The sequence below is a fragment of the Vombatus ursinus genome, unplaced genomic scaffold (genome assembly GCF_900497805.2).
Source record: "Vombatus ursinus unplaced genomic scaffold, bare-nosed wombat genome assembly UNPS02014814.1, whole genome shotgun sequence".
Classification (NCBI taxonomy): Eukaryota; Metazoa; Chordata; class Mammalia; order Diprotodontia; family Vombatidae; genus Vombatus; species Vombatus ursinus.
The window spans coordinates 7,279,379-7,351,467 of NW_020954592.1; the positions used below are offsets into that span (position 1 = coordinate 7,279,379).

The 72,089-nt window shown below is 38.3% G+C and overlaps 2 protein-coding genes and 1 pseudogene across 5 annotated transcripts in view; 2 read left to right on the forward strand and 1 right to left on the reverse strand.

The window, feature by feature from the left end:
- The first annotated feature begins 9,081 nt into the window (after positions 1-9,081).
- TLR8 (toll like receptor 8) lies at positions 9,082-28,610 on the forward strand. 4 transcript variants are annotated; one of them, XM_027835454.1, is made up of 4 exons: positions 9,082-9,223; positions 13,164-13,199; positions 21,985-22,050; positions 25,001-28,610. In XM_027835454.1, the coding sequence occupies exon 4, from the start codon at positions 25,007-25,009 to the stop codon at positions 28,130-28,132; it is 3,126 nt and encodes a 1,041-aa protein (XP_027691255.1). In that variant the 5' UTR covers positions 9,082-9,223; positions 13,164-13,199; positions 21,985-22,050; positions 25,001-25,006; the 3' UTR covers positions 28,133-28,610. The 4 variants fall into 4 exon arrangements, with proteins under 4 accessions (XP_027691255.1, XP_027691258.1, XP_027691257.1 ...); XM_027835457.1 differs by lacking the exon at positions 21,985-22,050; XM_027835456.1 differs by lacking the exon at positions 13,164-13,199.
- A 13,089-nt stretch (positions 28,611-41,699) lies between these two features.
- On the reverse strand, positions 41,700-52,432 carry LOC114022889 (annotated as a pseudogene).
- Positions 52,433-70,579: 18,147 nt separating this feature from the next.
- TMSB4X (thymosin beta 4 X-linked) overlaps positions 70,580-72,089 on the forward strand; it is a 2,458-nt gene continuing 948 nt past the window's right edge. Inside the window, exons 1-2 of the mRNA XM_027835369.1 lie at positions 70,580-70,687; positions 71,943-72,056. Coding sequence (XP_027691170.1) covers positions 71,957-72,056 — 100 coding nt within the window. The 5' untranslated portion in view covers positions 70,580-70,687; positions 71,943-71,956. The remainder of the gene's footprint in view (positions 70,688-71,942; positions 72,057-72,089) is intronic.

Below are 72,089 nucleotides of genomic sequence, written 5' to 3' on the forward strand. Positions count from 1 at the left end.
AAAAAGCACAGGCAAAGGAGAAAGAATTCAACCATAGAGAGTTACTGTGGGAATAGAGAAGAACAGGGTTCCTCTTCAGAGGAGGATACTGAAGCAAAGAAGCCCTCTTCTTCCCCAAAGAGAAATAGTCACCAGCTCAAAAAGAATTCATAGAGGAACTTAAAAAAAAAACAACTTTAAAAATCAAATGAGAGAGATTGAGGAAAAGAAAAATTTAAATAAGAGCAATCCAAGAAAAACAAGAAGATTATGAAAAGAAAGTCAACCAATTAGAAAAGGAGACCCAGAATCTTAAGAAAGAAAATGACTCCTTGAAAAATCAGAATTGGGGGGCAGTAAAGCCAAGATGGTGGAGTAAAAGCAGTGACTTGCTTGAACTCTCCCCCAAACCCCTCCAAATACCTGTAAAAAATGGCTCTAAAATTCTAGAGCAGTAGAACCCACAAAAAGACAGAGTGAAACAAATTTCCAGCCCAAGACAATCTGGATGGCTGATTGGAAAGGTCTATTGTGTCAGGCTGTGAGAGGAGCGCAGTTAGTATGGGCTACGTGGGCCACGCAGGCCACGCAGGCAAAGACCAGGCCTCAGTGAACCTGGAGCAGGTCTCAGGGGATTGAATCAAGGGGAGCTGTGGTGGTTTCCAGACTTCTCAACCCACAAACACCAAAGAAAACTTAGAAGGTCAGTAGAAAAGGTCTGTCTGACCGCAGTGAGAGTACAGTTAGGTCCCAGCACCAGTCCCAGCCCCCAACCGGGGTGGCAGCTGCTCTCAGCCCACAGATGAAGGAGGAATCAAGTGGCTGATCAGAAGGGAGACTGCAGGGGTCTCTTTGCTGGTCCTGAGGCAGGATTCTCTTGCTTTGCCCTTGCTTGGATCTGGGTCGCAGTTCTGGGTGGCAATCCCGGGGTGAGGTGGAGCTTGTGGTGGCAGTGGAGAGGGAATCCTCCCTCACAGACCAAAACCTAGGCCAGGAAAGGAGTAAACACCTCGCCCTTGATGATACCACCTTGGAAGAACTGAAAATTTACAGGTCCTTAAAAATATCTCTAAAAACAGCTGCACAAAACCCCCAAAGCTTGGGACAGTACATTCTCCACACTGGAAGCAGACCCCTACCTTAGCAAAGGGTTTAATAGTCAAGTAATTGACTGGGAACATAAGCAAACAGAGCAAAAAAAAAAAAGTCAGACCATAGAATCTTACTTTGGTGACAAAGAAGATCAAAACATACAACCAGAAGAAGATAACAAAGTCAAAGCTCCTACATCCAAAGCCTCCAAGAAAAATATAAATCAGCCCCGGGTCATAGAAGAGTTCAAAAACGATTTTGAGAAGCAAGTGAGAGAAATGGAGGGAAAACTGGGAAGAGGAATGAGAATGATGCAAGAAAATCATGAAAAACAAGTCAACAACTTGCTAAAGGAGACCCAAAAAAATACTGAAAAAAATAACACCTTAAAAAATAGACTAACTCAAACGGCAAAAGAGGAGAAGAATGCCTTAAAAAAACAGAATTAGCCAAATGGAAAAGGAAGTCCAAAAGTTCAATGAAGAAAATACTTCTTTAAAAATTAGAATGGAGGGGCAGCTAGGTGGTGGAGTGGATAGAGCACCGGCTCTGAAGTCAGGAGGATCTGAGTTCAAATCCAGCCTCAGACCAAACAATTGACACTTACTAGCTGTGTGACCTTAGGCAAGTCACTTAACCCCAAATGCCTAAAAAAATTAGAATGGAACAAATGGAAGCTAGTGACTTCATGAGAAATCAAGACATTGTAAAACAAAACCAAAAGAATGAAAAAATAGAAGACAATGTGAAATATCTCATTGGAAAAACAACTGACCTGGAAAATAGATCCAGGAGAGATAATCTAAAAATTATTGGACTACCTGAAAGCCCTGATCAAAAAAAGAGCTTAGAAATCATCTTTCAAGAAATTGTGAAGGAAAAAATCAGAATTGGGCAAGGGGAAACCAGCAAAGTTATAAGAGATCAAGAAATAGTAAAACAAAATATAAAGAATGAAAAAATAAAAGAAAATGTGAAACTTCTCATAAGAAAAACAACTGATCTGGAGAACAGTTCAAGAAGAGAAAACATAAGAATAATTGAACTACCTGAAAACTATGATTTAAAAAAAAGGGATCCTGATACAATAATACAAGAAATAACTAAATAAAATTATCTTGAAGCATTAGAACAAGAGGAGAAAGTAGAAATAGAAAAAATTCACTGATCACCACCTGAAAGAGATCCTATGAGAAAAACCCACAGGAATATTATAATCAAATTCCAAAATCCCCAGCTCAAGGATAAAATATTATGAGTAACAAGGAAAAAAAATTAAATATGGTGGTGCCACAATTAGAATCACATCAGACCTAGCAGTGGCTACACTAATATATTGAAGAGCAAAAGAATAGCTAAGGATAATCCTGAATAAAAAAATAAAAAGTACATTTAGTGAATTGTCAGACTTTCAGGACTTTGTTTAAAATTTAAAAACAAAACCCTAAACCTTAACTTAATAGAAGATTTGACATACAAGAGCCAAGAGAAATATGAGGTACATACCAAAGACTAATGACAAGGGACTCAATAAGGACTGATTGTTTAAAATGTAAAACATATATCCAAGATTATTATTAGTACCTGGGTAGTTCATAGGAAAGATTGGGGTAGACCTGAGTATGATATGACTTTAAAAAGTAAAACCATTTAGGAACAGCTAAAAAGAGTAATTATCTTATACAACTGAGGTGTGAGAGGAAGAACTGAGGAATTAGATGGGGAAGGAAGGCTGTTAGTTCTGGAACCTACTTTCATCGGGAATGAGTTCAAGAGGGAGCAATACATATACCTCTAGAAGAATATAAAAGTCTTCCAAATTCAGAAAGAAATAAAACAATAAAGGGATAGAGGGGAGGATAAGGGAGGGATCTCTGGAGGGGAGGGTGAGGGAATAGGTTAAAGGGAGGTATAGGAGGGTGTTTAGTTTATGGGGATGGGAGTATAAGGGAGGGATCCTTGGAGGAAGGGGGTAGGTTATATAATAGGAGCGCAAGGTAGTGGGTAAAAGTAAAGTAGAGGAGTCAGGAGGGATAGGAAATAAGAGATATGCACAAACATAAAATAAAGATCAGGAGCAGAATATGTTAGGGAAAGTATATGTCTATACATGAATGTATGTATGTATGTATATGTATGTATGTAATGTGTATATAAGCATATGTGTATGTATATATCTATATATATAAATATATTCATGCTGAATCGTAGCCTTCTTGGGGGATAAAGGAGGAAGGGGGGAAAAAAGTAAAAAAAGTAAAAAGTTCATAGCAGAGAACAAAAGAAAAGGAAAGCAAAAACAAGAAAAGGAAGCAAAAAAAAAAGATGGACAGCTCTCAAACACAACATGTAGTATTTATTATATAGGTTTTCTTGAAATGGAAATTTATTGCTATATATTTTGAATCCTCTCTTTTGTTCTACTGTGCACATGCATGGTTTTCTTTTCTTTTCTTATTTTGTATTTAAGCTTCAATATTTAAATTTATAATATGTTTCTTTTTCTTTTCTCTATTGTGTATTTAAGTCTAAAATTTAAAAAAAAGAATGGGGAAAAAATAGGGGAAAAAAGAATCAAATGAGATAATGAATATGGAATCCTTTGTCAACCTTATAATCACTTCATATATGTCAATTGCTGCTGTTGTAACGGTATTCTCTGAGCAGGCTCCCCAGGAGGTGTTGCTGTTCAGTCATTCAGTTATATCCAACTCTTTGTGACCCCATTGAATATAGCACACCAATAATATCCCTAAGGTTTTCTTGGCAAAGATACTGGAGTGGTTTGTCATTTCCTTCTCCAATGGATTAAGGCAAACAGAGGTTAAGTAATTTACCCAGGGTCACACAGTTAGTGAGTGTCTGAGGCTGGATTTGAACTCAAGTCTTCCCCACTCCAGGCCCAGCACTCTATTCACTGAGTCACTTAAGCTGCCTCTAAGGCAAACAGAGGTTAGATGACTTGCCCAGGGTAACACAGCTAGCAAGTGTCTGAAGCCAGATTTGAACTCAGCTCTTCCTGACTTCAGGCCTAGCATTCTATCCACTGAGCCACCTAGTTGCCACCCCAGGCCTACTTTCTTATTAATCTTCAATATTTGACTTTAACACATTCTTGGTTTAGTTCCCCCCCACTAGAGACTCCAACTGCTGAGATCCAGTTATTAAAATCACTTAGACCTCAATTTATAGTAAAAGAAAAATACTTAAGTTAGAAAAAATTTTTGAATAGAATAAAATTGAATTTAAAAAAGAAAAAAGCATTTGATTCAAGTGAACAAAACACTACCTTACAGGTTCTTTTCTTTTACAAAAAAGAACTTTCCATCCATATATTGAGATAAAGCAGGAGTCCTAGGATAAAGTAACAACAGAAATAATTCCAATCTATGACCCTCTAACATATATCAGGTGAAGCTTAACACAGGAAGGTATATATTTTCCAAACACATTCTTTATGGAGAAGGAAATTCATCTCAGAATCCAGGTCGAGGAAGGATTCCCTGTGAATGGTGAGGTCCTCCAGAGGCTTCTATCTGCAGGTAACATACCGTTGATTGCAGCAAATCCCAAGACACTGCAGAGCCTCCTGGAAGAGATCTGCAATCACTCAAAGAAGTTTGGTCTGTACATCCACACAAGAGGGACCAAGTGGATGACAAATGCCTATTGCCTAAATTTCAACATGTCTTTGAAAGTACACCTTGTTAGCTCTGGTCCAAATGTATGTTTATCTGGGACAAACAGTATAGGTGCATGATGAGCTAGGCCCACAATTGAAAAGGAGGGGAGTGGGCAAGACTGCTTTCAGAAAATTACTAACACTTCTACTGACCCAAAGATTCTCATGGAAGCAAAGATCCACCTCTCCAATACAAATATTTATCAGCATCATTGTGTGGCCACTACCTCCCAAAACTTAAAGATGAGTATCACAGAGGAGTCAATGGAGAGGCACATGGTAGGAGTGAGCAGGCCCATAGTCATTGAAGAACTTCAAAGAAAGCATAATTAAGGGACATCATCAAAGAACTGTACAAACTGGTCACATGGCAATGGGGAAGGATAACAGTGGATGGCCAGAGTACCCTTGGGATTTTTCTCAAGAAAGTGAAAGTAAAAGTATTTATATAATACCGGCTATGTGCCAAGCACTTTACAAATATTATCTCATTTGATCCTCACAACAATTTTGCAAAGTAAGTGCTGTTACTATCTCCATTTTACAGGTGAGGAAACTGAGGCAAGCAGACAGTAACTTGCCTAAGGTCACACAGCTAGTGAGTGTCTGAGGCCACATTTGAATTCAGGTCTTCCCAACTCCAGGCTTAACATGCTATCCACTGTGCTACTTAGCTGTTGGAAGATTTCCAGCATGTTGATGGATCCTCCGTGCTGCACTTTTGCCAGAACACAGACAAGAGTTTCACAGGATAGGCAGGCATGGTTGTGTTTGATCTGTATGGCAGAACTGATGAGATCATAGATCATTTGTGTGTTTGAGTAGTAAAGTAAATAACATCCATTCAGATGCATCTATTTCAGGAATCTCTCCCCTTCTCACCCTCAATATATGTACTCCTTAGACCAGTCAGGAGCTCCTGGTCTGTGGGTAGGTCAACTCTCACCTTCCCTGTCCCTTCCACCTTCAGAAGAAAAAAAAATATTCAGTTCTCAGCCACTATGGCTTTCAATGGGGGTCGCCAACAAGGTGCTTACCATGTGTTTTTCCTCTCACAAAAAAACCTCTAGTTGAATCAGTATCTAGTTTGCTCAGAGAATTTCTGCTCATCATCACTGAGAAAACAACAGCTCCATGAGCATATATGCATCTAGCATTGATCTCTTGTCTAGATGGTGACCATTCTGGTCCCCAGCACTTCTCAGGAGCATTTAATATGCATCTTCTGTTCCTTTCACACCAGCAAGTGGAAGTGGGGGAAGGAAGGGAGAGAGGATTCTCCCCTACAGGGAAGAAATAGCCTGGGTCTCAAGGCCCTGGCTAAGCGGTGAGGGAGGAAGAATGAACAGGCTTCCCAGCAGGCCACTCCCCCAAGTTCCCACGTGATGTTCAGCATAGCTTCCCTTTTTTTCTTTTTTTAAATTACCCATATCCTCAGCTTTTTCCTCTTATTACCTGTTTCCAAAGCTTTGTAGGCATTAAATATGATTAAACTGTCATAAATCTATGGGGAAAAGCCCTACCTGGCTTTCTCAGGGAATTGGGAAAGAATGCATGAGTCTTTTTTCCTTCTTTTTTCTTTCTATTCTTTAAGTCCTCTACCTAAAAGGAGCCGCAATCGCCAAAAAGGTGTGAAAATGCTCTCAAACACCTTCCCCGATTCTGAAGGACTTGTAATATATTCAGAGTATTACTTCCCAACCCATTTAATTCCATAGAAAATTCCTCCCTAGTTCCTAAATTTTCTATTGTGTTCCTGGGAGCATGTAGAAAATTCTATACTCTTGATAAAAATTGTCATGCATAGAATAGGTTATTTTAAAAGTGCATAACTATAATGATAAAGACAGAAGAAAAAAAATAAAAAAAGAAGGAAGAACATGGACCTAGCAGTAGTAAGTAAGGCAATCAAAACTTAGATTAGGGAAGCTGGGTATTTTTCCCAAGAGCTGGGGGAAGAGAAGAGCAAATACCTTTCATCTGCCCTCTTGCCCCCCATTCCAAGTAGTGCCTGCTGCCTGACCAACCCATCCCCTCATCAGGCCACTGGAAAGCCAGGCTCCAGGGTTATGGCTATTCATACCCTTCTAGCAGGGCACACCTTTACCACTAGGTCACAGTTCTTCTGACCACACTACTGGCCTGAGGATCTGTGTTACACGGGACAGTGGAGATCGATGTAAGATCAATGTAGGGATAGATAATGAAGACATCTGGTTGCTGTTGCACCTCTCCATGCCCCAATAACAAACTCAGCCCTAGCTGTCCCCCGTCTTACCCTCCTTTGCCCTTCATTGTGATCTGTGGAATTTTCCTCCATCATTAAGTTTCTTTTCAACCTAGTTCTCTCCCTCTCACATTCCTTCTACCTTCTGGTGCTCAATGAAACCTAGCTTTATTGAAAGTACCAACATCTCTTGGGACCCTTCCAAGGCTGACTGCTCCTTCTTTCACACACCTCCAGTACACAGGGCCAAGAGGAAGAGTTGGCATAAGCTTTGGTCCTCGCTGGCACTTTTAGACCTTCCCTTTGTCAACATCACTCAGGAACCACCTCTGCCTCCCTCAGAGTTTACTCCATCCTATCCACATTCTTGCCGAGGTCACCGACAGGCCACCCTCCTTCTTCCCCAATAATTCTAGTACCTTGTTTTCCACCCTACACCCTTGTGGTCATCATGTTCAACTCTCTGATTTTAGAGATGAGCAAGAAGCTGAGAAAGTTTAAGTGATTTACCCAGAGTTAAACAATTAGTAAGTGTTTGGGGCAGAATTAGAATGTTCCTGATTCCAGAACTCTACCCATTATACCTCATTGTCTCACCAAGCTGAGCTTGATTGGCAAAGAAAAGGATAAATAAAGACTAATTCAATTAAGTCTGCTTTGTGTCTTTTCACACCCTGAAGATATGGATCTGGCAAATATATATTTGGTGTTTCCATTTATCGTGTCTGGAAATCAGCATTGGTCCCAGCATAGCTATTTAGCAGTGACTCAGAAGTCTCTCATGCAGTTGGTTCCAAAGGATTTGTTTTTTTACATACATACTATCTATCCATATGGCTTGGCATACAAGTCACTAACTTCTCAGTGCCCTAGACTTTCTCAATGCCCTTCTCAATGTCTGAAACTTTAAGTCACAGAGATAAGCTGCTGGTTTGCATAGATCATGGACCTAGAGCTGCAAGGGACCTAAGATGTCATCTAAATCCAACTCCCTAATTTTACAGATGAGGAAACAGAGGCCCAAGGAAGTTAAATGATTTGCATACATGCACATACAGGTGAGATTTGAACCCCAGACTTCTAACTCACTCCACAGCCAGTATTCTTTCCATTGTAACAGGCTGCCTCCATACAGATGACAGTTTCCACATTGGGAGTCTCTTACATCCGTGAAGTCGCAGCAAAACAGTCATTAGAGGTTTATTTTATTATATTTGACTGTAATGACGGAAAATAAATATTAAACTTTTACAACTTTCCCATGGTTAAAGAGATGAGTTTAAGCAGACATTTACAATCTGAGTTACTACCCAACCTGGCATACCATAATTTATTATACCAAGATGAACAAACTACGGGCTGTTGTTATTTAAACTAGAGATGGACCTAGCTAGGTTCTGCGTTTTTTACAGTCCTGACAAATTTATTCATATACACCCTAACTGCAGGGAACTTGGCAAGTACTTTTTTATGATTCATTTCTTAGTGTACTATTGGGAAGTCAGGGTTATTTATTTTCTTCGTTATATAGCTGAGAAAACCAGGCATAGAAAAAACAATATGACCTCCCCATGCTCAGTCTACAAGCCAATGGTTGGTAGTATTAAAACCTATTGGCTGATTAGATCACAGACCCACAGTCACAGGTCATCCAAAGGTCTATATTTCTTCTTAAAGAATCAATGTAGAGGGGGCAGCAAGGTGTTGCAGTGGATAGAACTCCAGCCTTGGAATAAGGAGGACCTGAGTTTAAATCTGGCCTCAGACACTCAATACTTACTAGCTGTGTGACCCTGGGCAAGTCACTTAACCCCGATTGCCTCACCAAAAAAAAGAAGAATCCATGTAGATCACATTTTTACTCTCACCTCTGTTTTAAAATTATATTCACTATCTTTTCTAAAATTATTATCATTTAGGTCCTGACTCAGAGCAAATTCTGGGGATGGGTATATTTTAAATCCAGCCCTTTTCACATCTTCAGTTTTCAGATTTATTTTTGAACTGGTTCAGTAAATAAAAGTTAATTGGTTTTTTTTTTGGTGACAATTAAGTAATCTCTACTTCCTTCTTCTTTTGTAAACTTCTGCAAACATCAAAGTTAGTTCTGCTGTTTGCAGAGGAACTATTCTGAAGGGGAGGTGGTTTGCTTTCTCTCGGTGTTCCTGCAGCCTTCACCATCCTTATTCAACAAGGTCCACGAAAACACTTAAAGAACATTAACGAAAAAAACTCCCAACACGGTAAGTCTCTTCCTTTATTTCAACATTAGCATTATGCATATTGTAATTTCTAGAATGAAAATATGATTCTGTCATAATACAAACTATATTGAAGATACATTGTGATTGCTTAGACAAAAACAGTCTGAGTGTTAGGAAAATTTAAGATCTCAGTTCAAATTCTGCTCTTATCAGAAGGTCCACCTATAAATTCTCTTTATTTTACATGTCAGCTCATATGATTCTGAGACTCAGTTTTGAAATTCAAAAGTCTGATGATCATGTTCAAGAAGACAGTAAAATTCTTGATAACACTGTATGAATGAACTAGGAATGTTCAGCCTGGATAACTGATGCGGTGACATGGCGATGGCTGTCTTCCAGTGTCCGAGGAGCTGTCTATCTCATGTAAGAGGGATGAGATTTGTTCTTAACTCTAGAAGGCAGAACTGAAAACAGGAAGAAGGGAGGATTAAGTAGAGGTAGATTTAGGATTGATGTAAGGAAAAATTTCCTAAAAGTAGAACTAGCCAAAAGTAGAAAGGAAGGTAGTGCATTCTACACCTCCAGGCATATTCAAGAAAAGGCTGGCTGCTTGTTGGATAAGCTGCAGAAGAGATTTTTGAGCAGTTATGAGTTAAACTAACTGGCTTCTCGAGTTTTTTCTGACTCTGAGATTTTGTGATTCTTTGAAAATTACGGTAAGGAAATTCAGCTTGATTCTGCCATTTTTGTTTCACAAGGTATAACAACACCCCTTCTAGAGCCATGCAAGGGAAATTTTGTTGGCCCTATGACAGAAGACAAACTGTCCCTCCTCTGACAGAGATTCCAATAGTATGCCAAGCACCTTTAACTGAGCATGTAGCCAGAAACTAGGGATAAAGGTTGATGTTTAAAGATAATATTCACCATTTATGAACTATACATTTGATGCATATATGTTAAATCTTAATATTAATTCATTATTTGTGGCACCTTTAAACAAAATACAGTTTCCCCATTTATCTCTTTTAATCAAGTCCATTTTGCTTTTGTTTCAGAGGTAATGATTCCATCTCTGTTTTTGAGTTCATCTTAGGCATAACAGATTTTTCTCCAGCCCCTAATTTTAACTCTGTGTGAGTCTTTGATTTTCAATTGTTTCTTGTAAACAACATGTTGCTTGATGTTACTTTCTAATACATTTTGCTCTCCTTGGGTGTTTTCATCCGATTCACATCCATCTATGATCATGAATTGTTTATTTTCCTCCAAACTACTCTCTTATATTTTTTCCCTCTTTGTTCCTCATCCCCCTCTTTATCACAGATACTTGTCTTTTCTTTCTTTCCCTTAAGTCCTTCATCACAATTCCCTTTCTGAGGTTAGGGTTTGTTTTGTTTATAACTAATCCCTTCTTAAGTCTTCCCTCACTCTTATTCCTCCCTTTCCCCTTTCCCTGTTCCTTTCTGTTTCTGTAATTAATTGAATGTATGTGTGTGTCTGATTTACCCTCCTATGACCAGTTTAGATGAATGTGAGGTTCAAGCAACACCTGTTTCCCATCTTGCCCTCATTTATATAGACTTATACTTGCACACTTTGATTGTTCACTACTTTTCTTTTACTTTTGTTAATAACAATAATACCCTACTTTTCCTCCCGTTTTCATGATAATAATAGCCAGCATTTATATAGTGCTTTAAAAATATCTCATAAAATCCTAACAATAACCCAGGGAGGTAGGAGCTATTAATATATTCATTTTATAGATGGAGAAATTGAGGCACATAGAGTTTAAGTGACTTGTCCACGGTCATACAGCTAGTATGTATCTGAGGCTAGATTTGAATTCAGGTCTTCCTTCCCTCCCTCTCCCTTGTTTCCTTTCTTGCCCCTTATCATAATGCCCCCTTTGAGCACTAAACTAGCACTGAAAGAAAATATTCTTGGTATTTGACACTTTATCCATTGCACCTTAAGCAGCACTGAGGAGTCCACAGAGCAGCACTGGAAGAGAAAGGAGTCTCTAGAAATATTTCCTTCCTCTGGAATATCAGAGTACATAGTAAGTGAGGATTTCATTGAATGGTCTTTAAAGACCACTTTAGGAAGTTGTGGGGAGACAACCAGGGGTCAGAAAGACCTGAATTCAAATCAAGTCTCAAACACATACTAGCTGTGTGACCTTGGGCAAATCACTTAAACTTTATCTGCCTCAGTTTCTCCATAGTGAGGTCTATTTAATTTTGAAAGAAACATTTAAACTGTAAGGATTTTTCAAATTTGAGAGGCATATTTTGTAGCAAGACAAATCTATGAATTTAAGAATAATAAAATATTTTTAAAGATATGTCAGATATAAATGGATGAATACAATGACTGAATCAGTGATTTGTCAGTAAAACTTGTGGTATGTGTTAGCTTTCAGGTGGTTTTAAGCAGTTGGTATTTTGCACATGAACTTTAAAACCAGTGTGTTTTAAGCTATACTCTTGAGATGAATATCTTTGTAGAATGAAGTGAACAACCAAATTTGGGTAATTTAATCAATATAGGCAGGTAAAATTATCTGGGAGATAGGGAGGGGTCCAGACTTACTATTTCATCAGTATGAGGAGCCCCTGGTTTGAATACGCCTTCTGCTATGCAAATTGGCAACTTTTCCACAACTAAAGAGTCTTAGGAAGTTATTTATGCATTGAAATGAAAGATTGAGTCCATGGTCATGGAGAGAATATATATGAGAGGCAAATTTGAACCTAGGCCTTCCTGCCTCCATGTCTAGGAATTTCTCCATTATTCCACATTGCCTCTTGTTGATCAAATAAGCTGGCAGCTGCCAAATCTCTATTTTATTTAATATAATATAATGTAAAGGTAGCTTGATTTTTACAGCAATATTATCAGTGGACTCTAATGACACCCTTATATTAATTTATATAACTATTTAGTATCCAGGTCTAGTATCCAAGTGGCCAAAGTGATCTACATGATCCCTGGAATCTCGCTCTATAAAATAATTTTTTGGTAGTTTGATTGGTATGGTACTGAATAAGTAAATTAAATTAGGTAGAATTGTCATTTTTTATTATATTAGCTTGGCCTGCCCATGAGCAGCTTATGTTTTTCCAATTATTTAGAGTTTATTTGTGTGAAAAGTGTTTTGTAATTGTGTTCATATAGTTCCTGGGTTTATTTCAGCAGATAGACTCCTAAATATTTTATAATGTCTACAGTAACTTTAAATGGAATTTCTCTTTCTATCTCTTGCTGTTGGGCTTTGTTGGTAATATATAGAAATGCCGGTGGTTTATGTGGGTTTATTTTATAACCTGCAACTTTGCTAAAGTTGCTTATTATTTCAAGTAGTTTTTTACTTGATTCTCTAGGATTCTCTAAGTATATCATCATATCATCTGCAAAGAGTGATAGCTTTGTTTCTTTGTTTCTTCTTTGCCTGTTCTAATACCTTCAATTTCTTTTTCTTCTCTTATTGTTAAAGTTAACATTTCTAGTACTGTATTGAACAACAGTGGTGATAATGGACATCCTTGTTTCACCCCTGATCTTATTGGAAATGCTTCTAGCTTATCCCCATTACATATAATGTTTGCTGAAGGTTGTAGGTAGATGCTACCTATCATTTTAAGGAAGACTCCATTTATTCCTATGCTCTCTAATGTTTTTAATAGGAATGAGTGTTGTATTTTGTCAAAAGTTTTTTCTGCATCTATTGAGATGATCATGTGGTTTCTGTTAGTTTTGTTGTTGATATGATCAATTATGCTGATAGTTTTCCTAATATTGAACCAGCCCTGCATTCCTGGTATAAATCCTACCTGGTCATAGTGTATTATTCTAGTGATAAGTTGCTGTAATCTATTTGCAAATATTTTATTTAAAATTTTTTTATCTATATTCATTAGAGAAATTGATCTATAATTTTCTTTCTCTGTTTTGACTCTTCCCGGTTTAGGTATCAGCACCATATTTGTGTTATAAAAAGCATTTGGTAAGACTCCTTCTTTGCCTATTTTCTCAAATAGTCTATAAAGTATTGGAATTAATTGTTCTTTAAATGTTTGATAGAATTCGCCTATAAATCCATCTGGTCTTGGAGATTTTTTCCTAGGGAGTTCCTTGATGGCTTGTTCAATTTCTTTTTCTGAGATGGGATTATTTAAGTATTTTACTTCCTCTTCTGTTAATCTGGGAAATTTATATTTTCATAAATATTCATTCATTTCACTTATGTTGTCAAATTTATTGGCATACAGTTGGGCAAAATAGTTCCTAATTATTGTTTTAATTTCCTCTTCATTGGTGGTGAATTCACCCTTTTCATTTTTGATACTGGTACTTTTAACCAAATTTTTATCTATTTTTTTGGTTTTTTTCATAAAATCAACTCTTAGTTTTACTTATTAGTTCAATAGTTTTCTTAATTTCAATATTTCTAATTTGATATTTAATTGAGGATTTTAAATTTGTTCTTATAGATTTTTTTTAGTTGCATGCACAATTCATTGATCTCCTCTTTCTCTATTTTATTCATGTAAGCATTTAGAGGTATAAAACTTCCCCTAAGAACTGCTTTCCTAGCTATGTGACCCTGGGCAAGTCACTTAATGCTGATTGCCTCATCAAAAAGCAAAAAAAAAAAAAGAACTGCTTTCACTGTATCCCATAAGTTTTGTTATTTTGTCTCATTATAGTCATTCTCTCAGATAAAGTTATTGATTGTTTCTATGATTTGTTGTTTGACCCATTCATTCGTTAGGATTAAATTATTTAGTTTCCAATTAATTTTTAGTCTATATTTCCATGGCCCTTTATTACATATAATTTTTATTGCATCATGATCTGAAAAGGATACATTTAATATTTCTGCCTTTCTGCATTGGATTGTGAGGTTTTTATGCCCTCCTACATGGTCAATTTTTGTGTAAGTGCCATGTACCGTTAAAAAACAAACAAACCATATTCCTTTCTATCTCCATTCAATTTTCTCCAGAAGTCTACCATATCTAACCTTTCTAAAATTCTATTCACCTCCTTAACTTCTTTCTAGCTTATTTTGTGGTTAGATTTATCTAGTTCAGAGAGGGGGAGGTTGAGGTCCCCCACTAGTATAGTTTTGCTGTCTATTTCTTCCTGTAACTCCCTGAACTTCTCTAAGAATCTGGATTCTATACCACTTGGTGCATATATGTTTAGTAAAGATATTACTTCATTGTCTATGGTGCTTATTAGCAGGATGTAGTTTTCTTTTTTATCTCTTTTAATAAGATCTATTTTTTGCTTTTGCTTTGTCTGAGGTCAGGATTGCTACCTCTGCTTTTTTACTTCAGCTGAAGCATAATATAATCTACCTTTTTTACCTTTACCCTGTGTATATGCCTCTATTTCAAATGTGTTCCCTGTAAACAACATATTGTAGGATTATGGTTTTTAATCCATTCTGCTATCTGCTTCTGTTTTATGGGAGAGTTCATCCCATTCACATTCACAGTTATGATTACCATCTGTGTCTTTCCCCCCATGCTATCTCTCCCCTCTCCCCCGCTTTATGTATTTCTTTCTCCTTTCTCCCTTTCCCTCCTCACTACTGTTTTGCTTTTGACCACAACCTCCCTCAGGCCGCCCCCCCCTTTTCTTCCCCTTTACCCTTACTACTTCTTCCCTCAATTCTATCATCCCTCCCTTTTCTTTCACCTTTTCCCTCCTACTGCCTATAGAGTAAGTTAGATTTCTATACCTAACTTATCATGCTATTCCCTCCTTGAGCCAAATGATAGAGTAAGGTTCAAACAATGTTCATTTCCATCCCTTCTTTCCCTCTAATATAATAGGTTTTTGTGCCTTTTCCTGTAATGTAATTTACCCTTCTCTGCCTCCTCCTTTCCTTTTCTCCCAGTACAACCACTTAGTTAGACCCATTTAATCCACTTGCTTAGATCCATTTAACCCACTTAATTAGATTTTTTTATCATTACATCAAAGTCAACTTACACCCACTCCCTCTGTCTATGTATACCCCTTTTAAATGGTGTAATAACAATACAGTTCTCAAGATTTACAAGTGTCATCTTCCCTAGTAGGGATGTAAACAGTTTGCCCTTATTAATAACATGTTGTATCTTTCTATCCCGTTTACTTTTTTATGTCTCTCTTGAGTCTTGTATGTGAAGATCAAATTTTCTGTTGAGCTCTGGTCTTTTCATCAGGAAGATTTGGAAGTCCCCTATTTCATTAGATGTTCATCTCCTCCCCTGAAAGATTATGCTCATTTTCACTGGGTAGTTGATCCTTGGCTGTAATGCAAGCTCCTTTGCCTTATGGAATATTATATTCCACACCCTACAGTCTTTTAATGTAGAAGCTGCAAGGTTCTGCATAATCCTTACTGTGGTTCCATGATTAAATTAAATTAAATTGTTTCTTTATGACCGCTTGCAGTATTTTCTCTTTGACCTGGTAATTTGGGAATTTGGCTACTATATTCCTTAGCATTTTCAATTTGAGATCTTTTTCAGGAGGTGAGCAGTGGATTCTTTCGATAACTATTTTACCCTCTGGTTCTAGCACCTCAGGGCAGTTTTCCTTGATGATTTCCTGAAAGATAAGTCCAGGTTCTTTTATTCATCATGTTTTCAGGTAGACCAATAATTTTTAAATTGTCTCTCCTGGATCTATTTTCTAGGTCAATCGTTTTACCAATGAGGTATTTTATGTTTTCATTTATTTTTTCATTCTTTTCTTTCTGTTTGACTGATTCTCGCTCTCTCATAGAGTCATTAGTTTCCACTTCCTCAATTCTAATTTTTAACAAATTGTTTTCTTCTATTAGATTTTGTACCTCCTTTTCCATTTGGCCAATTCTGCTTTTTAAAGAACTATTTTCTTCAGTGTACTTTTTTCCAGTTGGCCAACTGTATTTTTTAAAGACTTTTTCTACAGTTAATTTTTGTCCTTCCTTTTCCAAGCTATTGACTCTCGCCTGCATACTATTCATTTCTTTTCCCAATTTTTCTTCTACCTCTCCTATATGACTTTTAAAATCCTTCTTGAGCTCTTCCAAGAAGGTTTTTTGGGCTTGATACCAGTTTATATTCCCTTTTGAGGTTTTGGATGTGGGTATATTGACAATGTTGTCTTCTTTTGAATTTCTGCCTTCATCTTCCCTGTCCCCATAATAAGAATCTATGGTCATTGTACGCCTCTTTTTGCTCATGGTGTTTGCTTATTTCCTGGCTTTTAAAGAGATTGAGTTCTCCTGCTGGAGAGCAGTGGGCACTGACCCAAGCTTCTTGTGCCGGGAGCCTGGGGCCTGGTCACTGGCTTTGTGTCCTGGGGCCTCTGGTGCTGGCAGTTGGAGGCTGTCAGGTTCTGGCAGTCTACCTGGTGTTGGGCTGGAATCAGCAACACTGGAGCTCTAGGGGTATGGGTGGGAAATCTGGCCCCTGGAGCATGCCTGTTCACCTAGGCCTTGTACTCCTTTCTTTGGCTCCTGCTCACCTGGGCCTTGCACAGAGATGTTTCACTGCTATAGGATGTTTCTCAGCCTGGAGCTTTACCTCTTGGAGCTGTGCTTCCCAGAGTTTTGCTGAGGCACTGGGAAACATGGTTGCCATAGAACACCGTGACATGTCGTGGTTTTCCAAGCCAGTTTCCACCAGTTCCCCTGCTCGTAGTGAGGCACTAGGGGTTCCTGGTGTTGGTGCTTGCCTGCTCCACCACCCTAGGGTTCAGGATCTCCCCCTGGTATGCTGAGGTGGGGCTTTCCGATAGCTTGCTGGGACACCTCCCATTCTATACTGCTCCCCCTCCCAAAGAGCAAGAGGGTCCTTTCCTGTTAATCCCCCAAGCTTCCTGGGCTACAAGACTACTGTATCCTGTCTTTCTGCTGGTTCAGCTGTTTCAGGGTTTTTCCTGGGGTGATATTTTCTAAGCTTTCGGACGTCAGTAAGGGAGGGTAAGAGCCATTTACTTCTTACTCCACCATCTTGGCTCCCGGAAGCCCAATTTGATCCCTGGAATCTCCAGTGACTATATAATATATCAAATATCCCATGAAAATCATTTGCATGTGATAGATTAGGGTAAAAAGCCAAAGAGAAGTCACATATCTAGCCATTTGTTGCCATACCTAGGTCATGCCTAAACATTCAATTGGACAGCAGGGAAAGGGGGAATGGCAAGGGGAAGAATTCTGGAGGAGAGTGTAGCTTTCATTCAGCATCATATTGAGATGTGTCATGACACAGTAGATAGAAAGCTAGGCATGGAATCGGGAAGACTTGGGTTCCAATACCATGTTAGACACAGTCTAGTTGTGTGACCTTGGGCAAGTCATTTAATTTCTCTCAGATTCAATTTCTTCATCTATAAAAAGCCCTATATCACAGAGCTAATGTGAGGACCAAAAAATAGGGTTTTGCAAACCCTAAAAGTGCTGAGGAATGTGTACTACTTTTGTACTAATCAGAACTACCATAGCTCCCAATACAGATTGATTACTCTTCTATAAAATAGAGTTGCTAAAGATCATTTCTTAGGGGATTGGGGAGGGGGCAGAGAAGAAGAACAACAACAAAACTACATATGCTAAGCACTGGGGATACAAAGACAAAAACTAAGTTGTGCCTGCTTTCAAGGTACTTACATTGATCTATATCTGGCCACTAGACCCAAATGGCTCTGGAGGAGACAGTGAGGCTGGTGACTTTGCACAGCCCTCCCTCACTCAAATCCAATTCACTTGCTGTTATGGCATCACCATCCTGATGTCATGGTCCTCTTCGAGAATGAAGGACAAACAACAATTCTATTAATGATATACAATATGTGCATAAATGAATAGAAGAAGGAAAGAACACTGACTCCAAGAAACCAAAAAAAGATTTGCTCAGGAGGTGACACCTGAGCTGAACCCCAGACTCTTAACTAGGGATTCTAAGAATAAATACATAGAAGGAATAAATACATACATGGAAGAGAGCCTACATGAAGGCAGAGACTAAATATCAAATTCAAGGTGCACCAGTGCAATTAAAATCCCATCTTTTATTGTAAGCCTTCTTTCTTCCCAATGTTCAGTCATTTTTCAGTCATATCCAACTCTTCACGACACTATTTGGGGTTTCCTTGGCAGATATAATGGAATGGTTTGCCATTTCCTTCTCCAGCTCATTTTACAGATGAGGAAACTAAGGCAAACAGGGTTAAGAGCCTTGCTCAATGTCACAGAGCTAGCAGGTGTCTGAGGCTGGATTTGAACTCAGGAAAATAAGTCTTCCTGATTACAGGCCCAGCACTCTACCCACTGCACCACCCAGTTGCCCCAAGAAATGCATAGTTTCAATTTCTTTAGGTGACTTTGCTTCTAGTTTACCTAAATAATGTCATTCACAGAAGAAGATACATTAAATTTTGCTTACTTTTCAAGTTCCCCACTGATTTGAACAAACTTCTCTTTTTTCATGGTTGAGAGAAGTCCCCTTTTGATTTCCCCTAAAATAAACTGCAAATTCATTCACTTTGGAACTTCAGTTTCTTGTCAATCACCTTGCTCCCTTTTACTAACACTTTCATAGAGTTTTATTGCTAAAACAAATTCACTAAGATATTTTAGCATTTATAAAATTTTAAATTTACAGTAGAGAATTTTCATTTCAGTCACAAATTTAGTTCCTAATTAGATTACAATGCTATAAATTCCTGCAGACTGGGAACAAAGATTCTCTTCCTGAGAGTCTCTTGAGTCTCTTGTCTGCCCTACCAGCTAGATCAGAGTAAAAAAGGTAAAGAGAGAGAGAGGGGTTCCTTTTTGGAGACTTTAAAAGTTCCTCAGAAAAAACTAGACCCTTTTTTCCTTTGGTTGATCAAGCCATAGGAAGAAATTACACAAAAAATATTGTGACAGATGGGGCAGTCAGGTGGCGCAATGGATAGAGCACCAGCCCTGAAGTCAGGAAGACCTGAGTTCAAATCCGGCCTCAGACCAAACACTGGACACTTACTAGCTGTGTGACCCTGGGCAAGTCACTTAACCCCAATTGTCTAAAAAGACAAAAAAGAAAAAAGAAAAAAAATTGTGACAGACACATAGGTGTTCTTGCCTGCCAATTTTTCCCTTCTTATCTTCCATTTAAAGTTTAATCAGAAGTCAGTGTATACATTTTCCCAAAAACACTCTCAAACCCTTTAATTTGACAAATAAGAATGGACCCTTTTAAGGATCAGAGAGCATGACCCTTTAGACAGGGCATCCCAATAAACCAATAGTTCATTTGATAGGAGTTGTTCAATGACCAATCTCAATTTCTTTAATAAACTATAATCAAACACGCCATATTTAGGCCAGAATAATTTATCAGCTGAATCTCTTGCAGTTTTAGACAAAATTTCGTGCAATTTAGTAGTATGCTTTTTTTTTTTTGTCATTCCAGTTTGAACCAGGAGCTTTCTCTGATTCCAAGAGATGAGAAATTTCTCTAAGGGAGTTCCTTTTACTATGCTACTACTGAATCCCATTATTCCCATAAGCACCTTTCCTTGGCTTTATTCCCTTAAAGGACTCCTACGCTGTAGACTCTACCTATAGAAGGGACTCCTCTACCTACAGAAGGAATGAATTCTCCTGCTTGTGGAAGGGATTTCCCTTCCCCAGGGCTTACCTTAGGTTGCAAAATTGAGATTGAGATGACCTCTGGGGCAGTCCTTCATGGAGAACTCCCTCGATGCACTCTTAGGGTTGTCTTGAGGGCCAGGGTCCCTCTCTTGACCTACTGCATGGCTCACCAATTATCAAAAATGAAATTGATTAGGACTGAGGCAACAAAATCTGAGCATATCGATTTATTAGTAAGACTAGCAGTTGTACGACAAATTGGATCCAAGGCCCCTCAGTAGGCACAAGGATGCCATTTGGCAGTTAATAAAGCTTTCTTATAGGCAAAAATAAGGAACTTATCAACTTTCACAATCTTGAGTGACGTGGGCATTCTCTCTTTCTGACTGGCCAGAGTTATACAAATTTTGTGATTATTTCTAGAACATCCTAGAACATTTTGTGGTTATTACAAATACATACCACAAGATGTATGGGACATATTGTAGTCAGTCTCCATTACCCCAGTTTTTCAGAATTGTCTCAACATCTTAATCATATGATTTTACAATAAAGCAAGACCTAACTTACAAAATGGAAGACAATCACAAAATGGAAAGAATCAAGCAAGACTGAATTAGTTTTAGATTCCAGTTTCCGGTAATTGTTGCTTAAACTTGAATACAGGAAAAAAGAATGAAGTTTTGTTGGCTATAATTGGTAGTAAGGGTCACATTGGTGATATTTCTGGAATCTGCTTTAAAGCCCTAAAAGTAGCCAGTATTTTTTTTCCAGCCTTATATGAGAGTAAGAATAAAAACACTATCATAAAATAATTTTTAATAAGGTTTTTTTTTAAATTTAAGGGAGAACAAAAAAAAAAAAAGGCTTGGCATCTGAGAATCTCTAATGCATTCCAGCAACTAGTAGCTAAAAAGATATCAGAATTAGACAGATAACAACAGCTGTGAAATAGCTAGCTATAGGTTTCTATTTCATGAGAAGGTAAGAGGCCTATAAAAGGACAGTGAACTTCTTGATCAGTTTTCTCAACTGCCCCCATGTCATGTCCAGGTCATTCAGTCACTCAATAAACATTTATTGTGCACCTACCATGTGCCAGACAAGTTTTGTGGTAAGTTTTGAGAACACAAAAAAAAGGTCAAAGACAGTCCTTAAGGAGCTCATGGTTTAATAAGAGAGACAACATGCAAACAAATATGTACAGATAAACTACATGTAGGATAAATTAGACATAATCACAGAGGGAAGGCACTAGAATTAAGGGGCATCAGGAAAGGCTTCCTGCAGAAGGTGGGCTTTTAGCTAGGACTTGAAGAAAGCCAGGAAGGCCGAGAAGTGGAGATGAAGATGTAGAGCCCTTACTCTTCTTTTCTCTAAGGCAGATTAGCTTGCCCTTTAAGCATGAAATATGATCACTTGACTATGGCAGAAATTCAAACCCCTCCATGTTACCACTCATGGCAAAATTCTCCCCAATACGATTTTATTCAAAAATCCATTTGTAAGTTAAAAAAAAAAACATCATTAAGAGTTCTGTAATAGAATGACAACTACATAACATGTATTCATGTAATGTGTATTATATTTGTAATATAAATTTAATATTCGAATGTGTAGTCATAAGGAGTTTTAATTTCTCATTTCAACAAACATTTATTAGACAGCTACCCTGGGCACGATGCTATCTGGGCCAAGGGTGGGAACCTACAGCCTCAAGGCTGCAAGTGGCCCTTTAGATTCTCAAGTTAGGCCCTTTGACTTGGCCCTTTGATTTAATACAAACTTCACAGAACAAATTCCCTTAATAAAAGGATTTGTTCTATAAAACTTGGATTCAGTCAAAAAGCCACACTCAAGGACCTAGAAGGCCACATGTGGCTTCAAGGCTGCAGGTTCCCCACCCCAGTCTAGACACTGGGTTGTCATTCAAGCCTACTTATATAAATTTGTTTTTTATAACATTTCCTTTTAGCAGAAAATGAACATAATTTAAAACTTTATTTTCACAATTTTCTGGAATATGTCTGTTAAATAAATCAGTTATATAGAAATTATGTTTTTTCTTGGACTGACCAAATTCTCTGTACTTAAATTGTCTTCTAGAAATGTGGTTATGTGCAGATCTGCAGATCTGTTTAAAGTCTTTTTTTTTTTTTTTTAGGAGAGGTAAAGCATGAAAACTGATCAACAACTACCCTTTTATTAGCACAGGAAGATACTACTACAGGTAGTCAAGAAAGAATCCTTTTTCTTCCCTATCTTACCTTGTTTCCTCAACAGTAAAATGGAGACAATAATAGAACCTAGCCCCCAAGGGTGTTTTGAGGATTAAATAAGATGATATATGTAGTGCACTTAGCACAGTTCAGGGCACATAGTAGGCATTATATAAATGCTATCACTATTTTTATTATTATATTCTTGCTTCTGTTCAGAAAAACAACCTACTCTGAAGCAAGGGGCTATCTAAACCAAACTAATAATTTCTCTCTTTATCATAAGATGTTTAATCAAAAGAAAAATATCACAGACCCACAAATCATAAGGTTTCAAATTGGGAAGGTCTTAAAGGTCATCAACAAAATTTCAAGTTATTCTAGTTTTCCCAGATTCCAAAATGGCATCACCATTAAACCTAAATTTAATGGTTCTGGGTACCAGTAGGAACCTTCTCACAACCGCATAATTTCACGCTAATTGGGTGAAGATAAGCACAAATAGCACCTTCCTTGATTTCAGTGAATCTGTGCTGGAAACTCTGAAACTAAATGGCCTTTAGCAAAGTGCCTGACACATAGTAAGTGCTATATAAATATTAGTTACTATTATTTTGGAGAAGTTAGACGGCACAATGGATATAGCGCCAAGCCTGGATCCAGGAAAACCTGAGTTCAAATCCAGCCTTAGACTTTTACTAGCTGTGTGACTCTGGGCAAGTCACTTAACCTCTTTTTGCCTCAGTTTCCTCATTTTCAAAATGGGTATAACAATGGCACTTATCTTCCAAGGTTGTTGTGAGGATCAAAGGAGATAATAATTGTAAAGTGCTTAGCACAGTACCTGGCATAAAGTAAGTGATATATAAATATTAGCTATTATTAATAACAACAATTATATCATCAGGGTTCAAATCTCAGCTTTGTCATTTGCTGCTTGTTTGACATTGAGCAAATCACTGAAACCCTCTGGGCCTCTTTTTTTTGCCTTATTTTTATAAAATAAGTAGATTGAACAAGATGGTCTTTGAGGTCCTATCCAGCACTAAATCTATTATCTCATGATTGTCCTGTATCATTATTTCCTTTCATTGCCAAATTCTTGGGAAAAGTTGTTTGTACTTAACACTTCAAATCACCTCCCATTTTCTTCTCAAGAAACTCAGTTTGTCTTTTAACCCCACACTTCAACTGAAAATACAGTTATCCCTTCCACATTGAGGGAGTTAGGGGAATGGCACCCCCCATGATCTGGAAAATCTGTTTAAAATTTTTTGGCTCTCCCTTCATGCCAGAGAAGAAGTCTGATTTTTTTCTTTTTCTTTTTCTTTTTCTTTTATGGGGTATTTACAGTATTAAAAGATAAAATATGTTGATATTATACACATATTTCATGCATTTCTGAGTTTCTAAACTTTTTCTATGGCATCTGCTGGCTTTCACGTATTGTCTGTGGCTTCCACAAAACTCCCCCCAAAATTCCCATTTAATTTCTTACCCTAACCCACGATATATCAAAACCATGATGGGGAAAGTTGTAATGTGGAAGGGAGAAAGATTACCAACATTCTCTGATCTGCTAAATCCAATGCCATGTTTACAGTCTTCATCCTTCTTGACAGTGATGACCACTCCTTCCACACCTACACACTCTCCTCTCTGAGCTGTGACATATTCTTGTGGTGTTCTTCAGACCCATACATCTGCTTCTTTTCAATATCCTTTGCTGGATCCACATCCTGTTCCCTTTGTAGAGAACAGCCTTCAAGCCGATCTTACTAAAACATAAATCTGACCCTATCAACCCTAAACTCCAATGTCTCCCTATTTCCTGCAAGATCAAATATAAAAACCTCTGTTTGGCTTTTAAAGCTCATCATAACTTGGCCCCTTCCTACCTTTCCAGGCTTCCTACAACTTATTCTCCTCCACTTACTCTGTGATCCAGTGACACTGGCCTCCTAGCTGTTCCTCAAACAAGACACTTCATCTCCTCACACTAAGCAACTTCACTGGAGCCCCCATGCCTGGAATTAACTCCCTCCTCATCTCCACCTCTCAGCTTCCCTGGTTTCCTTCAAGTCTCAGCTAACTTCCCACCTTCAACAAAAAGCCTTTCCCAGGCCTCCTTAATCTTAGTGTTTTCCCTTTGAGATTACCCCAAGTTTATCCTTTTGTCTCTTCCCCCCTTCCAACAGACCCTGGAATAGTTCATTGTATATAGGATTATAGATTGAAAGTTGCAGAAAACCACAGAGGCCAGCTAAACCAACTCCTCCATTTTATATATTAAGGAAACTGAGGCCCAAGGACTTTAAGTGATTTGCCTGAGCTTACACAGACATTCAGTATTAGAGGCAGAATTTGAAACCAAGTTTGTGACTCCATAGCCAACATTTTTTTCCAGTGCACTAATGCTGCCTTCCTACATAAAATTTGCTCTTAAAAAAAATGAATGAATGAATGGTATTACAAAATTCACCACTAAAGCAATATAGTTATGTCAATAATGAGTGTGAAAAGGCCATGTCGCTTTGATAGTCACCACAGAGGGAATAAAAACCTACCATCGTTTCAATGTCATATAGTTTTCATCTTAGGCTATTTTTCACGTGTAGGAATTCCTTGAAGTAAAAACTAAGGGGAAACATTATAGACCTAATTTGGTATGATTCATTAGACTTCAAAAACAGAAATACTTTAAGGGAGGTACTTGGGACTAATCTACATGGTGAAATACTATTCAAACACTATCAATTAATTCACTAGTCTGATACTTTTTTTAAAAAAAAGAAAATTTCATTTCATTTTTAAGCTTAACTTTATTCTTTTAATTAGCAAAAATCCACCTGGTCTCCCTCTTACTTCTCCCACACACAAATACACATACATCTTCATTTAGAAAGAAAGAAAAGCAAACCCTTATTTTAAAACCCCTTCCATTTTTCTTTTTTTCCTCAGGTAACCATGACTCTCCAATCTTTAAGTTTCACCTGTTTGTACCTTTTGGTGGCTTGCAGTCCGGAACACCTCAGTAAGAAAGTTAATTCTAGGGGCTATCCCTGCAGTATCAGAAAGAACTCTTCTGTTATTGCTGACTGCCGAGCTTGTCGACTGCTTGATGTTCCGAAAGGGCTGGAGCATAATGTGACAGAAATAGATCTTTCTTTCAATTTCATCATGAATATAACAAGTGAGTCATTTGCAGGATTGATCAATCTTACTAAGATAAACTTAAACAGCAATACAAATTCTGAGGAGGAAAACAGGAATGCTGATGCCAATAAAAGAGGTATGAAAATTACAGATGGAGCCTTCTTTAACTTGACAAATTTAGAGGAACTGCAACTAGAAGACAACCATTTACAGAAAATGCCTCTTCGTTTACCACCCTCCTTAACAACACTCAGCCTTGTACTAAATGACATTGGCAACATCACCAAATGCAGCACTTCTGGACTTACTCAATTGAAAAGCCTCTATTTAGGTTGGAACTGTTTTTATGGCAATGAATGTAAAAAAAAAGTTTTCATAGATGACGGGGCCTTTGAAGATCTTGCCAATTTGACTGTGTTATCACTGTCTTTCAACAACATTTCCCGCGTGCCTCCCAAGCTTCCTTCATCTCTCAATGAACTTTACCTCAGCAATAACAACATCAAAATCATTGATCAAGATGATTTTAAAGGTCTGGAAAATTTAATGGTTCTGGATCTTAGTGGGAATTGTCCAAGGTGTTTCAATAACCCATACCCATGTCAACCTTGTGAAAATGATGCTTCAATCCAAATACACCAAAATGCTTTTCAGAATCTGGCCCAACTAACCTATTTGAATCTCTCCAGCACTTCTCTCAGAAGCATACCTGCTTCCTGGTTCAGCAACATGACAAAGCTAAAGGTGTTACTTCTTGAATTTAATTACTTAGTGAAAGAAATAGCCACTGGGGACTTTTTAACAAAATTGCCCAATTTAGAAATTCTTGACTTCTCTTACAACTATCTCAAAAATGCTTATCCACGCTATCTTAATATTTCTAATAATTTCTCCAAACTGGTTTTTCTCAAGGTAATACACCTTAGAGGTTATGTATTCCAGGAACTCAGAAAAGAGGATTTTCGACCCTTAACAAAGCTTCCAAACCTACAGATTATCAACTTGGGTGTTAACTTTATCAATCACATTGATTTCACATTATTTGAAGAGTTTAGTAATTTGAGTATGATTTATTTGTCAGAAAACAGAATATCACCCCAGGTAACCAATAGCTTGGGCAAAAATGGTAACTCTCTGTCATTCTCTGATCATACAATTCATCTACGTTCAATAGATACTAATAATGAACCATTAACTCATTATATGATAGACCCACATAGAAACTTTTACCATCATACTCGTCCTTTAATGAAGAGAGAGTGTACATCTTACGGTAAAGCCTTAGATCTCAGCTTAAATAGTATTTTTTTTGTTAACCACAACCTATTTGAAGGTCTCCATGACATAGTCTGTCTAAATTTATCTTACAATGGTAATGCACAAGTTTTAAATGGTAGTGAATTTTCATCTATAAATCGCACCAAATATTTGGACTTGTCTCACAATAGGCTGGACTTTGATAATGATGGTGCTTTTCAAGAATTACAGGAACTGGAGGTTTTAGACCTCAGTCATAACGAACATTACTTCCAAATAGCAGGGGTAACCCACCGACTGGGATTTATTCAAAATTTAACCCAACTAAAAGTTTTAAACTTAAGCCAGAATGACATTTTCACCTTAACTGAGAATCAGTTGATAAGCAAATCCCTGAAGGAATTAGTTTTTAAAGGCAACCGCCTAGACATCTTGTGGAAGAAGGAAGATAAAAGCTACATTGCAATTTTTAAAAAACTCTACAACTTGACCCGGCTTGACTTATCTTTCAACAGGCTTCATATGATCCCAACTGAGGCATTCCTAAATCTACCCTTCAGCCTTGAGGAGCTGAGGCTAAACAATAATCACTTGAGTGTCTTTAATTGGACATCACTCCAATATTTTCACTCCCTCCGACTGCTTAATCTACACTCTAATTCACTATCCATCATAAGTTTTGATCTATCTCATTTTTCAGTGCAGACCCTGTTGCTTGGGAAAAACAGAATTTCAAAACTCCCTGATGACTTACTTTCTAATGCTACCGGACTTTACCAACTTGACTTAAGTTACAATCACATAAAAATAATCAAGAAGTCAACATTTCAAACGAAGGCCTCAAATCACCTTAAGATTTTAGACTTAAGAGGGAATCCTTTTGATTGTACTTGTGAAATCAGGGATTTTCATAAATGGATGGATGAAAATCTTAATGTCACAATTCCTAGATTGGTAGATGTCACTTGTTCCACCCCCGGAGGCCAAATAGGTAAAAGCATTATGGAACTGGAGTTAACAACCTGTGTTTCAGATCTTGTTGCTGCCATCTTTTTTTCCTTTTCATTCATTATTACAGTGACCACTATGGTAATGGCCACTTTTCATCATTTGTTCTATTGGGATATATGGTATATTTACCACTTTTGCTCAGCAAAAATAAAAGGTTATAAGTCTATTTCCACATCCCAAACATTCTATGATGCTTTTATTGCTTATGACACCAAAGATACATGTGTTACTGACTGGGTAATAAATGAGCTACGACTTCAATTGGAGGAAAATGAAGAAAAGAAGGTTCTCCTTTGTCTAGAAGAAAGGGATTGGGATCCTGGAATAGCTATTATTGATAATCTCATTCAGAGCATTAACCAAAGCAAAAAGACAATATTTGTCTTAACAAAAAAATATGCAAAAAACTGGAATTTTAAAACTGCTTTTTACTTAGCCTTGCAGAGACTTATGGATGACAATATGGATGTGATCATTTTTATCCTACTGGAACCAGTATTACAGCATTCTCAGTATCTGAGACTGAGGAGGCGAATTTGTAAAAGCTCTGTTCTCAAGTGGCCTGATAATCCAAAGGCAGAAGACTTGTTTTGGCAAAGTCTTAAAAATGTGGTCTTAACGGACAATGATAGCCGGTACAACAATATGTATGTCAAATTCATTAAATAACAACGAAGAATCAACCTACTCCAAGTGGTAGGCAGAGAAATAGTTGTATACTGATATGGTTTTATGACATAGTTTAACACATTTGTTTTAGAAAGGAGTGTTTCATGCATTTTCTGCTACATGGACTGCATAATCACCATTGTTATTTATAATTCATCAATGAACACATGATATGATAGGACCAGGGTTCTCTTATTTCCCTGCAAGCAAGATTAGTTTTGTTACCATAGAGGCAACAAACCTGTCTCTCAGACCTGTTTGACCTCTGCCTCTCTTGTCACAGCTTCCTGGTCACATTAAGGGCATAAAAACCAGTTGTATGAAGACCACATGAATCATCATTCTGCCCTGACGAAAGATGCATCTCCATATGGAGACAAAGGGGGATGCGTGTATATAAGCGAAATGCCACTATATCTTTGTTGCATATCCTTGCTGTATATTAGGGCAAAGTAAACCTCCTTTTGTTGATTTGCAATGACTTACAAGTGTCTCATTCTTTCTCAACGTTGAACCTGAACTAACAGGATGCTGGCATGACACATGTCCCTAGCATTTGGCATAGTCAATAATTAGGATGAGAGATGATATAGCTTCTTGGTTCATGCCGTGGTTGAGTTAGGAAAAGGGTAGGATGAACAGATGGTGGGATACTTCATGGTAGCAGGTCACAAGAGTTACACAAATAAGGCGACTGACAGGCTGCAGACAGGAAACAGGTCTCTGAATCAGAGGTTCCTGTTGGGTAAGAGCCATCAGACAGGGGAATGAGAGTAAAAGTGAGAAAGAAACTTGAGAACTTTCACTAATGTTAAAAAAAATCCCTAGGATTATTTTATTACTGCACTCAAGAAGAGGGTGTTTCCCTGCTCTAAGAGAACAGGGAATGTGTGGGTCTTCTCCAACAAGGAACTAGGATAGTTGCGTGAGAAGTTTAAACAGAAACCTGATGAGTCATGGAACAATGACTCTTGGGAACATGGTGCCAATGCTGATGCTTCCTCATCAGATTTCCATAGTTGGGGATGGACTTACTTTCACAGAATCAGCTAAATTTATTAGACCATCCAGAGAGAAGACTTTTTGGTCCCTTCTCAGGTGGCTGAGACAGAGAGTTATTTCTTACCTGGCACTATAAAGATGAATTCCCATTGCAGCCTGCTCCAAGATGGGAATCTGCAAGGGAGGGGATGAAGGTCCTAAAGGAAATATGTTGGAAAAATTGGATTTATGTAGCCCCATTCCCACAGACTGCCACACCCTATGACCAGCCTGACTCAAAGTCAATTAGATTCTGCTTTCTGAGTAGACACTCATCAGAAAGCTTCAGATTTTAGTTGTAAGTCTCCCCCACCACACAACTATTTAAGTGCAGGCTGATCAACTGGAGAAATTTGTGTTGGATGGGGCAGGTAAGTGACACAGAAGATATAGCACTAGGCCTGGAGTCAGGAAGATTTATTCCCCTGAGTTCAAAGTCAGCCTCAGACACTTAGTAGCTGAGTGACCCTGGGCAAGTCACTTAACTTTGCCTCAGTTCCTCATCTATAAAAATGAACTGGAGAAGGAAATGGCAAACTATTACAGTATTCTTGTCAAGAAAACCCCAAATGGGGTCATGAAAACACACAACTGAAATAACTGAACAATCTACAACAAAACGACACAGTTGTGGCTTGGGCAAATATTAGGCGCCATGAGAACAAGGGGAGGAATCATAGAGACAGTTGCCCTGCTAGGTGAGCAGAAGGTAATGACATCCTATCCCCAAGGATGCTTTGTGTGTGGTTCCTAAACCATGGGGTTGATAAGAAAGCAATCAATGGCCAGCCCGTGGGGGTGTTAGTAAAATCGTACAAGGCACTAGGAAGCTGTCAGCCCCCTTCCAAGTCTGAGTCATCCACTAAAGCCTATAGCCCATCTGATTAATTCAGGGGATGCTACAAAGGGCAGATCACGGAGGGAAGAGGTATCATGGGCTCTTTCAAAAACCTTTATGCATGTTACTGTGGGTAAGACCAAATGGAAACCCATAGAATTACCTGAACTATCCTATGCAATTAACACCAAAAGGTATTGGGTCCCCAAGGCAGTGAAAAATGTATTTTTTTTAGTGATGTAGATGAAAGAAGCTGGAGTATGCTTTGTTATACCAGATCCTCTTACAACAACCCTGTGCTTCCTGTGAAGAAGGCAAATGGCACCTGGCAGCTTGCGAATGGGAAGAAGGTCAGTATATCTTCATCATCCTTCTGTAGGGCAACCTGAACTCCAGAGGCCTTAGATCAGATGGGAACCCAAATGAGGGACAGGGTGGGAAATCAATCCTAATAAAATCTAGGATCCAATCTGCTTAGCCAAGTTTTGGGTATACCATTGATAGGGTGCTTAGGTGCTTGTGTTTGGGTGCTTGTGCTTATACTTGGACCCCAATTTCTCCCTAGTCTCTGAAACACTGTCTCTGACAATCACTCTCCAGCCCAAGGACACTGTACCTAGCAACTACTCATGCGTGGGTCCCAGCAAGACCCTTATGTCTCTCCCTGGTGCAGCTACACAAAGCTGGGTGAGAGACTGCTGGGCTGCTTCCAATTGGAAGCCTCCCAGTTCCTTAGTAAGTTCCTGTCTTGTGAGAAAGCTTTCCCTTGTTGCAGAGCATTCTCTCATCAAGACAGAGAGAGAGAGAGGAGTGCCTTGCCCAGCCTGAGGAGTTTTGTCCTTGGCTGGCCCAAGGACTCTTCCTCCTTCCAGACTCTCAAGATCCATACCTCTGTCATCTCTCTCCCTGTCTGGTATACTCCCCATGTGTTCCCATCCATAGTTCCCAAAGACACCTAGACCTTTAGATTACCTAATCGGTATCCCTGGCATTCCTTTCCCATGCCCTTTTCCATATAAACCCTAGCTCCATCCTCAGTCTCTTGCAGATTCCTTAAGAATCCTTGCCCGCTAAAAAGCGTAACAATAAATCTTTGCAACCTTGACTTAAAGAATGCTTGAGTCTGTGAATTCATTCCAGACGACCCCATCCTGTACTTCAGCCTTTCAGGGGGCTTAGCCTCTCAGACTGCAACACCATGGTTTGGGAAAACCCAAAGGATTCTAGGCAAAATTTATAATCAACACTGACTCTTGCTTCCCCATGATCTAAGCCATAAACCCAGAGACTTATTAGATTCTTCAAGTTGGAAGAACTCGAACTTCCCACTTGGTATCCTGATCCCCCCCCCCCATTTACTGAGTCACCTGCAAGTCTACCCTTTTCAAGTAAGACCAGAATAGGCTATGGCTTTGAAATCTCTCCCGTAGACTATTGAGCTGCCTCTATGACCCTGAAAAACTTATGTTTCTGGAGGTCCCTCTCCTTAAAAGTTTGAGGGGGCTAGAATAAGAAACTTAGCCTTATGGAGCTCCAAATTCCCCAGCAGACTCACTATACCACTTTTGAAAAGCAGTTGCTTGCCTGTTCCTAAAGCCTAGTTTCTACCAAACAGATGATTTAGGGTCATACAATTACCCTTCATCCAGAGTTGCCTATTATGGCTTGGGTAATGCAATATAGCCCCTTAACCAAAAGTGGGTAAAGCACAGGAGACTTCCATGACTAAATGGAAATTGTGTGGTTCAGTCATTTTCAGTCATGTCTGACTTTTTGTGCCCCCGTTTAGGGTTTTCTTGGTAGAGATACTGGACGGGTTTGCTATTTCCTTTTCCCTGGATTAAGGCAAACAGAGGCTAAGTGATTTGCCCAGGGTGACTGAGGTCGGATTTGAACTCAGGTCCTGCTGACTCCAGGTCCAGCACTCTCTCCATTGAGTCACCTTTCTGCAAACAGAAACTGCAGACTTGAAGGTTAAAAATCACAGTTGCCTCGGTCCCTTCAGTGTTAGTACCCTTCACAAACAGGTGGAAACTATGCTAAAGACTGAGGTCTCCATTCCAGTCCAGACCCTGGAAGCCTGTCTCTTCTGTTGGCCTAATGAGCTTCCACCTGTAAGGACTTGGGTCCTGGGAAATGACATTTTGCCTGATTTACCAATTGCTCGATCCATGTGAGAAAGGCATACATGGCTGGATTTCACCAGGCACTAATCTGGTAACAGGGTATACTCTAAGGAAAAGGAGCCCTGACAAGTGGCCTTAGCTCCACTTTGCATGCCTAGCATGTGAGGTGACAAGAAAGATCTTCATCTACACTAATTCCTGGGCAATAGATATAGGTCTGGCCAAGTGTTCTGTGGCTTGGAGAACAAAAGACTAGACAATCAAAGGTTCTCCTCTTTGGAGTCAGAACTAATGAAATAATTTTGCCCATGCCTCCCACAGCACACCTTTTTTTGTGGGTAGATCAGTTCCCATCAGAAACATCATATATTAAATAACCAGGTTGGAGCTGTTACAAGAGCAGCAGAGTTTGAAGGTTAAGTCTATTGCCAATCTGGACATAGGGGTGGTGATGCCACAGTGTGCTGGGCATAAGGACAAGGCAGCTCTTCCTACCCACCTAGGATCCTCGTACCAATTGGCTCATCCACCTAACCCTTGACCACCAACCACCAAAGAGTTTATTTTTTCAAAAGAGTGAGTCTTTTAAGAAATCAAGAGGTGACCTCCTCTCTCTCCTTTGTAGAAGTCACCTTTTGACTTATTATTGACTATAAGTTGCAGAGAAGGTGCATACTGTCATTGATAGAGGGAATTTGCTCATGGGGATTTCATTATAGCAGTAAAATCCTATGGAATGCTCATACCAAGAAACCCATCTAGGCAATAAGCAAATATTGGGGTGAGAGGAAATAGGAGTGGTCAAATAATCCTGATCACTCCCATCCCACCTTACCATTGTGTAACATAAATGTGTATATGTTTGTGTAGGGTATTACAATATATGTACACATATGTAATGTGTATGTTTATATGTATATTAGTGTATATGGGTGTGTATCACACAGGCCTATAATCCAGACAAAGCGCTTTAGGAAAACGTTGCAAAGGTGAGAATACTTTCAGCTGAGACAACTAGGGAAGTCTGGCTAAGGGCAGGAGGTGATACCTAAAATGATTCTGCAAAGCAAAATGCTATGATATCTGAGGAAGAAATGGGGGTTGAATCAGACAAATTGCCATCAACCCTGACATGATCATTAACTTTCGTTTTCTCCTCTTGTCCAATAAACCTACTTTTGTCTAATGGAGCAATGTTACTAATTACGTAGTTATTATGAAGGAAATATATTTTACCACTAGGGTGCAGTATTTCCACACAAATATAACTACTGACACAATTAGACCTACCCACAAATAGCTGCACCCTTATCTGGAAAAGGTTTGTGGAAGTTGGGGGACATGAATTCTAACGCTCTTCTAGTGGCCTGATTATAAAATACATTCCCTTGGAAAAGTAATACCACTCAGAAATCTATTGATAGGTGAAAATAACTCCTTCATGCAAATAAGCCGGCTAAAACATCTGTAGCTGACAGTGCCATCTTGTCCAACCTCTTTATTTCACAGAGGAAGTTAAGTAATTTACCCAAGTCTTAGAAATTGCAAGTGACAAAGGCAGGATTCAAACCAAGGGCTTCTGACCCCAGATCTAGTATTCTCTCTTCCGTGCTCCCCTGCACATCCTTTGGAATTCTCCGAGCACCGGAAACTATTATATTCTGCCTTGTATTAGCATTATTTGGATTATCTTCCCTACAGGGAGTTGTCTCATTCATTCATCTTTTATATTGCTCTGGATAGGCATGAAACGTAGTAGGCCCACCTTCTACAGAAGCAAAACAAAACAAGGCAATAAGTACTCATTAAGCCCTTACTATGTGTCTGGCACTGAGCCAAGAACTGAGGGAAAAAATACAAACAAAAAGAAAGATAGTGCCTGCTCTCAAGAAGCTTACAATCTAACAGGGAAAAAAACACACAAAAGCTAAAGGGGTGGAGGGTGAGAGAGGTTTGGAGGGGAGGAGGAATGCCCCAGGGTGAGAAAGCTCCAGGAGCTTCAGGAAGGAAGTTCCAGGGTGAGAGGGAAACTGAGGCAGACTGGTGAAGTCTTGAGAGTCAGAAACAGAACCCAGAGAGGAAGGAAGCATGGCTGTCCTGGTCCTGTCTCCAAAATGGATATTCTGAGAGGATCTTGCCAATGGTAGAAGGGGCAGGAGAGGGTGAGATATGTTCCAGAGGTCCCAGGCCATGAGGGAAGTTCCAGAATGAGAGGGAAACTGAGTCATGGTGACAAAGCCCTGAGAATCAGTAGCACAGCCAAGAGGGGAATGAGAAATCACCAAACTGCTAGAAGAAACAACTTTGACAGCAAAATACAACCATATACACAGAGAGTGAAGCTAGGAAAAAAAGTCACAGTTTCTAATCCTTAGTTTTATGGATAAGAACTAGCCCATATTCTGTGTATATGAAAATAACCAATGAACCTTCTGACAAAGGAAATTATTCTAATTATCAACCCACAATATAATATGTATTTGTACATGCTGTTATTTTGGGAGCACATTTGCTAAGTGGTGGAGAGGATACCTCATATTAAGAAGGTTATTGAATCCATCCTTATTCTTTTAGAATAAGTTAATGCATGTTTGCAGTATGGGCTTTCCATAAGCTACTCATAAAACTACTTCAATCACCAGGAGCTGTATTTTATGAATCTACTGTATTGTTTATTTAAAAGCTATTGTTATGTTCCAAATTGTGCTTTAAAATGTTCAGGATGGAGAAGAGTAGAAAAAGCACCTTCCTCCATTTAATAGAAAAAGGGAGGAGCAGGTGCTATCAGGGCAGAACGTTGCATATACTTCTAGAAATCTAGATGCATTCACTTGTTAGTTTTACCTAAAGGCTTTTCATTAAGGGGTCAGGAGGTGGGGAAATAGGTGGCATATTTGGAAATAAGTCCAAAAGAACCCCACAATAGGCCAATTGCTGTTTGAGGGCCATCTTCAAATTGCCAGGCTCCTGTGCTCCAGCTCAGAACTCAAGCGTCAGTTTGGGACCCTGGACTCCTGGCTGGTGAGTATTCCCCTTCTCCTGCTCAGACTCAGACCCACTCAGCCATCTTCTCGTCGTACGCCATGTTACTGCTCGTGTGCTAGGGACACATCCTCTTCCAACTCTAGGTCTGAGAACAACAACCTTAACAACAAAACTACCATTTCTGGAAATGACACATCGCTTGCCCTGTGACTAATCACCACATCTTCAACTTTCTTGTCCAAAGTGATACCACTCCCCCTCTATGTGTTTTCTTCCTATATTAGGACGGAAGCTCCTTGAGGGCGGCGGCTGGCTTGCTTGCTAATATCTGTATCCCCAATGTTTAGCACAGTGCCTGGCATGTAGCAAACACTTCATAAATGCTTTTTCGTTCATTTGATGTGCTGTTGTTCAATTGTTTCAGTTGTGCCCAATTCTTTGTGACGCCATTTGGGGTTTTCTTGGTAAAGATACTAGAGTCATTTGCCATTTTCTTCTTCAGCTCATTTTATAGATAAGGAAACTGAGGCAAACAGAGTTAAATGACTTTTCCAAAGTCACATAGCTAGTAAGTGTCTGAGGCCAGATTTGAACTTAGGAAGATGAGTCTTCCTGACTCCAGACCTGGCACTCTGTCCACTGCACCACTTGTTCAGTGTGCAAGGGAACATAAATTACTGGGGCTGAATTTAAACTCAGGTTTTCCTGACCCCAGGGCTGGTGCTCTATCCACGGAGTCACCTAGCTACCGCTGCTGCTTGTTTTTGTACAGCCCAAGAGCAAAGAATGTTTTTTACATTTTAAGAGATTTTTTTTTATGTTTAAAAATATTAACAACATTCTTAGTTCATAGTAATACTAAAACACGCATGAGGAAGGATTTGGTGCTTGGTTCCTTATACCAGGGGTCTATACAACTTACAATTTATAACAAACTAAAAATAGATGCACAACCTGAATATAAAAGGTTACATTATTTAAAAAAATTAGAAGAGTATGAGAACCAGGACTAGGAAAGGATTATTAATTAAATAAAAATTAAGAGAGGATCACGAAAGGATCCATTACAAAATGGACACTTTGTATTACATAAAAGTTATATTTTTATATACAGGAAGCTAAGTGGTGCAGTGGAAAGAGCACCAGGCCCAGAGTCAGGAAGACTCAGCTTCCTCAGTTCAAATCTGGCCTCAAACATTTAGTAGCTGTGTGACCCTGGGAAAATCACTTAACTCTATTTGCTTCAGTTTCCTCATCTGTAAAATGAGCTGGAGAAGAAAATGGCAAACCACTCCAGTATCTTCGTGAAGAAAACCCCAAATGGAGTCACAGAGTCAGACATGACTGAAAACACTGAAACAACAACAATAAAAAATTATATAAAATCAGTAAATCCAGAAGAAAAAGAGGCAAAACATTTGCCTCAAATATCATAAGTAAAAGTCTACTACCCAAGATATTCAGGAAATTGATTTAAATATCTAATTGCCATGGACCATTCCCTAATAGATAAGAACAAATAATTTTCAAATGAATTTCAAACTAAACAATCACATAAAATATGTTCCAAGCCATTAAGAGAAATGTAAACTATAACAACTGTGAGGTTTTACCTCATACCCAGAAAATTAGCAAAGATGACAAAAAATGGAAAGAGTCAGTTTTGGAGGGGATGCTGGAATTTAGATACACTAATAATTTTTCTGATACCTGGAAAACCTAATTAATAACCAAAGGATTGTTGAGTGAATATAGAATCACAGGAGTTTTATGGTGTTGGGCAGTGATGCACCAGTGAATGTTTAACAACCAGCTTTTGGGGGGGGCGGGGAAAGTGTATTCATGACACATTTTTTAAGCTTAATCTGAATTAATGTTTTCTATGTCACTTTCTTACACCTAGAAATCAACAAAACAATAAATCAAGCCCCGGTTTATACAGTCTGTCAATTTCCAAGGTGTAAATGCACATTGAAAATGTAATGATCTACTTGAGAATTGGTAGAGCTGGCTCCAACACACCCCTGGTTAGAATATTTTTTTTTTTTTTATAAAGCTGTGGTAGCTGAAAAAAGTTATTTTCTCTGCTCTAGAAACATACTGTTTAAGTTGACTCATATCAGCTGGTCAGGAATCCTCTCCTTGGACAGTGTTGGCCACACACTGAAAAAGTCTCACTATCGAGCTCCCATTTTTTTTTGCACTTAATGACCTCATCAGAAGACTATTGTTATTCAAAAGGTCTTTGTTTCTGGGAGATCCTAAAGTTTTTGTTTTTGTTTTTTTAGGCAATTGGGATTAAGTGACTTGCCCAGGGTCACACAGCTAGTAAGTGTCCAGTGTTTGGTCTGAGGCCAGATTTGAACTCAGAGGTACTCCTGACTTCAGGGCCGGTGCTTTGTCCACTGCACCATCTAGCTGCCCCAAGATCCTAAAGTTATTAAAAGGGCTTCTCAGAGGTGATCGGCCTGTTCTCCTGTTTAATCTTTGACTGGCTTCACTCGCAGTGTCTATACAAAATACACACACACACACACGCACACACACACATATATACATATATACACTATAATATGTGTTTATATGTATATATGTATGTGTGTGTGCGTGTGTGTGTGTATGTATATATACATACATATATATATATGTTGTTGTTGTTATTGAATCTTTTTTTTCAGCCTTTTGTGATGCCCTTTAGGATTTTCTTGGCAGAGATACTGCAGTGGTTTACCATTTCCTTCTCCAACTCATTCTACAGATGAAGAAACTGAGGCAAACAGGTTTTAGTGACTTTCCCAGGGTCACACAACTAGCTAGTAAGTGTCTAAGGCCAAATTTGAACCCAAGAAGATGAGTCTTCCTGACTCCAGGCCCAGTACTCTGTGTGTGTGTGTGTGTGTGTGTGTGTGTGTGTGTGTGTGTGTGGTGATGGACAAATGCTGTGGGTGATTTTCCCTGTGTACATAATTAGGCTGAATTCTTTTGAGTAATTATGGATTTCATTTAGAAAGGAATTCAACGTCCCAAGTTTGACGTAATCTGTACAATGTCACCCACAGACAGGATCTTCTGGAGCACCTTGACTTTCTTTTTTTTTTCACTTAGGGCTATACTGGATCCACTTCCTGTTGGAGGCAACCAATTTTGGTAAGCATACATCTCTCTGATTTGTGCCTCACTTGATACTAATAATTAAAGAGTCCTTAAACAATATTATATTTGTTGTTACAAATTTCCAGGAGCCTGGTACGGTTTTTTGGCCTGGGAAACTTATATGTACAATGAATATACCCAGGCATTGTCCTAGGTTCTCACACTAGCCCCTATTGATGGTCAAAATGTAACCAAAACTGCAATTCTGGGTTTTAAATAGACTACAGATCTCAAGGTCATTTCAAACAATAACCCCTGCATTTGGCTCATATCTAAGTATGTTCAACCAAGGCAAAAAGGCCATTGTCTCCCAGGCTAACAGAAAAACAAATATAAAAGAAACTTTATTTAATCTGACCAAAACAAAAAAGCAAAAACAAAAACAAAACCCACAAAGTACTTTCGTTGTCATTTAGTCATTTCAGTAGTGTCTGACTCTTTGTGACCCCATTTTGGGTCTTCTTGGCAAAGATACTGGAGTGGTTTGCCATTTTCTTCCCCAATTCATTTTACAGATGAGGAAACTAAGACAAATGAGGTTAAATGACTTGACCAGGATCACACAGCTAGTAAATATCTGAGGCCAAATTTGAACTCAGGTCTTCCTGACTCTAGGCCCAGTACTGTCCACTTTGCCACCTAGCAAGTCCTTGTACCCAAGCTAATAGATAGTCAAGGCACTTATCTTTAAGAAGTTGAGTCTTACCTCCCCCACTACTCTGTAGCTCTCTAAACTTATAAAACTACCTTGGGAAGAGTCCTCCCGAAGAGAAGGAACTTAGGGTTGCTAGAGATATCCGTCCTTGCAGTTGGCCTTATCTCCCAGGGACCTATATAGAAGGTAAGGCTAACTACAAGGAAGGATATCTCTAGCAACCCTAAGGGGGGTAGGCAATGGGGTAGGCCCAGGGTCACACAGCTGGTAAGTGTTATGTGTCTGAGGTCACATTTGAACTCAGGTCCTCCTGAATCCAAGGCCAGTGCTCTATCCACTGCACCACCTAGCTACCCCTAAAGCCTCTTCTTGTACCATGATTCCCAGGATACCAGGCTTCGCATGCAGGAGTGAGGAATATGCTTCCCTTTGGATCTCACAAATGAGTTTCTATCACCTATTTCATATTGGCTTAGGGTAATGTTGTGCTATCTGATGTTCTTTCATTCTCAGCACCCTGGTAGGGTATCTCCCACACGTATTAATGTCTCCTATGGGCCTAAAGGCTCAGAAAGGCACTCCAATCTCTTTCCCATAGTCGCAGTCCACCATAATTTCCCTGAATCAGCTAGTTAATTCAAATTACACAAAGTGCTTTCTGAAATATCGCTGAGGTATATCTTTATATCTTCAAAGTCATTAATTAAGTAGGAAAAATTAAATCATGGACCCCCTGAGATTAAAAGAATTTTAATTTGTGAATTGACAAAACATAAAGTCAATGACATCTTTCACTATGCGTATGCTTCATAAATAGGAAAACTTCATTTTAAAAATATCCACTGTTATACAATAAAACCTACAAAATTATTCATTACCTTTTTACTTAGTGGTTCCATTACCAACAATTGATGAATCACTGAAAAAAGAAATGCAGCTTATAAATGTAAACAACTTTGGGATAGAGACTTTGATTTCTGTCTTTGTATCTCTAGCATTTGGCATAATGCTTACCTATAGTAAACATTTAATAAGTGTATTTGATTGAGTGATTAATTAATAAATTAATATAATTATTGTGCTATAAGAAATGAAGATAAAGAATTCAAATAAATATAAGAAGATATGAAGGATTATAGAGTAAATAAAATAGAATCAATCTTTATCTCCATTCATATCAATGTCTGTCTATATCTCTATCTATAGATATATTCTCACTGACAACCATTATGCAAATAATTAAGTAACAACAAAATTCAGAAAAATATACAGAAAAGATTTAAAAATTCAAAAGGAACCTAGAAACAACCAAGATATCTGTAGCTGCCATGTTAAATATAAGCATCTAACAAAAATAAACCCTAAATAATGGAGGTTTGTAGTTTCATGTAAATTGTTTTTGTTCTTGTCTGCATATTTGAATATTTGTGTTCATTTATGATATAGTATTTATAATTTTAAAAAATTCTTACTAGAAAAAGTCTACTATATGCAGGTTGAATCAAAGAGACTAGTATTAACCCAGTATTAACTAATTAATCAATGGACCAAAAAAAAATAGCAAATTTATAATTAAGACAATTTTAAAAGAAGTAGTATAATATACATAAACTATTTTGCATTTTGTTTTGCAGTGTGATATATGTCTAATTAGCAATTTTCTACATGAATTACAACCTTGAATCCCAGTTACTATTATTTCAGAGCTCTCAAAAAGTTATCACCATATCAGGAAAATTCAAGACAAAAATTAGAAAATCCTCACATAGGCACCTCCTTCCTAGTTGATCACTAAGTCTAAAAAGTGAAGAGGATAAAGAGCAGGAAATGAGAAAGAGTTAGTAAACCTACTTCAAAGCTGTTAGAGTTAGGTTTAAAATTAAAGTGAAGGCATAAACAATTCCTGCAAAAGGGTGGGGCCAAACTCCAGGGAAGCTGAAAGGATAGGATAGGTAGAAAAAGTGCCTTTGGTAAACAGCTGAGAGAATTCAATTCAATTTAACAATGATTTATTGATCCTGAGCTGGTTACAACCTCTTAGTGACCTAGGCAACCTTGACACGATTAGCTGCAGATGTAGCCTTTATAGTTGGGTCCCCCAAAACAAAGCCAGCTGTTTCTCCCCTTTAGAGGTACTGCTAGAATGCAAGAGGATGGGCTACCCTTTTCTAATATTATCAGACAAGTCGCCATCCTGGTATTTTCTCCCCTGTGTTGGGGGTATTTTCTCCCCTATACTGGCCCTATGGGTCAATGACTCTTGCCCCAGTATCATTTAAATCAACTAGCATCCATTAGCTTAAGAGTTATTTACTGGGAAGATACAGCAAGAGAAGAAATTATAAAGCATTTCCCCTCCCAGCATCTGGAGAGGAGGGGACATACTCTCCCCTACACCATCTCAGTCCCTTGGGAGAGTAGGCTCAGACTTAGACTAGTTGCCACATAGTGCAGCATAGCCAATGGAAATGTCACTGCTCTCTCTTGGCTGCCTTCGATTCAGAGCTATGCTGGGTCAACCAGGTCTCTCAAGACTTCACAAATGAACTCAATGTCCACCATAACTCCAGAGGCTTAGTCTCTCAACATTTTTTTTTTTTTTAGTGAGGCAATCGGGGTGAAGTGACTTGCCCAAGGTCACACAGCTAGTACATGTCAAGTGTTTGGTCTGAGGCCGGATTTGAACTCAGGTCCTCCTGACTTCAGGGCCAGTGCTCTATCTATTGTGCCACCTAGCTGCCCCCTTCTAACTTTTTAAAGTATGTCAGGTCAAAGCCCAGTAGAATACTTCTTCACCTAAAAGCAAGAAAGAACAAGACACTGAGTCAAAGGACAGAGGCCTATATTCATGGGCCGCAAGTTGGCCTCTGTGGGGAAGGTCTGAGGTCTTCTTTCCCCTCCTCTTTACTTCCCCATGTAACTTACTTCCTCAGGAAAACCAGCTAAGTCGGAAAGAGGGACTTAGGCTGCCCCAGGCGGATGTTTCATATGCCTCTCAAGGTCTACTCACCACCAAAAGGCCCCACCTTGACCATGAAGTAAGCAGACTGGAAACAGAATACCTACACATATTCTCAATCTGGGAGTAGAACTCTTCCATTACAGATCCTCATGGTTTTCCAGAAGCAGGCTCTACTGTCTACAAGACACTAAGTTATACATTCATTTGAAAAATAATAAACACAGGCATCAATAGTATATTAATGTATATACAGGTGACCTACTAACACTGATTCCATTTGAAATAATTTGCACATTCAAAGTATAATACAGCCATAGAAGGGGCAGGAAGAGAATCTATGCCCCAAAACTCGTTCCTACTCATTCTTTCCTGGCTTGTGACTCTTAATCTGTCATGTTATCCTTATAAAAAAGAGAGAAAGACAAAGCTAAGTTAGTTGGATATTGAGCTGGCTGAACAAACAGATTCACAGCATAGTAATAAATGGGTTAATGTCCACTCAAAAGGAGGTAAATAGTAAGAACGGCCCAAAGATCTGTCCTTGGCCATGTTCTGCTCAACACTTTCACCAATAACTTTTATGAAGATGCAGATGCATCCTTATCATATTTGCAAATGGCAGGAACCTGAGAGGAATAACTTACACATTGAAAGAGGGCCTCAATAAATCAATTAATCATCATTTATTAAGCACCTACTATGTGCCAGCAGAATCAAAAAAGATCCAACAGACTGAATGATGAGCCAAATCTAATAACATTAAGTTTAATAGCAGTATATGCGCGGCACCCTCTCTGGGCTCACTCTCCCAATCCACACTGACACTGGTAGGTTGGGGTCCCCAGAAGGTAGGTGACTACTTCTCCCCTCAGATTTTTTAGGGGTAGGGTAATTAATTAATCAATCAACAAATATTTATTAAGTACCTACTATGTGCTAGGGTCATGGGAACCCAACGGCAAAAATGAAATGGTTTCTGCCCTCAAGGAGCTCACATTCTATAGGGTGAAAACAATTACACACACAAGTATATACAAAATAAAATCCAATACTTTTATTGGAGGGGGCAGTAGCAGCTAGGAAGGAAGGCCTCTTGTGTGAGGTGACATTTGAACTTTGAAGAAAACTAGGGATACTTTGAGGAAGAGGCAAGGTGATAATATATTGCAGGTATGTGGGGCTAGCTTTTCCAAAGGCATGGAGCTGGAGAAACCATTTCTCTTCATTCTCTAATTATTCTCCTTATCCCACTTGGCACCATGCTGAGGAAGGCCTTCACTGTCTCTACTCTGTTGGCTCAACACAACTGACATTAATAAGGGAATGAGTTTCTCAGGGAGTACCTCTTTCATAGTTGAGAAGTTGACTTCAGGAAAAAGAGATCTCTATTTTTGCAGAAATCATTGAGATAGAAGACAGGAACATTGACAGTGAGTTGACTGTAATTGAAAGGAAAAAAAAATTTTAAGATATTGGTATTTCTCCTGAAAAGTCAACAAGTGCACCAGAAAGTTAAGCAAATTATAATATTAATAAGCAAATTCCAGTGCCCCCAGAAGCAGGTGCCTCATTCCAGGGACAGAAGAAATAGGTTTAATGACAAGCGACATGCAGGTTTTTTAAAGGTAATTTATCTTGGCAAATGGAAAGAATTTGACCTCTTTGTGTTTGCTTTTTTTAAAATTTAGAAATTTTTACATTAATTTCATACTACTGGCCTGGTTGCTAAGGAAGTAAAAGTATATATTATCCTTAGGCTTATTCGATCCGTATCTTTTTCCCTGCTCATGGCTCCTGCCTCATGACTGATAAATCCATTTTTGCCCCCATTTTTCACCATATTCTTGTAGGATAATGTTCAAATAGTCATAGCCATTTTTAAATAACAAATATACATGTCAAGCAAAACAAATTTTTTCAGTAACTATATATAAAAATGCATATTACTCATCTCACACTCTAAATCCATGACCTCTCTATAACGGATAGAATAGTTCCTAATTGAGTCATGAATGTTCGCCGTATTGATCATAGTTCTTACGGCTTTCAAAGTGTTTTGCTTTTATGGTGTTGTTAAATAAACTGTTCTGGTTCTGCTCATTTCATTCTTTGTTCATTTATAAAAATTCTCAAAATTTTTCATTTTTATAATATTCATATTGGCCCCTATGCACCATTTGTACTAACAAACTCAGCTATCCTTACAAGTTATCTCATTTTATTCTTACAACAACTTTGTAAGACTCATATTATTATTAATTCCCATTTTACAGATGTGGAAACTGAAGCCTATGATTTCATGTGGCCTGTGATTTTAAATTATGGCACTTCCCTGAATATGACTGCTCCTTTCTATTTAGAAGAAATTTAAACTTTTTAAATTAAATTTAAAATTTAAAAATTAAAACCCATTTTAGATATTCAAAAGGGCATATCAAAGAACAGGGATTTTTATTGTTTTCACCTGTTATATTCACAAGGAAAACCCCTTCTGGCCTCCAAACTTTAAGTTTAGGCTTACACTTAAGGAACCTATAGCCTCAAGTCAGTGAGTCTGACTCACTGGCCATTACCAATGCTTGCCTATAGGTGGCAGCAGCAGCTCTCTGCACAAACAACCAGAGCTCTTAAGCTGCCATTAGCCTTGGTTTTTAGGAAAAAAAAAAAAATGTCTGAAAGTGAAGTTTATTTGTTTATTTGGAAATCTGGAGTCTCATCTGATTGTCACATTTATGTTTCCAACAAATAGTAATAGTGAAAGATAGCGTCTGTAGAAACAGGTTGTTCTAGTGATTAAGCAACTTATTTTGTGTGACTGTGAGTCATACAATGTTATCAGTTGAGTTACCAATAAGGCAAATAATGAATGGAGGAGGAGAAGAATCTCCTAATCTTCTAATCAATCAACAGACATTTTTAAAGCTGCCTACTATGCACCAGTCACTGTCCTTGGCATTGGGATTATAAATACAAGGGATAAAACAATACCTAGTTGGAAAACTCCCCTTTTTGTTTCAACTTTTTGTAACCTTAATGGAAAACTTGATCTCACAAAAGTGTGCTACTGTCTCCTTGCTCCATGAATATTTCCTTGTTACCTACTGGAAGCCTGAACAATAGAAAAGGTAGATGGAAATTTTAAAATATTTTATATATATATTTTTATGTATGTATATATATAATTTTACATGTAAGTATATATACACACACATATATATATATATATAAAATATGTGCCCCTTATGTTCATCGGACATACACCCATCAAAAATGTTTTGTCACCTATTACTTCATTGCTTTTTATAATCTACTGCACAACCTTGATTATGTTTAAAACCAGAACTGAAACATTTCAAATGACCTTTTAGCATCCAGTTGACAGATACTGAAAATGGATGGATTAGAATCAAATTTAAAGCAAAATCAAAACTTGATCAACTTCCCTTCTTTTCCATGAAAAAAAAAGGAACAAATAAATTTTGTTTTAATCTAATGTCTGCTTTGTTTTATATCTTTCTAAGGGGTCACTTTATTTGGCATTTTTCAAACTCTTTTTAAAGTAAGCAGCCTATCACTAAATCACTATTTAGGTTTCATAGTAGATAGCTGAGGCAAACAGTGACCTGCCCAGGATCACACAGCTAGGAAGTGTCTGAGACCAGATTTGAACTCACAAAGATCAGTCTTCGTGACTCCAGGCCCAACACTCTATCCATTGTGCCACATAAGCCCTATTTTACATGAGGAGAATTTTAGGCCCAGGGACTTTTTTTGCTTATAGTAAAATATTATTAGATTATAAGCCTATTGAGTACAGGAATGAAGTCTCACTTATCCTTTTATCTCTCCTAGCACCTAATATAGTTTATTACCCATATTTACTTTAATACAGATTATAGTCCCCCTGTCCTTAGCCAGTGGTCTTTGTGAATTTCTATGGCTAAATAAACTCATCACCCTCTATCTGTCGGGGTATGTCTGAAACACACATAGAGAATGGACAGTGAATTGGACCTCGATTTGAATATGAGGAGGCAAGCTGGCTAGAATGCATTTGAAAAGTTTTGTCCAGGGCTTTTAAAGACTGTAAGTTTCCCCCTGAAACAATAGTCCATCTTTTAAACATCAATGTTCTTTCAGTGATTCTGGGAGTCGTAGAATATTAGTACAATTTCTTAAGAATTCAAGTTGAGAGTTAGAAATAGGCAACAGAGGCACAAATAGTCAGGCATAATAGATCACTAAGGTAGAATTGTACAGAAGGGACATGAAGGATATCATCAGAGAGATATAAGCCCAAAGAATAAGGTGGGTTGGCAAAAATAAGGTTTAACAGATGTGTTTCATTAGTATCCATGCAAATCAGGAGATTTAGAACAGCAAGTATTCAAACTTTTTGCTCTCAGAACCCCTTAACCCTTAAAAATTGTTGAAGATCCCAAAGAGCTTTTGTTAATGTGGGTTATGTTTATCAGTATTTACCAAACTGGAAGAGGAAACTGAAAAATTTTAAAACACTTATTTAGTTAATTCATTTAAAAACAACTAATAAACTCACTGAATATTAACATAAATAAGATAACTGTGGCTTAGGGGAGGAGAGGAATGCCTGAGGTTGAGGTCCTGGACAGAATTCAGAAAATAACAGTGGAGAGGACCTGAGGTCTAGGTGCCATTACCCAGAGCTCAGGATTAAAATCTATTTACAATAATAAGCTGTTAAAAATAAAATAAAAATAAAAACGAGCAAAAAAGGAAAAAGAACCTGACCATAGGTAGCTACTATGGTATAAAAGAAGATCTGTGTTCATATTCAGAGAAAGATAGTGAGGGGAAAAAAAAAAAGCCACTCCTACTCCAAAGAGTAACATGTGATCACAAGCCCAAAAATAACTGTTTTCTAAAACAACAACAACAAAATTACTGAGAATGGCCTTGTTTTACATATTTTGCAAATGTCTTTAGTGCCTGCCTTAACAAATGGCAGCTGGATTCTCCTATCTGTTTCTGTGTTCAATCTGTTAAGATATGTGGTTTGGGTTGAAGTCTACGAAGAAAACCCAGCCTCATACAGATATGTGGTTGGAAAAGGGAGGCATAATTTAATTTAATAGGCAAGTAATGTCTTAGTACTTTATGAAAATGGTTTTGACTTCATAATTTTGAACCTCTGAAAGGGTCTATGGGCAGCACTTTAAGAACTCCTAATGTAGAGCAGCACTTTTTTTTTTTTGAGGCAGTGGGGGTAAAGTGACTTGCCCAGGGTCATTAGAGCATCAATTCTTAAACTGTGGGTCATGACTCTATATCGGGCTGTGAAAAATTTGGCAACAGTGATAGGTTTCTGAACATGCAACAACCAAAAATTAATTCAAAATCAAACACTTAATGAATTCGAGGTGTTTCTGGCAGCACTTGCACATCTTACATTGGGCAGCTTCACTGAAGCCTTGGTTCTGAACACAAAGCATGCACACTTTGCATTGCGCATGCCCTCAGACCACACAATGCCAATGAAAGCTGCCAAAACCGAAAAGGGGTCCAGTGGGAAAAGTTTAAGAAGCCCAGATATGCAGGAAGGCTCTTAGTCCACTGGATGGACTGAATGAGGAGGATTTAAAAGAGACTATGACAATCAGAGTAGCTCAGGATTAAGTGGGGCTGGATTGTAATCTATTCTATCAGAGGGACTGTCAGGGAGTCAGGAAAAGTAACCCTTTAGACTGCCTCCTTAGGCATGCTAAAGTTTCACATCTGCATAGGCAGGGACAGTAATAATAGTATAGAGTTTCATAGTTACACTTTCCCCACAATCTTATGAGATGGTAGAGCAAGTATTATTAGTCCTATTTTTGTTGTTCAGTTGGTTTTTTTTGTCTTTTTTTTGGTTTGTTTTTGTTTTTTGTTTTTTTGGTGAGGCAATTGAGATTAAATGACTTGCCCAGAGTCATCCAGCTAGTAAGTGTTATGTGTCTGAGGCCGAATTTGAACTCAGGTCCTCCTGACTTCAGGGCCGGTACTCTATCCACTGCACCACCTAGCTTCCCCTTGTTCAGTCGTTTTTCTGTCGTGTTTGATTCTTCACAGCCCCATTTGGGGTTTTCTTGGCAAAGATACTGGAGTGGTTTGCCATTTCCTGCTCCAAGTCATTTTACAGATGAGGAAATTGAGACAAACAGGGTTAAGTGACCTGCCCTGGGTCATACAGCTAGTAAGTGTCTGAGGCCAGATTTAAACTCAGAAAGATGGGTCTTCCTGACTTCAGGCCTGGCATTCTGAGCCACCTAAGCCCTATTTTACATCTTGAGAATCTTAGGCCCAGGGATATCATATGATTTGCCCCCAAAGACCAGACCTGGGTTTCAATTCAGCCTCTGATATTCAATAGCTAGGTGACCATGGGCAAGTCACTTTGACTCTCAGTTTCTTCATTGTAAAATGAGGAAGTTGGACCAAGCCTCTGAGAGGTCCCTTTCAGCTCTAAATCTATGATTCTTTGGCCTTGGTTCAAGTGTTGCCCCTGACTCATACAGCTCTGTCACCATGGACAAGTGACTTAACCCTTCATGTCCCTGCCTCTACTGGGTGTCCCCACGCCTTCGTTTAGTTTTTTCAACTATTAAAGCTTAAAACTGCATTAAGACACTCCGCATATGTGGATGGCATTTCTACACTGGGAGTTCCCATTTGGGAATGAAATCAGATTCAGCTCAAACAATAATGGCAATCATAGTGATGATAATCATATGGTGCTGATTAAAAGCAAAATAAAAAAAATACTTCTTAATCTGGTTTGTTTTTCCTGGAAACATTTTTTCTTTAAATTTTTAGTTCTTTGGTTATATCTGCAGATAATGATAAGGTTCTGATCTGAGCTCTCCTGCCTAGTAAAGAACACAACAATCCTTGTTTTAATTCCCTCCCAGATTCTCCCTTCTAACTTATTCTCCATAGCCTCCCCAAAACCATTCTTTTTGCTCCCTTAACAGCAATTTGGAAACACTGTCTCAGGGATGGCAGGGAAAGTGAAGGGGGCTGGGGTGGGGAGGATCCCCACATAGCTATAACTAGGATCCTGGATATGAGACCAGATAGGGAAAGTAACAAGCCTAGGTTAGACTCCCCTCCCTTCCTCCTGCCTCCAAGGTCTTGAACAATGCTATCTCCCCATAGTGGATACCTCAAAAAGTATGCTGCCTAAAAAAGATTGACTTTGTAGTCAGGATGGTGCAAGGGTAACAGGGCTAGGAAGGAGGCCTACACATATAGGGTACAGAAGTCTACAATAATCCATCTCCTTCTCATGAGAAGCCAATTGCCATAATAATAGTGAAAGTGGATCCTTGTCTCTCTTTTTAAAGGCAAAAGCATTGATTTTCTTTGAGGGGTGGCATTTCCACCGTGGGTAAGATGAGAGGTGAAGAAATGGTGGAAAGTGTGAAAATCATCTAAATTCCTACTTACCAGTCTGTAGATTACCTCCCCCTCACTCTTCTTCCCCCCATCCCATTCATCCAACCTCGCCTGCTTTCATCCACGTGGAAGACTACAAAGGGACCAAAACCAGACTAACTGGAAATGAGCCCTCAGAGCTGGTAGCTGGAGGACAGAAAAGCCTTCAAATATTCAGAAAAAGCCTCCAAAAAATGAAATGAAGGTTCCAAATTCGACCTTCAGGAATGAAGAAAGGACACTCTCCCAAAGAACAAGGGGAAAAGCCCATGGGCAGCCGTTGTTTAATATCAAAGAAACCTTCTACCACAACTAATCAATAGACCCATACTGCCAAGGTGTCAGGTCACCAGACTGGCAAGGGAATGGATGCCTGTTGTCAAATCCTCTTTATTCCCATCATAGAGTATGGGAGCTGGAGGATCAGAAATCATCATTCTTCTGGCTTTTTCCAAGTTGTCTCTGATTTGTCGTTCCCCAAGACAACTCTTACCTAGCCTCTAAAACTCAAATATTTTCACAGTCTCACTGACAGGTGAGTACTCCCTCCAGTGTTACAAGATAATATTAATAGACTTCCACCTGTGCAACCTTTGTGCATCTTCTCTCATAAATCCTCAATAAAGGGGCTATCCAACTTATTGGAAATCTTTCAAAATAAAAGGAGGTATAGCATAGGGGAAAGAGGACTGGATGTCATCAAGTCAAATGACCAGGATTTATGTACTTAACCCTACTTGCTACCTATATGGCTTTGGAAGAAGTCATTTAACCTCTGTGAGACTCATTTTTATTATCAGGAAAATGGAGGTGGAAGATACAACTAAATGATCCCTAAGACCCCTTCCCATGCTAAGTCTGTGATTCTGTGAGCTTATAACAAGGGGAGGAGCTCCCCCCCCCATTAAAATACTAGTGGGAAGAAGAATGTAAGAGTAGTCTCTTCCTTTCCCAGTTTCTTAGGTCCTGCATTTCTTATAAAGCTGCTATGAATCTGGTTTTGTTTCTTTCTCACTCTGGGCCCCTTCCCCAGATTGTAAGACCATCTGAAGGTGCATCCAGCCATTTGTCCATCTTCTGCGAGTGTCCTTTCTCTGGCCAAGCATTAGCTCCCCCAGCGTGTGAGCAGCTGTGTCCCCCTACCATCTGCTCTGAAACTCTTTCACTTTTAATCAAGGTTTTCCAGCATGCAAATAGTTTTGGTCTTGTGGGGTAGAGGACACAGAGTCTAGACATTGTAACCTCCAGGGATGATTTCTGAAGGGCTGATGCTTTCTCCCTAGGGTGTGGGGATATACCTAGAAGCCACCATTAGCCAAAACCAGCTAATGGCACTTCTCTACAAAAGAAAGCATTCATTAGTAGTTTTTGTTTACTGAACAGAATTGGGAAGAGTAATCTTGATGATGATGATAAAATTACATTTGATAAGAATTTATTGCATTTCTACTATGCAAGCTTTAGTGTAGTTTTTAACTATTAAAACTTAAAATTGCATTAAGACTTTGAGATGCCCTGCATTTGTGGATGGCATTTCTGCACTGGGAGCTCCCATTTGGGTACAAAATTGGATTCAGTTCAAACAATAATAGCAATCATAGTAATGATACTCATACGGTTGGTGCTGACTAAAAGCAGGATTGTAGAAAAGCTAAAATGAAATAATTCATGTAAAGCACTTTGCAAACCTTAATGTGCTATAGAAATGATAACTATAATTAATACTATTAGTGATGTAAAAAGCACATTACTGGGCACTGGTAACACAAGAGGAAACAATCACTGCCCTCAAGAGAAATGCAGCATGCACACAAATATGCAAATAAAGCATTATAAAATAATTTGGATGTGGAAGGAGTGATCACTAACAACTTGGGGGGATAGAGAAAGGCCTCATGTAAAAGATGGTAATTGTTTTGTTGTTCATCCTTGGTTCTCGAAGGGGACCAATGACATCAGCGGGTTGATACCTTGATTTGCAAATGAATTGGATTTAAGTGAGGCAGAGCTGTGAGATGACCCTTGAAGGAAGACCAGGATTCTTGAGTATGGAAGTGAGGAGGTAGTACATGCTAAACATACAGGACAGCCTGGGCAAAGGCATGGTGTTGGGACACAAAATACAAACTCCAAGTAGACTAGTTTATCTGGAATGTAGACTATATGCCAGTTGTTAAATTCAATTAATCAACGATGTGCAAGGCACTACACTAGGTGCCAGATTGTCATTCACATCTTCCATACATTAATGTATCCACAATCTCACTGATAGGTACTTCCCCTATCATTAATATATTATATATAATTATATATACTAATCATGCAATATTAATAGACTTCATCCTATGCAACCCTTCCCTGTGTTCTCCCACAAATCTTCAACAAGAGGGCTACCCAACTTATTGGAAGCATTGATCTAGCCTCTTCTTTTCTTTTCTTTCTTTCTTTCTTTCTTTCTTTTTGACAATCTGTCAAGTTTTATTGCATGAGCCAAGCAGAAGTGTATTATGTGCGGAGGAAATAGGGGGAAATTTTTTTTGGTCCCCGCCTCCCTGGACAGCTCTTTCCTAGCCTGTAGACACTCTCGCCAACACTTCCATGCTTCCTTAGTCTTGAACCAGCGAACCAGTTCAGCCAGGAACTTCTAAGCCTTATCTGCCCTCAGTTTATGAATGTGCTCCATGAGGATCTGCTTATTCTTGAACACATTTCCCTTCACCTTCAAGTACAGTCTGTAGAACATATGGCAGTCAATCTTTTTGGATTCACAATATCTTCAGAATAGACAGCACAGAATCCTCATTCTCCTCATCCAGGTCACCTTCTCAAGCACACAAATATTGGCAGTACCCTTTCTCTTACCAATGCCCATGTACTTGCCCTTCTGTCAAGTCAGAGTATTTTTCTGGCACTGGGCACTACAGTGGACAGTAACAGGCTTCCAGATGATCAGCCCATCTTTAATTAGCTTCCAGATTTGCCGATGAGAATTGGTGTTGGCAATTTCATTGGTCTCACCGGGGTCAAGCCATACCTTCTTTCCACATCAAAGGATACTAGAGGCAAGCCTCTTCTGAAGTTTGAGCATACACGTGACTGCAGTCACATGCAGAAAAGGAAAGGGTCTAGTCTTTTCATATTTCATGGATACCAGTGCAGTACTCAGGCTGACCATCATTTTTCATCTTTTCTAATAATAATAACAATAACTAGCATTTATATAGTGCTTTAACATTTGCAAAGCATTTTAGAAATATTGTCAAATTTTATCCTTCCAACTATCCTGAGGTTGCTGCTATTATTTCCCCCATTTTATATAAAGAGGTTCAACGATTTGCCCTCAGTAAGACAGCTAACAAGTGTCTGAGGTTAAATTTCAAATTAGATCTTCCTGACTCCAGGTCCATGATCTATGCATTATTCCACTTAGCTATCTAATTTGAACAGCCATCTCCTTGATAATGCCTTCTATACAGTTTTTCGCCTAGAAGTCACTGTTCTTTTTCCTCTCTTGTCTTATTTTTTTCTCAATTACATGTAAAAAATTTTAACATTTGTCTTTTTTTATTTTGATTTCCAAATTTTCTCCTTCACTTTCCCTTCCCCCCTTTTCTTATTGCTATAGCTAACATTTCTAGTATAATATTAAATAATATTGATGATAATGGGCATTCTTGCTTCACCCCAAACTTATTGATAAGGCTTCTAGCCTATCCCCATTATAGATAATATTTGCTGATGGTTTTAGATAGATGCCACTTATCATTTTAAGGAAAAGTCCATTGATTCCTATGCTCTAGTGTTTTTAGTAGGAATGAGTGTTGTATTTTGCCAAAAGCTTTTTTTGCATCTATGGAGAAAATTATATGATTCTTGTTGTTTTTGTTGTTGTTGTGGTAAATTATGCTGATAGTTTTCCTTAATATTGAACTAGCCCTGCATCTCTCATCTAAATTCCACCTGGTCATGCTGTATGATCTTTGTGATATATTGCTGCAATATCCTTGCTAGTGTTTTATTTAAAAATTTTGCATCATACTCATTAGGGAAATTGGTCTACTGTTTTCTTTCTCTGTTTTTACTCTTCTTCATTTAGATATCAGCACCAAATTTGTGTTGTAAAAACATTGTATTTGTGTTATGTTGTGTTCCCTATTTCTCCCAATAGTTCATATAGCATTGGAATAAATTGATCTTTAAATATTTCCTAAAATTAACTTGTGAATCCATCTGGTCTTGGGGATTTTGTTTTAGGGTGATCATTTATGGTTTGTTTAATTTCTTTTTCTAAGATAGGGTTATTTAACTATTCTATTTCCTCTTCTATCAATCTGGATAATTTATATTTTATAAATATCCATCTATTTCACTTAGGTTGTTTGATTTATTGGCATATAATTGGGCAAAATAGCTCCTAATAATTGCTTTAATTTTATCTTCATTGGTGGTGAATTTACCATTTTCATTTTTGATACTGGTAATTTGCTTTTCTTCTTTCTTTTTTTTGAATCAAATTAACCAATGGTTCATGTGTTTTATTGTGTTTTTTTTTTTATTCTTCATAAAACCAGCTTCTAGTTTTATTTATTAGTTCAATAGTTTTCTTACTTTCAATTTTATTCATCGCTCCTTTAATTTTCAGGATTTCCAATTTGGAGTTTAATTGTGGATTTTTAATTTTTTTCTAGTTTTTTTTTTTTTTTAGTTACATGCCCAATTCATTGATCTGCTCTTTATTTTATTGATGTAGGCATTTAGAGATATAAAATTTCTCCTAAGTACTATGTTGGCTCTATCCCATAAATTTTGGTATGTTATCTCATTGTTGGCATTCTCTTTAATGTAATTATTTATTGTTTCTATGATTCTTTCTTTGACCCACTCATTCTTTAGGATTGGATTAATTAGTTTTCAATTAATTTTAATCTATATTTTCATAGCATTTTATTGAATGTTTATTGCATTATGATCTGAAAAAAGATGCATTTAATATTTCTGCTTTTCTGCATTTGGTTGTGGAGGTTTTTAATGCCCTAATATATGGTCAATTTTTGTGAAAGTGCCATATACAGCTGAGAAAAAGGTATAGTCTTTTCTATTTCCATTCAATTTTCTCCAGAGATCTATCATATCTAACTTCTAAAATTCTATTCTTATCTTTAACTTCTTTCTTGTTTATTTCACGGTTAGATTTGTCTAGTTCTGAGAGGAGAAAGTTGAGGCCCCTCACTAGTATAGTTTTACTATTTCCTCCTGTAACTCATTTCACTTTGGATGCTATGCCGTTTAGTGCATATATGTTTTATATTGATATTACTTCATTGTCTATGGTATATTTTAGGAAAATGTAGTTTCTTTGATTATCTCTTTTAATTAGGTCCATTTTTGCTTGCTTGCTTCCCCTATTTTTTTTTTACCTCAGCTAAAACAGAATAAATTCTGCTCTAGCCCCTTATTTTTACTCTGTGTGTGTGTGTGTGTGTGTGTGTGTGTGTGTTTCATGTGTTTCTTGTAAATAACATATTGTTGGATTCTGGTTTTTAATCCATTCTTCTATCTGCTTCCATTTTATGGGTAAGCTCGTCACATTCAAATTCACAGTTCTGATTACTAAACTGCATATTTCCTTCCATTTTATTTTTTTCCCAGTTTATCCTTCTCTCTCTTTTTACCATATCCCTCCTCAAAAGTCTATTTGGCTTCTAACCACTGCCTCCTTTCGTCTGCCCTCCCTTCTATCAGCCCCACTCCCTCTCTTATGTCCTTGCCCTCCTACTCCCTATTGGGTAAGGTAGATTTTTATACCCAACTGAGTGTGTACATCATTCCCTCTCTGAGCCAAACCCGATGAGAGTCAGGTTCGAGTGTCGCCCACCACACCCCACCCCCCCATCTTCCCCTCCACTGTAAAAGCTCTTCCTTTCATGCCTCTTTCATGTGAAATAATTTTCCTAATTTTATCACTTTCTTCCTTCTTTTTCCAATGCATCCCTCTTTCTCTCCCCTTAATTTTATTTATTTTTAGTTTTTAAATTAATTTATTTTTAGTTTTCAACATTCACTTCCATAAGCTTTTGAGTTTTAAATTTTCTCCCCCTTGCCTTCCTCCCCAAAATGGCATGCAATCTGATATAGGCTTGACATATACATTCCTATTAAACATATTTTCACATTAGTCACGTTGTAAAAAAGAATTAGAATCAATAGAGGGAACTACAAGAAAGAAGAAACAAAACAAAACAGAAGAAAAAAAAGCAAATAGTATGCTTCAATCTGCATTCAAACTCCTTATTCTTTCTCTGGATGTGGATAGCATTTTCTATCATGAGACTTTTGGAGATATCTTAGATCCTTGCATTGCTGAGAAGAGCTAAGTTTATCAAAGTTAATCATCATACGACATGGCTATTCCTATATACAACATTCTCCTGGTTCTGCTCACTTCACTCCATACAAGTCTTTCCAGATTTTTCTAAAGTCTGCCTGTTCATCATTTCTTATAGCGCAATAGTATTCCATTACATTCACATACCACAACTTGTTCAGCCATTCCCCAACTGATGGGCATTCCCTCAATCTACAATTCTTTGCCACCACAGAAAGAGCTGCTACAAATATTTTTGTACATGTGGGTCCTTTTCCCATTTTTATGATCTCTTTGGGATACAGACTTAGAAGTGCTATTGCTGATTCAAAGGGTATGCACATTTTTATAGTCCTTTGGACATAGTTCAAATTGCTCTCCAAAATGGTTGGATCAGTTTACAACTCCAACAACAATGTATTAGTGTTCCAATTTTCCCATATCTTCTCCAACATTTATCATTTTCCTGTTTTGTCATGTTGACCAATCTGATAGGTGTGATGTGGTACCTCAGAGTTGTTTTGATTTGCATTTCTCTAATCAATAGTGATTTAGAGAATTTTTTCATATGACTATAGACAGATTAATTTTATTTTTTTGAAATCATCCCATCATAGTCAACTCACATCCATGACCTCTGTCAATATATACTCCTTCCAACTGCCCTAATGATGATAAAGTTCTTAAGAGTTACATATATCATCTTCTTATATATGAATGTTTATCACTTAACCATACCCATGAACATTTGGCCTGTAAGTCAAACTAATTACTAGCCTCCTGATCTGAAGGTATGTCACAGACAACATAGGGTTTAGAGCTGAAAGGGGCCTTAGGCATAATCCAATCCAACCACTTTGTTTTACAAATGAGGAAACTGAGATCCAGAAAAGTTGTGACATTAATGATAATAATAATAACAATAATAATAATTGTATAGTACTTCAGGTTTTGCAAAGCACTTTAAATATTTATTTCAATTGTAAAAAGGCAGACTCAAAACTAGTCAATAATCATTTATTAAGCACCTACTAAATGCCAGGCACCATGCTAAGCATTGGGATTACAGAAAGAAGCAAAAGCACCAGCCCCGAAGTCAGGAGGACCTGAGTTCAAATCTGGCCTCAGACCAAACACTTAACACTTACTAGCTATGTGACCCTGGGCAAGTCACTTAACCCCAATTGCCTAAAAAGAAAAAAAAAAGAAGCAAAAGAGTCCCTGCCCTCAAGGAGCTCACAATCTAATAGGGGAGATGACAAGCAAACACATACACAAACAAGCTGTTTGCAAGACTGACAAAGGGAAAGCACTAGAACTAACCAGGTCTAAAGACCCCAGAATCACTGTTCTTTATGCAGAATCACTGCAACCTGATGATTCCATAAGTTTTCTTATGGAGTACAGAGCCAGGGTTATGATAGCAAAAAAGCAATGCTTCTATTGCTTTCAGTGTAAAATAATTTCATTCTCTCTTCTCTCTGATAATCCATTTTGTGATTAATGAGACAGAGAGACACAGTGAAATTATAAAGATTTGGGTATATACATTCCATAGCTGTATGATTCTAGGCAACTCACTTAACCTTCAGTCTTAGTTTCCTCATCTCTAAAGACCAGGGATAATAATACCACAGCAGTCACCTCACAGGTTTGCTGTGAGAACCAAATGGAGAAATGGACATAAGATCATCATAAACTTTGAAATATCATATAAATATCAATTATTATTTATTATCCAGACCCTTGTATCTTCCTCATCTCCCTCCCTCCTTTCTTTCTTAAAAAAACATATTTTATCCTGAACTTAAGAAATAAAACAAGTATTAACATAACATAGTAGAATGGAAGAAAAGATGATTGTACATGAAACTGCAAATCTATTATGTACAACTTGCTATTCCTTTTAAATATATAATAAAGTTATCATATAAATTTCTTTTTTTTTCTTTTTTTATTCCCTCCCTTTCCCAGAAAATTTTTTATTTTCATTTTGTCCTTTTTTCTGGAATCTGAAAGATGCCAGTGGACTACTATAAAGTGAAACTTAAATCTGGCATATCTGCGTCACATGGTGTGTGGGAAGATTAAAACAAGGATGCCCATTGTGTTTGTCATCAATAGCTATGGATTTCATCATTTCATGATACAATTCCCTCACTAGCAGGTTAATTGAGGATTAATCTACCAGTTAATAATAATAATAACTGGCTTTTTATAGACAGCCTTAGTTTACAGGATGTTTCTATACATATTAACTCATTTGATCCTTATAACCACCATTATAATATTTGGGGCACACATCATTAACCTCATTTTACAAAGGAGGAAATTGAGAATCAGATGAAGGGATTTGTCTAAATCCACATCACACTGCTAGTGTGGGGTTCATATGGCATTCAGTCCTCTGGGCCCTCATGGTACAGTCTCTTTCCACTTTTGTACCCCATCTTCCTATTTGTTCAAACTTTTCACTAGGGATCTTTAAAAAGAACTTGGCTTGGCAAGCAAAAGGATATTTGATTAATCTCTTCTCATTCCCTATTATTTCTTTTTCTTGAATTCAGCCCTTGGGCCTAACTTTTCAATGAAGTTTGATAAAAACTAAACTTGTAGATACCAAAAGAAAGCTACTTTTAGCTCTGTCAAGGCAGATGACAAAGGTGTGGCTATTTGGGGTTTTTTCCTCCTTCCAATAAAAAGGAGAGCACATTTGTTAAAGGAATTGGCTGTTATTTATTCCATTTTTTGTTTTCTTTATTGGTGCAATGGTTAAATCCTGGGATGTTACTCAAATAACCTCTTGGACAAAAAAGCATACAAGAAACAACTGCAAAAAAAAAAAAAGAAGAAGAAAGAAAGAAAAAGAAAAATCAGACAAGTCCTTGTTTCATGCTCCAAGAGAGACTAGGTTTGTAGACAGAGCAGAGAAAATCATTACCATAGATAACTATGACTAATTCTAAATGTATGTGTGGATGAATGAAAGAAAAGTGCTAATTAAGCACTTCTTATGTGCCAAGCACTGTGCAAAGATCTGGGGATAGAAAAGAAAGATTGTCCCAGGCATCAAGGACCTCAAATGCTAATGGGGGAGACAACACATAGAAGAGATTTCAGCTGCAGGGCTGATAGAAGGGCCGGTGGGCCATTCATTCCTATCACAGTTTCATGGTGCCCCTTTTATATCTTTACATATTCATCTTTCTTCTCTATCTTGTTAAATGAATGAAAAAAAGCATGAAGGTATAACATAAATATGTGTATAGTTGACATAGTATATGCATGTATATATAAAATAATTATATATCAAATAAATCATTTTTTTAAGACCTCTTCTCAAGAACCTTATTAGACCCTTAGACAAGGCAGAATTGATTTCAGCAGCTACTCAAGTAGGAGAAAGACTCTTAAGGAGACTCAGAGGACGGCAACCACCATATTTTTTTAAAGACCTCTTTTTCAGAATTTTAGACACTTAGATAAGGCAGAATTCTATTAGGTGGTCGGCTGTTCAGGCATGGGCTCAGAAGACTGAGAGGGGCATCAGCCTGCAGATTCAGAAGGAGTGACAAGTCAAGGCCTCCAAAGAACAGAAGCTTTTGAAAGAGGAGCTATTTTGGATTTACATAACTATACCTCATTAAAATTTGGACTCATAGAATGGAGTACCCTCCATACATGGTAACAGCATGATTTTTTGTTTCAGATTCTGGCTGTCTAAATATTAATAGCACAGAGTGGTGTGCTGGAAAATGTTTAACAATCGGTATTCCATGGGGGAAAAACACATTCGTGACATTTTTAAGTTTAATCTGCATTAAGATTTTTCTCCATCACTTAAGTTTAGACACAATAAAACAAATCAAGCCATGATTTGTAGCTTTCTGAGGTGTGAATTCTCAAACTGAAAATTTAGCAATCATGGGAGGAAACAGGTTAGACCTGACTCTAGCATATCCCTGCTGGTCCCTCTTCCTAGTTTTAGACCCTCTGCATTAACTCTGTTTTGTGGTCTATGTGTTAATAAGCATATTGACTATATTATATATGTATGTGTTTATACATGTGTATGCATTATACACACATATACATATGTATGTACACACATGTAGTCATAAAAATGCTTATTGAGTTGATTAATTGAATAAAATTAAATAACTGTCACCAAAACATCTTCTAACTCAGGGGTAGGGAACCTTTGGCCTCAAAGCCACATGAGGCCTTCTAGGTCCTTGGACACGGCCTTTTGACTGAGTCCAAATTTTACAGAACAAATCCTTTTATTAAGGGGATTTGTTCTGCGAAGTTTGGATTCAGTCAAAGGGCCACACTTGAGGACCTAGAGGCCTACATATGGCCTCAAGGACTCAGGTTCCCTATCCCTGTTAATCTTCATAATATGTAAGATGTGTATGTCTCTTATTACAGAGATGTCAGTGGGGACACAGTTCTCTGAATTGTGCTTTTTTTTTCACTTTCCAAATCAAATTTTGAGGAAATCAAATACTATTTAAGGTAATACTATAGATTTTTTTGCAATTCAATTATCTCATAACTTTATCTTTTTCAAATAAATAAACAAATTTATAAATAAAACAATTATCAACTTATCTTCTTTAAGAGCTCTCTAGGGAATATAAAAAATGTAATTTCATGATCATCTCTCACTTCCTGCCTTACTTGAAGACAGTTCTACAAAAAGGGCAGGCCTCCCCTTATCTTTTCTAGCCCTATCCCACCCCCACTTCTTGCTACTCCTCCCTTTAATGTTTATTTAAGATTTGTTATACAAGGGATTAAGATAATCACAACTGTGCATTCTCTTGTTATAAATTTATTTTGTTTCAAGTCTACAAGCATTTATTAAGTGCCTACTGTGTGCCAAGCACTGTGTTCACCTCTGGGCATACAAGGAAAGGCAAAAATCAAAGAAATTGAAAAAAAAAACTAACTAAAAACTAATCCTTGCTCTCAAGAAGCTCACAGTCTAAAGATACTAAGGATAGGAAAGGTCTTGCAGAAGATGGGACTTTTAGCTGAGACTTGGAGATTTGAAGTCAGGGAAGCTGGGAGTAAGAGTTAAAGATGGAGGGCCCTCTAGGCATGGAGGACAGCCAGGGAAAATGCCTGGAGCCTGGAGATGGAATGTCCCCTGGGAGGAACAGCCAGGCTGTCAGGGTCACTGGATCACAGCATACATGGGGATGGGAAAGGTACAGGAGGGGCCAGAATCCAAAGAACTTTAAAAGCCAAGTAGAAGATTTTATATTTGATTCTAGAAGTATTGTAATATGGAGCCACTGGAATGTGTTGCTATGATCAGACTTGCCTTGTAGGAACATCGATTTGACATCTGAGTGGAGGATAGACTGGAATACCTCTGGATGCAAGGCAAGGATACCAATCGTTTTTGCACGATTTACGTATTATGTGTTCTGACCACCCACTCTTCCCCTAATTGTTATTATCTCTCTTTCTGGCAGGAGATGAACCTGTAAAAAGTCAAATCCTACATTATGAAGAAGAAAGAGGAAGAGGATATAAGGGGGAGGAAGAAAAAAAGGGTCTTCCTTAATAAGAGTTTTAAAAATAGATATGGCAGTGTGATGGGACGGACGAGATATTTCTCCAATAAGAGCAGACTATTCTCCTCATTTTTTGATTACTATATCAAATGAGTAGAAGAGAACCTAATACCAGAAGAAAGTTAAATAATATTATGAAGATGCTTATAAAAACATCAGGGTAGCTAGGTGACACAGTGGATAGAGTGCCTATCCTGGAGTCAGAAAGACCTGAGTTCAAATCCAGCCTCTGACACTTAATAGCTGTGTGACCCTGGGCAAGTCACTTAACCCTGTTTAATTCAGTTTCCTCATCTGTAAAATGAGCTGGAGAAGAAAATGGGAAACCACTCTAGCATCTTCACCCAGAAAACCCCAAATCAGGTCATGAAGAGTCAGACATGACTAAAAACGAGTGAACAACAAATAAAAGCATGGCATCTTGAATGGAATGCTGGTCCTAGAGTCTGGAAGATCTGAATTTAAATTCCATCTCTGTTATCTGGTTAGATAAGATGAGCTGTAGGGCTCCAGTTGATAGAGAAGGTAAAATCAGATGAACCCATGAATGGTAAACAGAGTCTTCTAGTATCCATCTATAATCCATCATAACAGGTAACATTTATATTGCTAAAGTTTACAAATCATTTTATTTGTTATCTCGCGATAGTCATTACAACCAGATGAACTAATTGCTGTTATTCTCCCCATTTTGGGGGCAGCTAGGTGGGGTCATGAATACAGCATCAAGTGTCAAGTCAGAAAGATTATAAAGATTTGAGTTCAAATCAGGTAGCTGTGTGACCCTGGGCAAGTTACTTAACTCCTATTTGCCTCAGTTCCTCATTTATTAAATAGGGACACACTGGAGAAAGAACTGGCAAACCACTTTAGTATCTTTGCCAAAAAAAACCCTTTGGTCGATGTCCGTGGAGTCACGTAGAATCAGACATGACTGAACACCAACAATCCCCACTTTACAGATGAGGAAAATGAGACTGAATGAGGTTAAGCGACTTCCTTGCTCAAGGCCACATAGCCAGTAAGTGTCTGAGACAAGATTTTTACAAGCCCAATGCTGTAAGATTTTCCTAAAAGGAATGCATTTTTCCATACAAATCATCTGGTGCAAAATTTAAACTTAAAATATCAAAATATCCTTGTAACTGTAGATATATTGTTGTGCACTAGAGTTTTGTTTCAAACCAAATTTATCCTTATCCATCTCCCGAAGGATAGCATGTACAGAATGGGAGAAAAGAAGAAAATAAAAAAAGGTGGGAAAGTTCTTGCAATCAGGGACAGTCAAGTGAGAGTAAAATTTCACCAGGGGAATGAGTAAGATTTAGATACTGAGCAATCAACCAGTTGCCAGTGGTTTCAAGCATGTGAATTGGATTACCAGATAATGAAAATGATGATTGTTTGCAAATGAACACAGCTGCACTCCACTGATAGCTATGGGAATGCAGGATTTGAGGGGGAATCCTGTCTGCAGATGTATTCTCCCTTTGAAGCTGACTGAGGTCATTCAAAAGCTGATTAGCCCATTCTAAGTGATCCTACATATTGGAAAAAAAAAAAAAAATTTTTTTTAACCAGACCTGTAATTTCAGGGTAGGAAACTCCTGGTGAAGAACTTTCTCAACCAATAAAAATAAGCACCTGCTTTGCAATCTATGGTCTTAGAGATTTACCTGAATGCACTTAGAGATTAAGTGACTTGACCAAGGTTATGCAACCAATAGTATCAGAGAAGGAACTTGAACCCTTATTCTGTTTCTTCTCACTCTCTTTCCAGGACTCCACAATCCCTCTCACGTGAAAGTGTTATTCTGTTGACCTCGAATTTCAATTCTCTAGAATTTTTTTTTCCATTGTACTCCACAGGCACTATCCAAAAAGAGTATCAGATAGCCTTAGAGTGCAAAGGTTGACAATAATAGTTAATAATAATAGCTAACATTTATATAGTACTTACTATGTGCCAGGAACTGTGCTAAGTACTTTCCAATTTTTATGTCATTTGATCTTCACAACAACCCTGGGAAGTAGGTGCTATTATTATCATCCCCATTTTACAGATGAGGAAACTTGAGGCAAAGAGGGTGAAATGACTTGCCCAGGGTCATACAGGTAGTAAGTGGCTGAGGTCATATTTGAACTCAGGTCTTCCTGACTCTAGGGATGGTACTCTATCCACTGTACCAAGGCATTACTAATTAAACACAAAATGGTGAGATACTGTTTATAAGCTTTTTTTTTTCTTTTAATCTGTCTTTTTCCAATTTGGATTCAAATCCTTGATTGCTCAGTGCCTTCTCCTCAATCTTTTTAGGTATCTTCAACTGTAGTGTTAGGAACTCAAGAAATACAGTATGCAGAGTTAAATGTTGAGTTGAATATCCAAAACAGTCATCTTTCAGTCATTTCAGGGCTTAGCCGGTTGTGCTCTAGGCCGTTTCTTTTCTCTGAGTCTTAGCTTTGTGGCCATTTTATTCTGTTCATCAACTCTTCCAGTAGAGGGTGGGAAGGGAACACGTTCAAACTGACTGCATTCCTTTACTTGCTAATGGTTCTGATTTCAATGGAGAAAGCTGAAGTTAAAACTGTTCGCTGCAGATAGACTATGGAAGCACAGTGCCGATGGATTTCAATGATACTCTCTCCTATCCCTTACTAATCACAGACTGTACAGTAAAGTACCAAAGCTATTTTCCTGATTCTTTTATTTCCTCGTTGTCTGAGGCAGCCAGATGGAGGGGAAAGAATCTTTGGAGTCAGAGGAGCAGGATTTGGGTCCCAGCTTTGGACCTCTAGCGCCTATAAGGAAACCTCCCTCTGGGCCTTAGTTTCCTCATGTGTAAAATGAGGATGTTGAACTAAATGATCTCTACAGTGTCTCTCAGCTCCAAAGCTACAATCCTAAAGACCTATATCCAAAACAGCGTATTTAAATCTAGTCGTCAGTGAGTTAGGAAGCTATCTACCCCAAGCATGGGAAGACTTCCCCTGGTAGAATGGGCAGAAGAGAACAATTTGTTCCAATGGCCATGAAGGCGGCTGAAGTAGACCCTGTGGAGCGTGGTAGAGACATCAAAGACACCAAATTCCAGGCCATCGCCAGTTGTCTTGACTTTTGTCTTGTCACTAGACTTTGGCGACTCTGGAAGAGAGATAGGGGCTGATGACTTTGTGCAACTCTGCTTCATTCAAATCCAATTCAAGACATCGCTTGGGATTTCACTGGTCCTCTTTGAAAACTAAGGATGAACAATAACATTTAAACCGGTCCTCTTTGAAAACTAAGGATGAACAATAACATTTAAACCTAGTATAAATTAGTAGTATGTTTATAGTCTTTTCATTTCTGGTACTAGCTTGAAAATGGTGACAGCCTCTTATTGCATCATAGGATTGAGATCTTTAAAGAACATTCAAGATGAGGAAACCGAGGGGGCAAAAAGGTTGTACCGTGACCAAGGTCCCAAGGGTCACAGGTAATGGATCCACATATGCCATTCCATCTCCCATCTCTAAGACTTTGTATAGACCATTTCCCATACCTACAATGTACCCCATCCTCACCTCCACTTTATAGAATATCTAACTTTCTTCAAAACAAATCCTGATCTCCACAGTAAGAAGTCAGAAGTCCAGCCTTCTCACCCACAGAGATGATTTTCTTTTTAAATGGGGTATTTAATTTTCTTTGTATGTGTTGTATTCTCCCCAAGAGAAAGTAAACTTCTCAAGGGAAGGAACCATTTCATTTTTGTTTTATTCTTAGTATCTAGCACAATGTCTGGCACATGGAGAGGGCTTAGTAAATGCTTTTTGAGTAAATGGACTCATAAACGTGCAATAATACATCACAAAGGACAGATGCTAGAATATACTGGCCTCCTCTCAATAGAGGTGGTAGACTAGAAATATGGAATGGTTCACATGCTTTTAAACATGGTAGATGCCTGGGTTTCTTTTGCCTGATTACTGTGTCATAAGGGAGAATTCTGAGAGATAAGAGGCATTTATTTGGAAATGAAAGGGACAAAACCCATAAAAAGCATTTAAAAACTTTTTCTGGAAATTTGTCACATGTGTTTCCTGACTGATGAATCTCTAGAAATGAATAGATCATTCTTCAGCAGAACAGTACGTCTTTTTACATTATGTAGGCAGGACCCACCTTGTTTCTAGAGAAATGAGCTAGTGTAAAGGTTCTCTAATTTGGAAGATCATCAATGCAACCCCATTACATATATTTCAGTTAGCCACATCACACCCTACCAATCTGGGGTTTATAAAAAGAGAACTAAGTTCTTCATTCCAGAGGAACAACATTAGCTCTATAGTATTTCCCAAATATTTGGCTAAAATATATTATATACATATCTTTTCTGAAAGAGTATAATAATAATGACATTCAGTATAATTATTACACTATACAGCAGAGTTCTCAAAATTTTTGGTCTCAGAATCCCTTTACTCTCTTAAAAATTATTGAGGACCTCTCTTCCATACAGAGTTTTTGGTTTTGTAGGTTATATCTATCAATATTTATCACATTAGAAATTTTTTTAAAAAAAATCTTAGTATTACTATGAAAATAGCTTTTACCTCATTGGACTTCCTAAAATGGTCTCAGGGACTCAACCATACTGTGAGAACTGCAGCCTTCAAGCATACAAAGTGCTTTCTTTCACATTCGAGATTGCTGGTCCATAAGACCCTCCTGACTATCCTGGGAGGTAGGAAGTGGGAACTAGATAGTGCAAATAATATTATTCCCATTGTAGAGATGAGAAAAGTATGACACAATCCCTGCCTTCAGAAATTTTGCATGCAGTCTATTTGATGGGTAAAACTAACACATATGAAACAAAAATTCTAACCTGGGTAGTGCAGAATATAATTACAATGGAAGGTCAGAGAAGGGAGAGATTAGTGGGATGGAGTTGTAATATAGTTACAACTACCATATGTTGGGAATAAAAAAAATCAGAAGATAAGTTTTGAAAAAAATTATATTATTTTTGCAAAGCCTCTTTTAAAGGCAGAGTACTAACTCTGCCCCTAACTATATGATGTTGAGAAAGTCACTTTGCACTCTGATTCTCAGTTTCCTCATCTATAAAATGGAGATATATGTATCTATCCTAGTTACTTCACTGGCTTGCCTGGAAATCAGTTGAGATGACATATTTGGAAGCACTTTATAAACAAGTGTAAGGTACAATATTATTCATTAAAGCAGACCAGGGAGGAAGTATAGCTTGAACTCAATCTTGAAGGATGGGTAGAATTTGCATAATCAGGAAACAAGGGGGCAGGCAATCCTAGCCTGGAGAATATCATGAGCAAATAAATTCCAGGCTCTCCCCAGGAAAGGAGTGGCATGCCAGGGAGATTGTTGAGAATAAAGACACACAGGTTGAACAGGGCAAGATTATAGGGGCCCAAAAAGCCAAGCATAGGAATTTAGACCTAGAGAAACAGAGAAACAGAGATCTGTTTCTCTCTCTCTCTCTCTCTCTCTCTCTCTCTCTCACTCACTCACTCACTCTTCTCTGACAGGTATATTACTTTGTACACAGTTCAATAAATATTTTTGGTTGTTTGGCCTAGTTAAGTTAGTCTCAAGCAAGCATTTCCCAACAGTAGGATTCCACTACTTTGGGCACAGAGAGTGGGGCAAAATCAGTGATCCCAACTTCATTAATTTTCTAAGGGGTGGAAATTCCTGATGAGACTTCTACTCCAGAGCTATTAAGAAAAGAAAGATTTCCCTGCACCCACTCTCCAGGTTCTTTTCCCAAAACACTTGGAGGGGTGAAGATCTTCATCTTCCTAAATTGTGCTTAGCCCTGCACAGTCAACGGTTAACTTGTAGTAAGCTCCAGAAGAAGAGTTGGTTTCAGTGACAAAGTGGAGCTTTTAGTCAATAAACCATCAATCAATAGATACTTATTAAGTGCCTTATATGTGCCAGGCACTGTGATAACAGCTGGGAATACATAAAGAGGCAAAAGACAGTACCTGACCTCAAGGAGCTTACAATCTAATAGATTTCACTGCTTTCTATTGGCAAAACAGTAAACATTAATACCCATCACCATCTGAAAATCACTACACATATTGATATATCTATGATTGTTGCAAGGAGAACAATATGATAGCCAACATTCTACTTACTAATATGAAATAGTAAGAGGAAAATTACTGCTTGCTGTAAGAGCACCTGGGAAAGTGGAAAGTGTGCTTGTTTCAAAGTGAGGATGGGGATTCAAATCCTGGCTTGCCATAAGAATATGTGGAGCAGTAGAAAACATGCTGGTTTTGAAATGAGGACCTGGGTTCAAATTCTAGTTTTGTTGCTTACCACCTCTGTGACCTTGTGCAAACTGCTTTTTACCATTTTTGGTCTCAGTTCTTTAACCTACAAAATAAAGGGGACTAAAGATAATCACTAAAATTAGAGGAGGAAGGGACTTCCTCCCTAAGAGACCATCTAATCCAACCCCTCCATTTCACAGATAAGGAAATTGAGGCACAGAGACAATAATAATAATAACAGCTAACGTTTATGTAGTGCTTTAAGGTTTGCAAAGTGCTTTACAAATATAATCTCAATTGATCCTCAGTTGAACTTTGAGAAGTAGATGCTATTGTTGCCTCCATTTTACAGATGAGGAAACTGAGACAGACAGTGGTTAAATGACTTGCTAGTATTACACAGCTAGTAAGTATCTGAGGTCATATTTGAACTCAGATCTTCCGTGACTCTGAGTGCAGAGCTCCATCTAGCATCAGAGGTGAATTGAAACCCAGATCATGGACCACCAAAGGCATTTTAAACCTATAATCCTATGAATATTATCAAATTCAATTTGATAAATTTCCATTTCCATACTTATCTTTAAATCCTAAATATTTTCCTGTATGATACCCCAGAACTCAAACAGTTTCTCCCTCTCTTTTATCCTAGTCCTCTCATATTGTGAATGTTCTTTTTACTCCTTTTGTTTCTGTTTCAGCTGCCCCAGTCCTCCTCCTTTCATAGTCTCGGGGTCTCCTGACCAGTTGTCCAGTTAAACACACAGACATTCTTCACTTTTCTCCCAGGAATGTTGCCTTGTACTACCTGTGTGTGTGTGTGTGTGTGTGTGTGTACATACATAGATATATAGATTTCATTCTTCCAAGATCAGGGACTCCCTGTGAAAGCTGCTGGTTGAATTTTCAACCATCATTTGATGGAGAAAGTCTCTCAAGACATTTCAAAATTTCTGGCCTTTTTCCTCTTCTCTTTTCTAGACATGCTGTCTCTGCTCTACCAATATACAGAAGGGAAAAAAAAAAGCCTGAGAGACAAAAGGCAGAAATATTCCTGTGCTGATTCAACTGGAATCCAATTTGTGGAATTTCTTTTGTCCCTAAACTTCTTTCTCCAATCAGAAAGGAATTAAGAGCCTGGGAAGAAAAGACATGTTTAATGATCAGATCCTCCTTGGAGGAAATGGAATTACTGGGGCCCAAGGAAATAAGGGTGTCCTTTTAACTGCTGTCAACTGAAACCTACAGAAAAGCTCACCCTCCAGGATTCAGTCTTTCTGTTTTTAATACAAATGCTAGCATAAGCTCTAGAAATAGAAACCTGGAGTGTTTTATTTGAGGGAAAATAAAGATGTTGTCCTTTCAAAATTATAAAAGCAAATTTACAAAAAAAAAAAGGTACAGTGACACCACTGGAAGGGGAAAAAAGCCACCTAACATGGCTGTAACATGTAAAACAGAGCATTAATTACAGAAGAAGGAAATTGGCTCCTTTCTTCCCCTTTCTTCCCTAGGAAAAAGGAAGTTAAGTAGATAAAGAAATAAAGTAGATTTGACTCCTGGTTGATGCATATACATATATCTAAGCATGGGCACAGATGTGCAACATATTTCACTAATCCTCAGAAGAATCAGTGAAACACCTTAAATTTATGTGATTTTTAATTGGATTTCAGATTATTTCTACTCAGGACATAGAGAGGGAAATGGATGTATTTTTAAAACTGCCCTATATTCTCTAAGAAAAATAAATAAATATTCAGCCCAACCACAAACAGGTCTTAAAAAAATAATAATCAGTGAATTCTGCTATCAAGTACAATGGACGATTCCAAAAACAGGTATCTGCAACAATGTCAAGGTGCAGGTGGTACCCACAAAATTAGGTGAATTGTACAATCAAGATCCAAATGCTCCCAGAATCTAAATTAATTCAACATGAACTATGAATTAATAATAGACAGAAGGTATTAATGCACTAGGACTGTCTTCAAAAACTGGTGCTTAGTGTGGAAAAATACGGCTTTTTTTTTTTGAAAGATAAAGCTCATTAAAAAAATCTTCACAAAAATCTTTCTAAATCTCAAGTGTTCAAGGACACCCATTGGGATGAAGTAATTGCATGCATTTGGGATTTCAAATCCAGTTATTTATCGAATATTCAAGGAGGCCTCCTAAGGGTTTTTATATGTGGGAAAATGAGGCAAAATTTAGTAAAAAAAAAAAAAATGAAGGAACTTCCTGTTTTTTCCTCCAACTCACTGCAGTTTTTACCCTGTGAAAACCTACACCCAAGTTAAGTGTGTTTAAGTTGCAGCTTCTGGAAGTCCTTTAGATGCAAGTGAAGAGGAGATTCCAATAGAAATAACTAACACCCTTTTCCCTACACTTTGGGGTGCCCACCATTTGGCTCAGGTCAGCGGTGTAACAATTAAAAAGAAGACAAAGAGGGTGGGTGGGGTAAGCCTTTAGTGCTCGCCACTCTAGAGGTATGGAAGCTGAGTCACAGAAAGCCCATACATTCCGCTTTCCGCAGCGTGTTAGTGAGGCCGGCAGAAATTGTAACACCTTCTGGGTTTTTCTGGATTTCTGCCTAAACACAATGCCAATTTTCAAAGTGAAGGAATGCATACCATGTCCCAGGTACTACAGACCTCTAGGCAACATACATCTGGGGAAGTGGGGAATCACATTTCCAAATAAATAAATGCACCCTTAAATAGAGAGATAGATTGTTTGGGTCTGGGCAGCATAGAAGAAAGGATGCTTAATTCGAATCCTCTTCACCTCTCTCGGTCTTCCAGTATTTTTTAAGCACGTTCTGTGTGTCTATCTGGGTGTCTGTGTGGGTGTGTTTTGGGTTTTTTTTTTTCTTCTCCTTTTCCCAAAGCTGAACTATTCCAATCTAGAGAAAGCAAAGTAGTGCAAGCAGAGAACGAGTTAAATCAGCCTGACTATGACATCAGCCTCATTTGCATAGCAAGGAAGATATAGCTGCTCTGCTGCGCTCTTTACTCTACAGTTCGGAGCTGCCACCTTGGAGATCTGACTTACTGGTGAGCCCCGCCCATCACTGGTGAGGATCCTGTTCTTATTTCTCCCCTTTTCTTCCCCATCCCCCTTCTTTAAGCATCTCTAGATTAAAAAAGCATGTAGATTTCGGTTTTTATTGTTGTTGGGAGGGTAAGAAAAGGAAGGAATAAAAAAAACCCAATTAAGACGCTTGAGAGGCATCAATCCTTTGCTCCTGGGGCTTGGAGAGCCCTTTTTGGAGATTCCCAAATCCTTCCAGCTGCTCGCTTAAAGTTTAGAATTTCGAGCGCGGTTTACCCGGGCGAGGGCTAGCCTAAAGTGGCCCGGGGGTCGCTGCTGCCGGGGGTGACTTCGACCCTCCCTTGCTTCCTTTGTTTCGGTTACACTGAAATCTGGGTCTTCTGCGCCCCTTGGAACGCGAAACCTCAGCTCCCATTATATTCCCGGGCTGCGTTCTTGTTGTTTCGGGGCGGTTAGAGCTCGGGAGGTGTGGAATGCCACCCCCATATGCATGCTTCATTTTTTAAATGTTAAGATCTTAAAAAATAGGGCGAGGAAAGGGAAAGCAGCTTTGCGAATTTCAAGAGTGGCTGAGGCTGTGAATGGTTTTGGGCGGTGGCGGGAGGAGGAGGAGGGGAGGGAGGGAGGGAAAACGCTTCCCGGGTCTTTAAAATTCGGGCAACGTTGTGTCTTTTCTGACTGCATTGTTGAGCAAGAGAAAGCGGGGAGGAGGAGGAGGAGGAGGTGGTGAACAGTTAAGGGCGGTGGTTTGAGCTTCCTCTGACTGCAGCTCTTTGTGAGGGGGGAGGGAGGGAAGAATGCAGGACTCCTTCCAAATCTTAATCAAGATTGCAAACAGGGTGGAAGCATTTCTCCTACCCTACAGCGTTTGGGATTTTTAAAAAAAAATTTTTTTTAATAATTTTTGATTTTTTATTTTCTGATGGTGGGGAGAGTTCTACGCATCCAAGTCCAGGATGGTTTTAATACATTTTTTTTAATGCAATTAACCACACAGTACTTGATTGTGTTCTTCCTATGTGATTTGAATCTACCACTTTTAAAGGAAGTGCCCTTGATAACCCCCCCCTTTTTTCACCTCTACCCGACTTTGAAATAATAAGTTGGCTCTTTAGTGTCCTAAGAAAGAGGAAGATACACCATTGCACAGAATAAAAGAGGAAGGAGGAGGGGGAGGGAGGTGGTTTTGCTGCTGGTTGGGAGCCTCTGCGGAAGAACGCGAAGAGTGGGTGGGTGGTAGATTTCTCACCAAAACCTCTGTTTTCTTTTGTATGCAGCTTAATCTGCAAAAATGTCTGACAAACCAGATATGGCTGAGATTCAGAAATTCGATAAGTCTAAATTGAAGAAGACAGAAACACAAGAGAAAAACCCACTGCCTTCAAAAGAAAGTAAGCTGCCTTTTTTTTTTCCCTCCCCCTCCC

What these genes read in the sequence shown, in the direction of transcription:
- TLR8 (XM_027835454.1), top strand. Translation starts at nt 25,007, where the DNA reads ATGACTCTCCAATCTTTAAGTTTCACCTGTTTGTACCTTTTGGTGGCT.